The 72,089-nt window shown below is 38.9% G+C and overlaps 1 long non-coding RNA gene across 1 annotated transcript; it reads left to right on the top strand.

Moving 5' to 3' along the window:
* The first annotated feature begins 23,720 nt into the window (after positions 1–23,720).
* Positions 23,721–57,723, top strand: LOC110129493 (uncharacterized). The gene is made up of 3 exons (XR_011483050.1): positions 23,721–23,811; positions 26,917–27,027; positions 57,338–57,723. It is a non-coding gene; the product is annotated as an uncharacterized lncRNA (long non-coding RNA).
* Positions 57,724–72,089: the final 14,366 nt, after the last annotated feature.

Genomic DNA, 72,089 nt, shown 5'->3' with positions numbered 1-72,089 from the left:
TGTTAATCGGCTATACTCCAATACAAAATAAAAGTTTTAAAAGCAAGTAAATATTAAAAAAAAACATTTTCTTATCCTACATTTAGATTTTATAACTTTATGTTATTCTTTTCTTTTATTATTTGCTTATTTTATTTTCACAGTGCCTAGCATAGTTCAATGTAACTTGAAGCTCAAGTATTTATTTAATAAATGAAACATAACTTTCTCTCTTGCAAATACTACATGGACTCTTGGAAGCCTATCTGGGTGAGAAGAAGGATGCTTTAAGTGGGGGTGGGACACCTCTGAAAGAGTTTTATCAGCTGCAGAAATAACAAAGAGTACTGCAGTTTCTCATCCTGCTTGTCAAGAAATGAGGTAGGCAAATTAAAATCAGTCAGGATCTAGCATTGCTGCCCTACCACCAACAGTAAAGATGAGCCAAGGAAAAGACGATCCAGTGAAAATACTGTCCTTACTCCCCGTCAACTCCAGTGAGCATTCGCACAAACATGACACACAACACATACACACACACGTATATAAATTTTTGTATTTTCTTTTGCCTTTGTGTCTAGTCATCTCAAATGGGTCGACTCATGTTTTGGCTAATATAACCAAACCAGACTCTTTGGCTCAGCTCTACCTGCAAACTTTCTGGCCTGTTTGGGTATAGTGAAGTGGTTTGAGTTTCTGAGAACAAATAATTAGGCTCTAAGAGAAGGCCAGGGTTATACAAAACCCATTCGTTTCTGCCTCTGTGGTTCTGTAACCCTGTTGAAAGGAAAACAAAGTTAGATTAGGACAGTGCTTGGCTACATGGGCTTCATGAGACTTTTTTCCATTTAGTGTTATCAGAACATGTATTTAATTATTGTTGTTCTAGACTTGATAAGCTCAGGGATTCATATCTTTAAATTATATCTCCCTTAATGAACCTCATATGATATCTCGGACTCAGAGTTAGGGTTGGTGTGGACCAGAATGCTGGCCTTATCTTTTTTAATTTAGTTTCATCCATTGGGCTTTAAAGATAGATGAAGCTTCAAACTAGGTCTAAGAGTATCATCAACTCAAAGAGACTGAGAGTATAGTTACTTATTCTATTAGCTTTACTCCACCATTTTTCTGCATCTTTTCATTTCATTTTCGTTCCATAAAAACATAAGATATTTGTGCTGATGTTTGGGGAGAACAGTCAGTCTCAATACAGACTGATGGAGACGATGGGCCCTGGCAGTGAGTTTTGATGACCAGAGGGCAATAATTGGGCCAAATGAAGACTTCGTTCCATGGTGTTCATGGAGATACTGTTTAAACCAGTTTTAAGTAGTTTTAAAATGTGGTAGAACATAATTATCAGTTTGTAGGCATTTTTTCTTTATCAGGGACAGAGCATCTAGAAATTCTGCTCTATCAATCATATTCAAACTCTTTTCCAAATCATGAATCACCTGACTACAATCACTTTTTCATATATACCCTCTCAAATAACTTACAGTGAATTGCGTGAGAGTTGGACCATAACGAAATCTGAGCACCGAAGAATTGATGCTTTTGAACTATGGAGTTGGAGAAGACTATTGAGAGTTCCCTGGACTGCAAGGAGATCAAACCAGTCAATCCTAAAGGAAACTGACCCTTAAGATTCATTGGAAGGACCAATGCTGAAGCTGAAACTGCAATACTTTGGCCACCTGATGTGAAGAACTGACTTATTGGAAAAGACCCTGATGCTGGGAAAGATTGAAGGCAGGAGGAGAAGGGGACAACAGAGGATGAGATGATTGGATGGCATTACCGACTCAGTGGTTATGAGTTTGAGCTAGCTCTGGGAGTTAGTGATGGACAGGGAGGCCTGGCGTGCTGCAGTCCATGAAGCTGCAAAGAGCCGGACACGCCTGAGCGACTGAACTGAACTGAACTGTGTGTGTGTCCATTTATCCAGAGACAACTGCTAATATATTTTTATAGAAATTATACACATTTAATTTCCCAAATAAAGCACAGCCTTGTCTATTAAGCTTGAGGCAGGTATTGAAGAAGGTAGGAAACTCTTTTCTCATACTCAAGCTCAGAACTCATGTCCAGATGAAATGAAATAGAAACCACCTTCCCAAATGGTGGGGTTTTTCATTTCCCAAGCAGGAGCAGAGAGGGAGTGGTGGTCAGCTCAGTGGGCCAACTTTCTGCTTCTGATCTCATTTATCAGATGGTGTTTTAGGATTCAGGCTTCCCCGGTGGCTCAGTGGTAAAGAATCTGCCTGCCAGTTCAGGAGACGCGGGTGTATTTCCTGGATCACGAAGATCCCCTGGAGAAGGAAATGGCTACCCACTCCAGTATTCTTACCTGGGAAATCCCATGGACAGAGGAACCTGGCTGGCTACAGTCCATGGGGCCACAAAGAATCAGACATGACTTGGCGACTGAACAACAGCAATAACAACAATTCTAGGATTCAGTGACTGTCGGTATCACCTATGAGCTATTAACAGAACTGAAAGTTTTGTACCAGTGAGGTGGGAGAAGACAGACAACATGAGTAGCTGCTCGTATTATGAAACAGGGTTACGAGGTCAGAGGAGGGTAAGAATAGTCTGAGGAATATATAAAAGTCAACTCCATAGTCATTATTCCACTCCCACCCCCAAATCAATTTTTTTGTAATCATGATTCCTTAAATTGAAAATAAGCACAAAACTCTTGTAAGACATTGGTTTAAAAGCCAATACTTGGGTAAGTGAAAGAAAGTGAGAAAACACTGGATGAAAAAAGTTTGAACACTGGACATATTCCTTCATGGCACAAGAGCAGGGTTATAAGTGTTCAATGGTGTTTTGGTAACTGTTGGATTTTTCATTTCCATGTGCTTATTCTTTTTTTTTTTTCTTTGAAATGCCAGAGAGCTTTGCCTGGGCCCCTCAACATCTGACTTGGTCGTAACATAGTAGTCAGACTGGAATTTGTACTTTTCCTTGGAACACTGAAAATTTACAGTTAGACAAAGATCAGAAGGGCAATCCCTTTGGAGCTAAACCAATGTTGGTCATTAGCCACATGAAGACAGCCAGATCTTTCACCAGAAAGACACACATGATGAGTTTCGGGACCATGTTGACCATGTTGATGGCGTTACTCTCGTAATTATGGAAAACTTGTGAAAATAGCTCGATTGCATGGCCTTTCGAATTCTGTACAGCTTAGATGACAGACTTGTAGACCCTGAAGTTGATAATGAGAAAGAGGGGAGCCAGGATGATGTAAGAAGCCACACTGATAATGCTGAAATCTCCAGGGTAAGCAGCACTATCAGTGTGGGGCAAGATCCAAGCTCAGCTTTCTTCACATTGTGCCAGAAAATCAGACGGTGTATTGCAAAGGAGGCATCAGAGCATGCTCCCAGGCGATTCCCTCCCATGTCCCCTTCCCTCATTAGTGGGCAAGGAGGGCTGGGCCCCAGAGGATGAAGAGGAGTTAGATGGGGTTGACAGGCTTCCAATGGCTCTACCATGAGTTTTTCCAAGAAGGGCAGGGGAGAAAGCAGGGAAATAAAATAATCACTCTGTCAGCTCCCCCAAGTGCCTTTGCTGCTTCTAATTCGTGCTTATGCTCTGACTACTAGTGATGTTTTGATATATAGCCTTCCAGACTTTATTATTTTATATGCTAACTGGAACTTTTCCTGTTTAATATTTCACTTATAATCCCCTCTCCCTTTGCATTTTTCCCCACTGAAAGGGTTCCCTAATTGTTTTCTTTTGTCTCTCTGTCTCTGCCCTAATCCCATTCTCTTGAGGTAGATTCTAGTAATGTTTTGATATATAGCCTTCCAGACTTCCTCAATTATTTTATACGCTAACTGGAACCATGACTGTTTTCACTGGATGGGACCTTGGAGATCATCTTTCCATCTCTCTTTACTCCCTCCCGCTGCCCTCCTAGCCCCACCATGGCAGGCTTCCAGAAGATGCATGAGCTAAATGCCCCACCTGAGACACCACCTCAGCCAGTGATTGGCATAACTTGGACTAGAGCCCAGGTACTTCAGTCCTGGTTAAATGACCTTCCTGCTGCATCCCACAGTTTTATTTCTTAGCCTGTTTCATGACCTAAAGAAGCAGTTTCTATAAGATAGATTCAAATGGTTTATGGGCAAATTAATTTACGAGGTGACCATTCATTTTCTGATGGAAAACAAGCAAACAGACGAACAGACAAACAAACTTCTAACCAAATAGATGGCTATGGTTCACCTCTGTTTTTTCTTTGGCCTTAGTGACTGGCCCGTAGGCCCCGTGCTCTGCCTTCCTGGAGCAGTTTTCTTATATTAAGATTGTCCTTAGATCCATCTCTCATACAGTCAGCTTTTGGTGCTTCTTTTTTTTTTAAATAAACATACTATTTATTATTTTTTTTAAAGATTTTTCTAATGTGGACCAGTTTTTCAAAGTCTTTATCAGATTTGTTACAATATTGCTTCTGTTTTATGTTTTTGCTTTTTGGGGGGAGAAGCCTGTGGGATCTTAGCTTCCTGACCAGTGATCGAACCCATACCACTCTCATTGGAAGGTAAGGTCTTAACTCCTGGACCACCAGGGAAGTCCCAGTTTTTTGCTTCTTATTCTCTTTTCTTATCGGTCACTTGCTTTGGCCTTGGGGACAGCTCTCCCTGCTTTTTCGCAAGTGCTTCCAGAAAGGCTGAACTTAAACCAGCCAGGCCATCCAAGCTGCTGACTTTCTGGGTATGTTCAAGGTGTTCCCCACAAAAACCAGGATTCTCCCCTGGTGTGGGACATCATGTTTCTTATTCGTGTACCTTCAACTGAAATTTATAGCTTGAACAGTAAATTCTGACCCACCTTAAACTGCTCATCTTGACTTTTTCTTTAAATTTTTTAACAGCCCTCTTTGTAAGCTTTCTAAGTTCAACTCAAGCATACCCCCTACATCCACTTTTATAGATAGTGCACACTTCCCCAAAATAACATTAATAAAAACCTTGGGGTCTCATTCTACCGCCACCCCAAACACTCTCAGAATTTCTCACCCAGCCCACCTAGAAGTCCTAAGATCAGTCTTCACACCAGGCCCAGATCTTTGGACTTTGTTCAAAGTCCATCCTGTCTTCTAAGTCACAGTAAACATGCTCATGTTAACTATAGTCAGATTTCTGACACAGACAGAATTCATAGTGATTTTTGGATATGGGGATTCTTTTTTTTTTTTGGCCAAGGATCCAATTTGAATAAACTTGAGTTTTCAAAGAAGAGAGCATCAGAGAGTGAATGCCAGAGAGATCCACTTTGCAAACATTATGTGCAATTATTAGAATACAAGTGAGCTCTTCTGAGCTTGAGGGTGCTGGCCATTGCTTGGAGGAATCTCTTTCTCTCCCGTAAGCCTCTGGCTGTTGTTGTTTCCCCTTGTCTGTGCTTGCACGTGCGCTGTGGGGGCTGTTAAACAAGCATCGTTTTTGTTTCATGTGACTGCAGAATAATGCTTTCATGTTTACCTTTCATATCCACTTTAAGGATGGAATCTGTTTTACAACTGGGACTGCTGCTATGACCGATTCTGTAACATTGCCTTCAGTTCAGGCACATGCCTCTGAAACCTTAATCACTAACAGATGCTGCTCTGAATCAAGAATTCCCCTCTCTGGCTACTCAGCCTGAGCAATGAGCTGCCTAACTTGGATCCTACGGGCTTCTTGAGAAACTCCATAGCCTGTATTACTAGCACACTGGTAACAGGCAGAAGATTGATGTTTTCCAGGCCCAAGTAGGACTTTGAAATAATACCTAGCAGTTGTAGAGAGCTATTTATTTTCCCCTCCTTCTACAAGTGTTTTCACATACATGATCTCATTTTACCCTTCAAATGGTCCTTGGAGTTAAGTAGGGAAAGCAGCATTTTCCCCTCGGAACCTGAGGTCCAGGGATGTTAAGTAACTTGCTCAAGGTTACACATTAGCTTTGACTCCTTGTCTGCTGTTACTTCCACTAAACTGACACTAGTATTTACTTTGTCCTGTGTCAAAATTGCCTAAGGTCTTTTCAGGTGCTGCGTGAAACCAAACTGTCATTCTTACAGCTCAGATTTAATTACATTTGTAACAGCTTTAGTATTTTTTGTACCCCCCTCCCCCACCCAGTCCTTAAATTATAACTATAAGGCAGTGACTTTGTGTGCCTAGAAGTTATTTGGGGAGTTGTTCAGGAGATCCTGGTTTAGCAGATGGAAGGTGTAGCCTCAAATTCAGTATTTTTTATAAAAACCACCCACGTGTTTCTGAATCAGGTGGTCTCTGTAAATAGTGTTTTAAGTGCTAAAGTAACCAAGGCACTTAAGATTTCTAGGCCTCAGTTTCCTCATTCAAAGAACAAAAGAAACAAGACTATAATTATTAAATTATCTCCAGAAATTAACTTAGATTCTAATCTAAATTTAACAGCTTACATCGGAATTCCAGTATCTGTCTGGAAAAAATACCTTGAAGGGGAAAAGTGAAACCTCCAGGGTCTGAGTTTTCTGGAGAGGGAAAAGAGTAAGAATAGAAGGGAATTTACAGAAAGACGTGAAGTTAAGTGCTGATTATGTAAAGAGCCAACTGGGGAATCCCTGGTGGTGGGGTTACTAGGAAGGACCCTGGTGAAGAGGAGTGGTGCTTGTGAAGCTGTTTGCTCTGGGTGCAGGCTATGATCCTTCCTTGTGGTCCTTCTGTATTCAGCTAAGCTGTATTTTATGTGAATGGAGGCTTTTCTATGGGAATTAATGAAGAGACTGAATTTCACTTCTGAATTGACATAATGGAGAACTGAGCAGAAGACACCATAAGAACTCTTGGTGATTTGAAGAAATCTTGCAGAGAACTCAGGCTAGAATTTCAGGCTTAAACTCACTGCCTCTAGCTACCTATGGGATGGATATGATCAGGTGATATCTGGGTGAATACACGATAGTTAGCATGAGGACATTATAGAAAATATTATTTTTTGGAGTACTTTCATGGCTTGAGCCAAACTGGGATGTGATTCAGTCAGTTCAGTTCAGTCGCCCGTCGTGTCCGACTCTTTGTGACCCCATGAATCGCAGCATGCCAGGTCTCCCTGTCCATCACCAATTCCTGGAGTTTACTCAAACCCATGTCCATTGAGTCAGTGATGCCATCCAGCCATCTCATCCTCTGTTGTCCCCTTCTCCTTCTGCCCCCAATCCCTCCCAGAATCAGGGTCTTTTCCAATGAGTCAACTCTTCGCATGAGGTAGCCAAAGTATTGGAGTTTCAGCTTCAGCATCAGTCCTTCCAGTGAACACCCAGGACTGATCTCCTTTAGGATGGACTGGTTGGATCTCCTCGCAGTCCAAGGGACTCTCAAGGGTCATCTCCAACACCACAGTTCAAAAGCATCAGTTTTTCAGCACTCAGCTTTCTTCACAGACCAACTCTCACATCCATACATGACCACTGGAGAAACCATAGCCTTGACTAGATGGACCTTTGTTGGCAAAGTAATGTCTCTGCTTTTTAATATGCTATCTAGGTTGGTCATAACCTTCCTCCCAAGGAGTAAGCATCTTTTAGTTTCATGGCTGCAGTCACCATCTGCAGTGATTCTGGAGCCCAAAAATATAAAGACTGACACTGCTTCCACTGTTTCCCCATCTATTTCCCATGAAGTGATGGGACCAGATGCCATGATCTTAGTTTTCTGAGTGTTGAGCTTTAAGCCAACTTTTTCACTCGCCTCTTTCACTTTCATCAAGAGGCTTTTTAGTTCCTCTTCACTCTCTGCCATAAGGGTGGTATCATCTGCATATCTGAGGTGATTAGCTCTGTCTTAATAAAGGTACATATTGAGAAAGTGAATGTGAACAAGAATGTTTGCAAATAGAGTGGGTGAAAGAGTAAGAACCTTCAGAAGCATTTCCAGCTTCGGCCCCAGTTGAAGAATGATTTTAACTAAGATCTAGTGCTTCTGTTCCCTTTCCTATATGCAATATGTAATGGCAGTTCATGTGGACTTTTAATAGTCTTAATCTAACAGCCAGAACCAAAAAGAAGAATTTTCTATATCTGGAAATACTTTAAGATCTTGAGAAAGCTTTCTTAGTCTGAAGGAGCAGAGGATGGGGAGATGCAAGGCACAGAACCAAGGCATTAATTTAAATTTGGAAAAGAACAGACATTTTACATGAATGTAAAGAGCAAAAAGAGCAAAAATGTCCTCTTTGCAGAGAAATATGGATACAGCTATGCTGGCTTTAGACAAATGGGGCCGTGTCCTCATCTGTGGTATAGAAATGGGAGAGTCCCAATTTAGGGGCTTAGGTGATAACAGGATTCTTTGAGAACACTTATGTTGAATAATTTCAGTCCTCTCAGTAATGCAGTGAATTAGAGTTGGGATTAGAGAAGTTTGTGAGCTTCACAAGAGTTCTGGACTAGTTCTGGGAGAAGTAAACTAGGGAGGAAATGATAAATTAATGGCAAGGCTGCCTATTAGTGGCTAAGGTCAAAGAACCTCTACATAATCTTAGACAAACTTCTCAAATAAAAGCTCCCTCTTTTTTATGGGCTTCCCAGGTGGTTCTAGTGGTAAAGAACCTGTTAATGCAGGAGATGTAAGAGACTCAGGCTTAATCCTTCGGTCAGGAAGATCCCCTGGAGGGCATAGCAACCCACTCCAGTATTCTTAACTGGAGAATCCCGTGGACAGAGGAGCCTGGTGGGCTACAGTTCATATGCTCACAAAGAGTCAGACATGACTTAGCCCACACGCACCACCTTTTTACTGTCGCTAAACTCAGTTCTTTCTGAGAATACTGCTCAAGTGGGCTTCCCATTTTCCCCCTCTCTCCTCATCATGGGACTAGGAGAAGCAAGCAGAGAAAATGCCTTTATTCTTCTGGCTGCCTTTTCATTACTTATTCTTGGGATCAGCAAATATCTGGTGAGCAGCTACTAGTCTAGGTGTTCTGGGTTAGGTGGTGGGGATGCAATTGTAGAAGAAAGAAAGCCCTCCTGATGAACTTATTTTAACCCCTTGGATAAAAACACTGCCTTTGAAGTTTATGCTGCATGTAAAAATACCACCCTTTCTCTTTCTTGTTGCGATTATTTACCAGATAACCCCTTTGTTGAAGGTTTTGATGTTTGTTCTCGAGTCTGGGTTGTGGGAGGGAGAAGAGCTGAGTGTTCTTGGAGCTGTCTCCCCACTCTTCAGATGTGAGAGATCGTGCCCTGAATCTTTTCTGTAAGCCATTTCTTATCACTGAAAAGACTGGGTGGCATCCATCCCAATCTTTCCCTGGGACATCTTCATCTACTCGGCAAAGTTAACAAAGAATACGATGGCCATGTCTTTGGTTTGCTCCTTCCCTTGACACTGAGTTTTAACCAGTATTTATTGCTCAGTCACGTATTTTTACCATTTGGTATCAAAAAGCAGTTGCTTTCTCTAACCCTGTAAATCCTCAAATTTCTGAACATATTCTCTTTTATTCCTGCTTATACATTGATCAGTTCTTTTCTGAGCCTCGCTCTTTCTGGTAATACCTTGCTGTGTTAGTTTGATGTAATAAAATACCACAAACTGGACAACATAACAGAAATTTACTATCTCACAGTACTGGAGGCTTTCCCTGCTTGTCATTTTGGTAAAAAATATATTGTGTTTTATGAAGTAAATATTAAATGTTCCTGTATAAACTCTGACTAGAAAATATTGTATTGGAAGAGTCAAACATCTCTGAGGTTTGGTTATTAAGACCCAAGAGTTGTTTTGTCAGCAACATATTAACTAGGGAGACAGTCTGTGGAATTACTTGGGTAGATTACTATATATAGTAGTCTATTTGTATGTTTGTTCATAGTTTTACTCCTATCCAGCCATTCTCCTCTTGATGGTCATTTAGATTGCTTCCAATCTAATTTTTATTAGACATAATTTTGCAGTTAATATGATTGCATATTTTTGCACATGTATCATTTCATGGATGAACAAAGCTACCTGTAGCATAAGTATCTATAAGCAATGTTCCTGGGTCAAATCCTATGTGCATCTCTAATCCTTAGATATGTTGCTGATTGAGCTTCATATGGTGGTACCAGTTTACCTGCCTACTAACAATGCATGAGTGGTTGCTTCCCCACATCTGAGTGACGACAGTGTTAGCAGACATCTTTTTTGCCAAACTGAGGTTAAAAATTACTTCCCATTGCAGCTGAATTTAAATTTTTTTTTTTTATAAATTTACAAGTGAAGTTTGAGTTACTTTCATGTTTATTCAATCTGGAAGTTTCCATCTTTACCTTTATTTTTAATTCCTGCCTTCTTTTGATTTATTTTTCAAATTTCATTATCTCTTCATTGTTAACTTTATTGCCTTTAATGGGTGCTCCAGGTTTGAAACATGCATCTGTAACTTCTAACACTCTTCTTTCAAGTAATACACTGCTTCACATGTAATGTAAGAAACAACAGTATACTTCCATTTGCCTGTGCTCTTTTATCTTATTGTTGCCATGCACTTTACTTCTGGATGTTACAAATTCCATAATACATTATTATAACTTTTGTGTTAAATAGACATCTTTTATTTATTTTTTTTTTGTAAGTGGGGTTTTCTATTAATAGACATCTTTTAAAGAAATTTTTTAAATGAGATAAAATTTTATATTTATCCATATCTTTATCATTTATTCTTTTCTGTAGATCCAACTTTCCACCTGGTATTATTTTTCTTCTGTCTGAAAAGCTTTAACATTTATTTTAATACAGATATCCTGGTGATAAATACTTTCAACATTTGTATGTCTTTAATTATACTATGTTTATTTCATCTTTATTTTGAACGATTTTTTTTTTTACTGATTGTAGAACTCTATATTGACATGTTTACTTTTTTTCTTTTAGAAGTTTAAAATGCTGTTCAATTATCTTCCAGTTTACATAGTTATAATAATAAGTTCAACTATTTTTGTTTTTGTTCCTTTGTTTATCACATAGGTTTCTCCTGGCTGCTTTTTAAAGATTTTTTTCCTTCATCTTTGGTTTCCTACAACTTATTGGCTTTCTCCTATCTTTGAAACTGCCTCCAGACTTCATAAAATGTCTTTTCTTACTATGTTTGTGTTTTGCTTTAAATACTTGAATGTAGTGTTGTTGCTTAGTTACTTAGCTGTGTCTGACTCTGCTGCCACCCCATGGACTTAGCCCACCGTGCTCCTCTGTCTGTGTGATTTCCCAGGCAAAAATTCTGGAGTGGGTTGCTATTTCCTTCTCCAGGGGACCTTTCCCACCCAGGGATCGAACCTGAACCTCCTGCATTGGCAGGAGGATTCTCTACTACCTGAGCCACCAGACAAGCCCCCAGTGTAGTTTACAATAGCTATTTTAACACTCTTGCTTGCTAGCTCCATCATCTTTATCATTTCTGAACATGTGCCTTTCTAAAACACTTTTTGTTTATGGTCACGTTTTTGTTCCTCTTGGCATGCCCACTAACTTTGTATTAGACACAGGTTGTTGTCTGGTTTACTTTGTTGAGTGTTTTTCTTTTATTGTCTTCTTTAAGGAATTGTTAGGCTTTGTTTCAACAGGTGGTTAATTTACTTGCAGATACATTTGATATCTTTGAGGCCCTTCTGAAAACCAGTGTAATGTATCTTGGGCTTCTTTGGTGGCTCAGATGGTAAAGAATCTGCCTGCAATGCAGGAAACCTGGGTTTTATTCCTGGTTCAGGAAGATCCCCTGGAGAAGGAAATGGCAACTCACTCCAGTATTCTTGCCTGGAGAATCGCATGGACAGGAGGCTGGAGGCTGCAGAACAGTCCATGGGGTTGCAAAGAGTCAGACATGATTGAGCAACTAAAACAAAATACATAGTTTATCTAGAATAGTAACTCTGGATCTTCAGTATTTCTTCTATTTCTTTTCCTCTTGATTTTCAGCTATTTGTCTCTATTTCCTGATATATTTTATAATTTTTTATTAAGTGATAAGACTTGCATATGAAAAAATTTAGAAATAATTTGAAGGTCTAAATACTGTCTGTTCCTTCAGAGGAGATTTGCAGTTGCTTCTGACAGGCAATTTGCTTCAATCCAGCCTGCGACTGAGCTGATTCAAAGGTGGAGTCCACTGTGAAGACGAATCCATTTCCAATTTGGCTTTAAGATATAATCTCTCAGGGGACCTAACTAAATGTCGAGCATGTTTATTAGAGTTCCTTCCCCTTTATGAGCCTTGAGGCCCAATTTTTGTCTCTCGACCAGAAGTGACTGCCTAAAGTTTTTCTCTACTTCTTAGGACTTGTTATGGGCTCCACTGTATCCTTCCTAAAATCATACATTGAGATCCTAACCACTAGTACCTCAGAATGAGACTCTATTGGGAGATAAAGGAGACAAAGCCTTTAAAGATGTAATTATGTTAAAAATGAAGTCATTACATTGAAGCCTAGTCCAATATGACTGCTGTCCTTATAAAATGAGGAGATTAGGACAGAGCCATGCACACAGGGAAGGCCATGTGAAAGCACAGGTAGAAAATGGCCATCTACCAGACAAGAGAGAGACCTGGGAGGAAACCCACTCAGCTAACACCCTCCTTGACCTTGGACTTCCTAACTTCAGAACGGTGAGAAGATACATTTCTGTTGTTCAAGCCACCTGGTCTGAGGTCCTTTTCTTTGGGAGCCCAAGCAAACTGATACAGGATCCTGGTTGCCACTTTCTGCTTGGCTTCTTATGTTCTCATCTCCATATTATTTACAAATGAGCAAATTCCTAGAGGTTAACTGCATTGCTGAATGTTGGGTTCATTTTAATAGTAACACATTTCCATTCCCTCTGAAGACCTTGTGTTTTCAAGTCTTAGTTGTTTTGCTGAATTCCAGGTTTTTTTCTTCAGTCTTGTGAGACCACAGAAAGTTTTGTTCAGTTTCCAGCCTCATAGCCATCCCTTTCTGCTTGATTGTCAGATGTGAAACTCTAAACTGCTTGTGAATCAGCAAATGCATTCAGAGGAACAATGGAGCAAAACTTGGGGTTTATCTCAACACCGTTCTTGCCTCTTGTAGAACTTCACCTCTCAAGTTCTAGTGACTTGATTGTTCGTCATGCTTTCAAACATGTACTTCTCATTTTATCCAAATTTTCTATGGTTTTGTTTGCTTTTGTAGGAAGGTTTGGTTTAATATAAGCATGTCTATCAAAGCTGTAACTTGAATAATTTTATATTAATTTTTAACTTAGGCATTTTATTAAATTCTCTTACTGACTATAAAGAAAGCTGAGCACTGAAGAATTGATGCTTTTGAACTGTGGTGTTGGAGAAGACTTTTGAGAGTCCCTTGGACTGCAAGGAGATCCTACCAGTCCATCCTAAAGGACATCAGTCCTGAGTGGTTATTGAAAGGACTGATGTTGAAGCTGAAACTCCAATACTTTGGCCACCTCATGGGAAGAACTGACTCATTTGAAAAGACCCTGATGCTGGGAAAGATTGAAGGCAGAAGGAGAAGGGGACGACAGAGCATGAGATGGCTGGATGGCATCACCGATTAGATGGACATGAGTTTGGGTAAACTCTGGGAGTTGGCGATGGACAGGGAGGCCTGGTGTGCTGCAGTCCATGGGGTCGTAAAGAGTCGGACATGACTGAGTGATTGAACTGAACTGAACTGACTGTCTATAATAGCTTCCTTTAAAAATTTAGTTTATTGAAATATAGTTGACTTACAAAGTTGTGTTATTTTCTAGTGTTCAGCAATGTGATTCAATTATACAACATGTATACATCCTTTTTCATATTCTTTTCCATTATAGTTTATCACAGTTTACTGAATACAGTTCCCTGTACTGTAGAGTAGGACCTTGTTGTTTATCTTGTTTACATATAATAATTTGCATCTAGTTATAGCTTTTTGATTGGATCTTGCTTGTGTCCTTCCAAGATTCACTTTTTGAAAACTAATCTCTAAAGAGATAGTATTTGAAGGTAGGGATCTGGGGAATTGGTGGTGTCATGAGAGTGGAGATGTCAGGAAAGGGATTACTGCTGTGGTTAAATAGACCCCAGCAAGCTCTCTCACCTGTTCTTCCATAGCGGGATACAATGAAAGGACCACCATCTACAGATCAGGAAGCAGGCCCTTACCAGACACCAAATTTGTCCTTGATCTTAGCCCTACCAGTCTTCAGAACTGTGAGAAATAAACTTCTGTTTTTTATAAGCACCTATTGTATGAATTCTATTAGAATGAAAAGGAAGAAAGAAAGTGAAGTCGCTCAGTTGTGTCCAACTCTTTGCGACTCCATGAATTGTAGCCTGACAAGCTCCTCCATCCATGGGATTTTCCAGGCAAGAAAATCCTGAAGTGGGTTTCCATTCCCTTCTCCAGGGGATCGTCCCAACCCAGGGATTGAATCCCGGGTCTTCTGCATTGTAGGCAGACTCTTTACCTGAACCACCAGTGAATCCCCATTCTATTAGAGTACCCCTAACTAAGACAATATCATACCTAAGTCTACAGTGTTGAAGATTATTGTGAAGTATGAGGCCAGTCTAGCTTTTCTCTTTGTATTAGGTATGAGAAAGAATATGATACTGAAACAAAGTATAAAATACAGTGATTTAAATAAGACTGAAGTTTCTCTCTCTCATCTGTCTGGTCTGGTCTGTTATCAGAGCAATTACTGCATAGTCATCCTGGGAGCAATTTATTCTGTCTTATTGCTCCACCATCCCCTAGCGCATTATTCTCATTCCCAAGATTAAAGGTGGGTTGCTGGCACATCTATATTCCAGTTTGCAAGAGAGATGAAGTGGCAAAATTCAGAGAAAGTAGCTTTTCTTTAAATTTTGGATTACTATGCGCATTTCATTTTAGTGTGTATCCAGTTATCCAGAACATACGCATATGGCCACCCTAACTAACTGCAAAGAAGGTTAGGAGACACAGTTTCTAGTTGGGTGGTTATACAGCCAGAAATAAGAGTAAATTTAGGGGTAACAAAAAGAATGTGTCTCAACTTGTAGGTTACTTAGTTATTTTGCCTGCATGCCTGAAGTTTTTTGGTTTTTGTTTTTCATCTTTGAAGTCCCATGCTATCACTAGGATATGTTTTAGTGTAGATCATATTTCTTGGGAGCTTCTTTTTTTTTTGGTGGTGGTTGTTATGGATTGCTAGCCAAGTTAAAGATTTAAGTTTTTTAGGTTCTTCAAATTATGCCTTTATTTTTTCTTTTTGTTTTGCATTGATTTATGTTTTCATCTCTAATTCATATCTATCACTTTTCTTGCTTTCCTTAATCCTGTTCTTCTATCCTTTAGTGTGACTTCAATGATGGCTGTTTGTACTGCTTAATGCCACCGTGCTTTCTTGGATGGATTTTTTTTTTTTCTATTCATTTTTTAAATCTGCCAGCTTGAGTTTCATCTTCTCCAGTTCTCTGCTTTAAACTCTTTGATTCATTAGGTGCCTTGTATTTATGACCATGTATTTGGTCATGATTTTTATCTGAGCAGTGGCCATATTTTTCTGGTGTGTGTTCATCACCTGCCATGTGTTTTTCCCACATTTTTCTTCTTTTTCCTGGAATAACCTTGCATGCGTACTTGTCTGGTTCTTTTTTGCTTATTACTTTTGTGAATGAGGTGAATTCTTCCAGTTATTTTTGAGATATTTCTTCAGGGGAGACCCTAGAGTAGTGTTCCAGGCAATCATTAACTTTCCCTGGTTCACAGTAAAGCTTTTTATGGCTCAGAAGTGTGTGTCTGTGAATTGTTCTAACCTTCATTTCTCCCCAGTTCAAAGTAATCTGCAGTATCTGGACTGCTGATAATTAAAGTTCTACATCCTTTACCCTTCCTCAACAACACATTGCTTTTCTCAAAAAAAAAAAAAAAAGTGTGTTTCCTCATTCACTTCTCTCTTGTCTTTCTATTCTACAGGGTTTGGGGAACTTCCTCGAAGGACCCAGTCCCCACTGTTGCAGACACACTTGTGGTTTTGCCCCTCAAGTTGCGCTTTGATAACTAACTGGGCTCTCGCCTGTTTGTTTGAGATCTTCTCCTACAGATGTGTCTCTTTAGCCATTTCCCTGCATCCCTGTCTGACTTCCCCTGGCTTTGGTAGCTCTTTCTCAAATATAGTTCAAAGTTACAAGTATATCCTAGTTTTACCAAAGATCATCCCTCTCTCTCTCTGTCTCATTGTTGTTTTGATTTGATTTCTTAAAAAACAAAGTGGATAGAGACATTTTTTGGTCTGATGTTTTATAATCAGGCACTGTGGATATCCATTTAGAGGAATGCATTATTGTTTTGTTAGGATTAACTCCCTTAAATGGTCTATTTACAAAATTTCAAGAATTCCAATCTATTTTTCAGAAAAATTATACAAATCTATACCCTTCCACTAGTATATTTTCCTATATCATTACTAATATACATATAGAGCTTTGCCTGTTTGATGTTCTCACATGGCATGCCCATTAAGTTGCAATTTTAATTATTATGTGGCAGGTAATTACATCTTTTGAGAGTTTTCTATTATTGTCTGTTAGTGATTTTTATTTGTGACAAAGACTCTTTGTCAGCTTTCTATGGATTAATATGAGCTTTTTCTTAAAGGTATATTTTTCTCAGTTAGTCACCTGCATGTTTGGTTTTATATTCAATGTATTATTTTGCCAAATAAAATATATTTATAGAAATAAATAAAAAGTTTAATATTTTCCTGTATGCCTTGGGTGTCATTTTCTTTACCGCACCAAGATTATATATTCACATATGTGTTTCTTTAGTGGTACAGATCTTGTTTTTCTATTTAAATCTCTAATAATCCTGGACTTTATTTTAAATTGTGTTGAATATTAATCTAACTTATTTTCCCCACAATTGATAGTCAAGCTCTCCATCCCTATTTATAGACTAATTTACTTTCTCACTGATTTAAGATTCCACTATTAACAAATTAATCTTATGCTTATGAAGAAATTGCTCTAAACTTTAAATTTTCTCTCACTCTTGCTTGTTTTTATGGAAGTACTACAATGTTGTAATTATTATTTTATATATGAATACATTTTATTTCCTAGTAGAATAAAGTCCTCTTGTTACTATAATTTCCTGAATATCCCACTTAGTTTCATGTATTATTCTTCCTGATGAATTTCAGAATCATTTCTTGCATTTCCAAAAATAAATCCTCAAACCCACTGGGATTGCACTGAGTTTATTTATTTATTTGGGAAGAAATGACATCTTGATAATATTAAATCTTCGGACCCAGTAACATGATATAGTTCTCCGTTTAGACAAGTTTTCTTTTATGTTCTTCAATAACAATATTGTGGTTTTATTCATAGAGATTCTATACATTTTTCATGAGTTTAACTCTTAGGAGATATATGTTTTGCTCTTAGGAATGCAATTTACTTCTTATTGCTGGAATGTAGATACACATGGAGCTTTATTTATTTTTTAATTACTACTCTACTAATCTTTTGTGTAAACCCTGGTTGTTTTTCAGGTTATTTTGTTCAGTTTTATACTTACACAATGATGTCCTCTACAAATAATGTTACTTTTTCTTCTTTTTTCCAATATTTGTACTTTTAAATTTTCTTTCTTTCCCAATTATGTTGGCAAAATTTTCCAGAACAATGTTAATCAATAATAGATCTAGCAGACATATTTACTTGTTCTTGATTATAGTAGGGATGCTTTTATTTTACTATTAAAGTAGCTTTTTGTAGTTGTCTATTAGAATATTTTTATTTTCTCATCTAATAATCACTGACTTTTAATTGGTATGTGGATCATTTACCATTAATGTAACTACTGACGATTGCATTTAAGTCTCCTTTATAAATTATTTGCTTTTTTTCCTTGTCTCCTGTAGTTTTGTTCCTTTTTCCTTTTCCTGCCTTCATTTTTTGGTAATCCATTTTAATTCATTGATCTGCCATATCTCTTAGTATTTTTAGTGCTTCTTTTAGAGATTATGATATACATAACTAAGTTAATATCTTTTCAATTTAAGCAAAATGCAGAAGCAAAATTTGGAGTAACAGAGTGTTTGGGGCAAAAGGGCTAAATTAATCTAATTGTATTTTAACAAGATAATTGTTGCTCTGTTGAGAATAGGCTCTAGGAGTGAAAGGCTAAAGTAGGGAGACTTGCCAATAAAGGGAAGAAAGTTAAAGGAGTTTCCTTCTATTATGATTTTGCTGAGAGTGCTTATCAAGAAGAAGTGTTAATTTTGTTAAGTGTTTTTCTACTTCTATCGGGGAAATTATTGAGGTGATCGTTTATTCTGTTAACTTGGCGAATTGTATTGATTTGTTTTTCACTGCAGCAAATCTTGCCTTCCTGGGATAAACCCCACTTAGCCATGGGGTATCATCCTTGTTATGACTTTCATCCTAGATGCTCTGTCTTCCTCTCCCACCCCACTCTGTTTTCTCTTCTTTTTTGGTCAGTTCTGGCAAGATAAGTGAAAGTGAAGTCGCTCAGTCGTATCCGACTCTTTTGCGACCCCATGGACTGTAGCCCACCAGGCTCCTCCATCCATGGAATTTTCTAGACAAGAGTACTGGAGTGGGTTGCCATTTCCTTCTCCAGGGTATCTTCCCGACCCGGGCATCGAACCCGAGTCTCCCGCGTTGCAGGCAGACGCTTTACTGTCTGAGCCTCCAGGGAATCTAGTCTGGCAAGATAATGTCAAGTTTATTAAACTTTTAAAGAACTAGCTTCTGGTTTTATTGATTTTTGTATACTGTTTGACTTTTTAATTTCATTGATTTCTTCGCTTATATTTATTAATTCCCTACATTTTCATCTTTTGGATTTCATTTACTCTTTCTTTTCTAGAGTTTTAAGGTATAAGTTTAACAATTAATTTGCAACCTTTCTTTTAAAGGAAAAGATCCAGTGCATCTATAAATTTCCTTTTAAGTGCTACTTTAGATGCCTCCCACAGTTTTTGATACATTTGTTCTCCTTATTTATTTCGAAGTATTTTCAAATTGTCTTTTTTATTTCTTCTCTGATATTGGCTTCTTTTAGTGTTGAAAGTGAAAGTGAAATGAAAGTGAAAGTCGCTTAATCGTGTCTGATTCTTTGTGACCCCATGGACTATACAGTCCATGCCATTCTCCAGCCCAGAATACTGGCGTGGGTAGCCTTTCCCTTCTCCAGGGGATTTTCCCAACCCAGGTCTCCTGCATTGCAGGTGGATTCTTTACCAGCTGAGCCACAAGGGAAGCCCAAGAATACTTGAGTTGGTAACCTATTCCTTCTCCAGAGGATCCAGGAATTTTTTTTTTTTCATTTATTTTTACTAGTTGTAGGCTAGTTACTTTACGATATTGTAGTGGTTTTTGCCATACACTGACATGAATCAACCATGGATTTACATGTGTTCCCCATCCCGATCCCCCCTCCCACCTCCCTCCCCACCCCTTCCCTCTGGGTTTTCCCAGTGCACCAGCTCTGAGCACTTGTCTCATGCATCCAACCTGGGCTGGCGATCTGTTTCACACTTGATAATATACATGTTTCGATGCTATTCTCTCAGATTATCCCACCCTCGCCTTCTTCCAGGAATTCAATTCTCAATCCAGGAATTGAATCAGGGTCTCCTGCATTGCAGACAGATTCTTTACCAATTGAGCTATCAGGGAAGCCTCATTTACATGTAAATCCATGGCTAATTCATTTCAATGTATGACAAAAACTACTGTAATGATGTAAAGTAATTAGCCTCCAACTAATAAAAATAAATGGAAAAAAAAAAGAAAAAAAAAATAAAATTTTTATATACTTGGGATTTTTTTTGATATCTATTTGTTATTAATTTTTAATTTGGTTTCTTCATTAATTTCTTTTTCTTTTTCTTGGGCACTCCACATGGTCCACAAGATCCCAGTTTCCTGACCAGGGAGGAACATGTGTCCTCAGAAGTGAAAACGTAGAGTCCTAACCACTGGACCACCAGAGAATTCCCTCTTTATTAATTTCTAACTTAGTATGACTTAGTCCTTCTAAACTCATTCATACTTGTTTATGTCCAACATATGATCTATATTGATGAATGTATCGTGAGTACGTAAGAGATTCTTTAGTTGTTTGGGTATGGCATCCTATAAATTTCAGGTAGATCATGTTGGCTGGTAAAGATATCTGTTATCAAAGGCTATGTAACATATATATCCTCCATATTTAGTGGCTTAAAACAGCAACATTTATTTGGATCAAATGCTGTTGTTCCAGCAAGGTTTAGTGGGAACAGCTTACTGTGCCCCAACCAGCATCAGCTGGGACATCTCAAAGGCAAGTTCCACTTAGCATTAGCTGGGTGGGGCTGAGTTGGAAGCTGGAATCATCTTAAGCTTCTTAGGCATCTCTATTTTAATGTGGTCTCAGTGTGTGACCTCAGCAGCATGGTGGCTCAGGGAAGATGTTGGTTTAAAGCACTCAGGTTGCATGTTATGAGAGAGGGAGAAAGCTAGGTAGATGATATATTACCTTTTTTGACTTAGCCTTGGAAGTCACAAGCTTACTTCTGCCATGTTCTGTTTGTAGCGGCAGTCACAGAATCCTGTCTGTTCAGTCTAGAAGAGAATCCATTGACTCCACCTCTTGATGGGGGTGTGAGGAGGTTCTAGAAGAGCATATGAGGTGGTAAATATTGCTAAGGACATTGGTGGAAAGTAAAACTTGTCACAATATTGTTCAAATCTTTTTCTAATATTGCCAGTTTATTGTTTTTTTTTTTTTTTTTTAACTCTGTTGACAATAGAGAAGAGGGTTAATACCTTTAACTATAAGTATGGACTTACAAATTTCTTCATTTGGTTTTGCTAGTTTTTGCTTCATTTCTTTTGAAACTTTGTTACTATTCACATACACATTTTAAACTGTCATGACTTCTTGATGAATTGTTCTGCACATCTTATAAACTCCACAGGAAACCATTATCCTTGCTCTAAATAGTCAAATCTTTAGAGAAATTGAGAAAAGTCATTTATTTTTGCCCATGTATATATTTGGCACTCTTCATTCCTTGCAGATCTACATTTCTGTCTGATATTTTCCTTGGGCTTGACGTGCAGGTCTACTATTCATGAATTTTCTCAGATTTTTTTTGACTATATATTTTGCCACCAATTTCAAAGCATATTTTTTTCTGGATATAGGATTCTAGGTCAATGATATTTTCCTTTCAGTGCTTCAAATGTGCCATTTCATTGTTATCTGGTTGTACTATTTCTAATGAGAAGTGAACAATCATCTTATTTATCTCTATGTAATGGACTCTTTTTCTCTGGTCCCTTTGCAAATTTTCTCTTACTTTTTAGTTTTCAGCAATTTGACTCTTATGTGCCTAGGTCCAGTTTTTCTTAGGTTTATCTGGCTAGATTTAGTTGAGCTTCTTGAAGAATTTGTGGCCATTGATTCTTTAATTTTTAAATTTTTTGACTCCAACATCTTTCCCCTCTCCTTCTAGAATTCCAACTATATATTTGTTAGAGAACTTGATATTGTTTCACAGCCCACTGCAGCTGTATTCATTTTTTTCAGTCTTATTTTATTTTTTGTGAGCTTTGGTTTAGATATAGTTCCTTTTGTCTGGTCTCTGAAACTAATCTTTTCACCTGCAATGTGTAGTTTATAGTTAAACCTAAGTATTTCAGATATTTCTTTTTGAGTTCTAGAATGTCCATTCTTTCCTCCCCCCACCCCACCCTGATTTTCATTTCTCTTTTTAGATTCTGCATCTATTCACTCAATGCTTAAACATATTTATAATATAGTATTCCTTTGGTATTCACAGGGGATTGTTGGTTCCAGGACCCACTGTAGATACCAAAATCTGTAGATGTTCAAGTTCTATAGTCAGCCCTCTGAATCTGCAAATTTTGTATACACATATTGAACCATTGCAGATTATAAACATAGTATACATGATGCACAGTTAGTTCAGTCTGTGGATGCAGAACATACTGGTGTGGAGGGCTGACTATATATTCATCAAAAAAGCCTGTGTATAAGTTGACCCATGCAGTGCAAATCCCTGTTGTTCAGAGGTAAATTGTAGTTATTTCAAGAGTGTTAGTTGCTCAGTCATGTCTGACCCTTTGTGGCCCCATGGACTGTAGCCTGCCAGGCTCCTCTGTCCATGGAATTATCCAGTCAAGAATGGGTTGCCATTTCCTTCTCCAGGGGATCTTCCCAACCCAGGGATCAAACCTGTGTCTCTTGCATTGCAGGAAGAGTCTTCACTGTCTGAGCCGCTTGGGAAGTTATTTTAAAGTCCTTGTTATTTAATTCCAACATTAGTGCAGTCTCTGAATTTCTACTGACTTTTTCTTCCTAGTTTTGGATTTTAATACATTTTTCCTGCTTCTTCATCAGTTTAGTAATTTTTAACTGTATGCCAGACATTTAAGATGCAATGTTGTTGAAAATCTGATGAGAGTGTGTTTAACAGTATGTCTTTCTTTAAACAATGTTGAAGTTTGTTTTAGCTAGCAGGAACTTTACTCAGTCAGCTTGATCCTACTTGATTTTAAGCTTTCTTTGGGAGAGTCTAGAGTAGTCCTTAATCTAGTGATGGAACAAGCCTTCCTTTAACATGTGTCCTTTCTGGTTGCAACTAGATACCTGTGGGTATTCAATCAAATCTCTTCATTTGACTTGTGAAAATATGAACATCTCTCAGTGTTGTGAGAGCTTTGGGATCCGCATTAATCTCATGGCTCTGAAGTAGTTGCTCCCTATAAGACCTCTTGGAGTCTTGTTCTGTCCATGCATAACTTAGTATTCATCCAGAGACTAAAGGGGATCTCTGTGCAGATATGTGGGGCTATTCCATATAGCTCTCTCTTTGGTACCTTTGCTCACAAATTTCACTTTGCTGTTTCTGCTTGTTAACATTTCTCCTTTCTATTTGTGATCCATTCTTTGTGCTTCTATTTGTAAAATGTAGAAAGTAAGAGACATATGAAGATCACCTCATGCATTTTTCTTCTCTCAAGAATAATACTTGTATTGTTTTGTCTAAAGCCTAAAGTAGTTTCTTCATTTATTGTTGTTCAATTTTTATGAAAGTATAATTGACATATTAATTTTGGGTGTACAACATAATGATTTAATATTTTTATATGTTACAAAATTATTTTTGTTAAATTTTCAATGGTTTATTGTGGGAAGATAAATGTGATACGAATTTCTTCGTCATAGTAAGAACTATATGTCTAAACATGTCAAATTTGAGATGTCTATTCAGTAACCAGATAGCAAAGTGTGGTTGACTGTTGAATACATGAAATTGGAGTTCAAGGATGAGGTCCATGCTGTAGACATAAATTTGGTATTCATTAACATAAATAATATATAAAAAGCTTTGAAGTGGGTGGGATCTTCTAAAAACCTGGTATAGATTGAGAGGAAATATAAATACTGAGTCTTTGGGCAACTTTGAAGTATCAGGGAGATGAGGAAGAATCAACACATTTAGAAACATCAAGTGGGTAAGAGCAAAACTAGTAGCATGTGATGACCTAGAAGCCAAGTGAAGACTATGTTTGAAAGAAGAGGAAATGTTTGACTGCGTCAACTTTTGCTGATTAAAGTAAGATGAGAATGTGAATTGACCATTGGATTTGTCAAACACTGGTGTCATAATGACCTTGACACCAGCAGTTCCAATGGAGTGTTGGGGATGAAAAGCTAACTGGAGTGAATTCAGATCAGAATGAGCAGGGAGGGGATCAAAGATAGAAAGTACGGAGACCTAGCTCCTTTAGGTAAGACCTACATCTTACCTTATGAAAGATATTAATCTATTTTTGAAGTTTTATTCTGTTTCCAGTAATGAACCTTTTCCTCCAAGTTTCTCTATTGGCCTTTTTGTTTGCTTTTGTTTTTCCCTTAAGTGTTATAGTCTTTCCTCAGATGTTTATTGAATTTGGTAGTCCCATCATATTCAAGAGCTAAGAGGTTCTGTATCTGTGTGTGTGTGTGTGTGTGTGTAGGTTTTGAATGATATGCTTCATATTTGGGTAATAGGAAAGGGCTATTTCTTTGGGAAACCTGTATATATATATCATAATTATGATATATACATTCATACACACACACACACACACACATATATATATATATATATATATATATATGATTTTTTCCCCAGTGGATCAATTTCTCCAGAGCAAATTTCTTTAACTCACTGCCTGAATGTTGTAAAATTGTGGCTATTAGTATTCTGGGAATGAAGTTAAGAATGGAGTCTCCCACATATCACCATTTGGTATGTTCTTTCCAATATTTTCTCATTTTCTTCTTTTAATAGCACACCTTGCCTCAGTTCTCAATGAGCCTGGTGTTCCCAAGTCCAGGGTCCATTTAAGTGTGTAATAGAAGAGAGCCTTCAAACTTCCGCCAAGGCTGTAGAAGAAGAGACATTCAACTTGTAGAGTGAATTGGTGGCCCAGGAATCCTACTGCGTCTTGTTCAGATTTTTCAATGAGTTCCCCCCTATTTAGCTCCCCCATTCAGTTTCTGGGATACTTGAGGAGTCCAATTTCTGAGACTCTCTTGGATTCTGCAGCACAAATCAGCTTCAGTTCTGGGCTTCAGTTTGGATTCAGCTTTCTCTGGTCTGCTTGTCAGTTCCACTTGTCCGTCAGCTTTCATGTTTCCAAACCTGTGTTGCTTTCATGTTCTCTGCTAGTCTCTATACCTGTGAGTTGTTAATCTTAATCTCCTTTAAGCCCATTTTAGTGAGGTTTCAGGAGTGAGTCAAAATTAACATTAAATTTTGTCTTCTTGGTTCAACTGTAATTTGTCTAGCTTGAGTTTTATTTTTATGTAGAACTACCTTTCTCTCTCTTTCTGATTTCAGAGACCTTTCAACCTTAGATGTGTCTTTTTAGCACAGAAAATGTTTATCCTATTATATCACTGATTATAGTGTGTGTTCTGTTTTTTAGAGCCATTTTCTGAGACTGCCGTCCCTGTGAACCAAATCTGACCTACACAAACAGAGCCAATCTCTACATTCTCTGTATTTCCAGAGGACTTTAACTAATCCTGCATTATAGCACTCATCAGGCATCCCAGGTGGGGCAGTGGTGAAGAATCTGCTTGCAGGGCAGGAGACACGGGAGACCTGGTTTGGTCCCTGGGTCAGGAAAATCCCGTGGATAAGGGAATGGCAGCCTACTCTGGCATTCTTGCCTTGGAGATCCCATGGACAGAGGAGCCTGGCAGGCGATAGTCCATGGGGTTGCAAAGAGTCAGACAGGACTTAGCAAATAAACAGCAGCAGCTGCATAGCACTCCTAACAGCGTTTTGCAAAAGAAGTTTTGTTTTGTGTTTTTTCCCCTGGCTGCATATCCTCTGAGGCACATTTTATGCAGCTAACATAGGTAGTAGAGTAAATAGCTTATACAGTATGATTTAAAGAGGTTACTGATTAGATGAAGAGTCACAAAAAAGAAGTGAAGAAAAAAATTGTGAATGTATCACAGGAAATTGAAGACTTTCTAAGACAGTTAGGGATAGGGTTAGGGTTAGGGTTATTGACAGGTGGGGCAGGAAGAGGCATGACAAGAGTTCAGGAGCATTTGTCATTGGCCAACAAGCGAAAAGCTTTTACTGAGTAAAACAAATGTGTGCATTGCATTGTGGGGAAAAGTCAGTAAATGACATTACATAGAAAAACAGTCCTGTAAACAGAATGCCAATAAATTCTTCTTTGGATCATTCCATTCTAAATTGAGCCTCAAAATTTCTCCTGCTGTTTATTATCTCTTTTGAAAGTGAAAGTGAAAATGAAGTCGCTCAGTCGTGTCCGACTCTGCGGCCCCATGAGTGTAGCCCACCAGGCCCCTCCGTCCATGGGATTTTCCAGGCAAGAGTCCTCTCTTTTAGGAACTATGATTTAACATGAGACCTAATAGTTTGGGCTGCATTGAATGAAGCTGTCTGGTATTGAGCATGACTAAGGATGGATGAGTAAGGGTTTCATGGTTTTCTTTATTGATAGAATAATTTGGTGTCTGCACTTCTGTATAATATATTGGGTAGTGGTTAGAGTGTGTGTGTGTATGCTTAGTCGTGTCTGACTCTTTGTGACGTCATGGACTGTAGCCATCCACGTTCCCCTGTCCATGGGATTTTCCAGGTGAGAATACTGGTGTGATTTGACATTTCCTCTTCCAAGGGATCTTTCCAACACCAGGATCAGACCCATGTCTCCTGCATCTCCTGAATCGGCAGGTGACTTCTTTACCACTAGCATCACCTGGGAGAAGGGTATTTAAATGAAATACTCTCTAGGATTCTAAGAGAATCCTAGTCCATAGTGCTTGCAGTGATAGCTAAGAGAGAACTTATTAGCAATTACCTACCAGATTTAAAAGTTTAGTGCTGGTACTTGAGGTATAGGAGAGGATGATTATATAAAATTTCAATGAAAAAATAGCATTTTGGGGATATATGATATGAGTTGGCTATATTGGTTGAACCAAATTTCCTTGAGAAAGCTGATTTGGCCTTATCTGTTAATCATCATCTCTTGACCTTTTTGGAGCCAGTGGGCTCCTTGGCCATCTGGTAGAACTTAAATGAATAAAATGAAATACACTGAATTACAAAGAGAATGTTATATTTTACATATGGCTATCAAAGTATTAAATTCATGGCATAGACATATATGATATGTGTATTTTATTAACACATGAAATTGCAAGACACTGCATTTAAAAAGCTAAGTTAAAGCTAATTTTATTTATTAAAGACAGTATTACTAAAGTATAGAAACTTTTGTTGCTTAGCTTGAATGAGAACATTAAACTCTGGTGTAGTATCTGATTCATCTCTTTCAATGACTGGCCACTCATTATAGATAGGAAACGCTGAAAAGCAGCATGGATCCGGGTCTGTGTGAGGCCATGTGGCTTTCGTGGGAAAACATTTGGAAAATATGGAGGCCGGATGACTAGGAACTGCAGAGTTGGTGAGTGGTTGTCCGTGTTTCATGCTGAGCATCTGTGAGCAGGAAGATAGTAATCACATGCAATTCTAGCCACAAGTTGGCTACTAGCATAGTTTTGAAGTAGTGAAACAGTATAAGTGATATTTTTAGATCTCTGTAGTAACTATAATGTGATATAAAAATATTTGTGATTTCTATTGGTAACACAGTTACAGATGCAGCTAATATTACTGTGATGTGTTGCCTGTATTTGCACTTGAGGGAAATGTCAAGTTAGAGTCTAGTGAAAAAGAAAAGATGTAATTTTTGTCTTCCACGCATGATCACAAACCCCTCCAATTGTACCCCTTGACTCCTGGTCGAGCATGTTTGTCTTAGATTCTTCATTCTAGTCTCACTCATGACCCTCTACCATATTAATCAAGAGTTTTTAGACAATAACATTGGAACTGATCTCAGATCCTTCTCTGCTATGCTGCTTTAGTTTAATTGGTATTAAATCTTGAAGAAGGTGTTTTTGGCAAAGACATTTGATTCTAGTCGGTGAAATCTGAGAAGAGTGAACTAGGCCAGAAACGGTGGAGTCTGGTTGTTTTCAGATCTAAAAAGTGACTTGCTCTTAAGAACAAACTTGCCCTGCTTTTCTTCAGGACTTAAAGGTTGAGCCCATTTTTGTTTCCATGTTGAACCTTTTTCTTTGTCAACCACAAGGAAAGACCTGAATCAGAGACGGGTGGTGTGATATCTGGCCCCCAGAAGTATAGTTAGCCTAACAGAGCTAGTCTGCAAAGCATACTCTGAATTTATGGTTTTAATCAAAGCAACTAGTCTGGATTTGTTTAGTTTCTTTTTTTGGGTTAATGGAGATAGTGTGTAGGGAAAAAAGAAACTTTATTTCTGCTATAGGCTTAGATCCAGTCAGAAAGCTCTAGTGAACCCTAATCCTGTAATCTATGTTGAGTTTTCTAAACATATACATTTCAGATATGTATAATTGAGCTATATATAGTAACAATCACTTGAGTGGAAAGTAGCTTTACAACGTTTGGTCTAGTGTTTCTTCCAAATATTATGGCTTTGAGGCCATCCTTATAATTTAAAAGTGAACACATTGTTCAAAAGTTGAACACATTGTACCTAATTTTCTAAGTGCAATGTTTTTTTGAGGTTTGGAAAAATAGGCAAGACTTTCATTTCGTGTGAGATTCTCAAATGAGAACAAGGAAAAGGGACTTAACAGTTTAAGTTTAAAAGTCCTTAGACTCCACTTTTGTTATGCTCTTATATCACCACAATCAGTACAAAATGGGTCCTAGAAAAAGAATACTTCTAAGAGGAGTCCATTTTAAATAGTGATAAAAATTTTAAGATAAATAATGAAAAAAGATTTAATTAGGGTGTAAGCTTGAAAAAGAAATAAAATCATTAAAACTTATTTCACATTACAAAATTTAGCTCATAACTATGCATTGATTTAAAACAAGGAATAGATCATGTATTGGTATTTTGGCATACATTCTCTGATAAATGATATGTTGGTAGGAAATGACTTATTTGTCTTCATGTTTTTAATTTTTTTTTCTTAATACAATCATACAGAGTCCTTTTCTTGGGCAAACATTTTCAAGGGCTTTAGCACTTTCCCCAACAGGCTTGTTTCATATTTTATATTCTCTTTGAGGTGACTTTCTTTCCTTTTTTCACTTTGCAAGACCTTAATTTTCTGTTTCAATCTGTTTGCTCCATGTTGTCAAATGTTGAGAACACCGAACCTCTGTGTTGGCAGATGTCAGCATAGCATGTGGGAGGAAATGTTGGGTAGTGATTTATTTCATAGGAGGCTAGTTTAACGGAGGCTTCCCTGGTGGCTCAGATGGTAAAGAATCTGCCTGCAATTTGGGAGACCCAGGTTTGATCCCTGGGTCAGGAAGATCCCCTGGAGAAGGAAATGGCAACCCACTCCAGTATTCTTGCCTGGAAAATCCCATGGACAGAGGAGCTTGGCGAGCTACAGTCCATGGGTCGCAAAGAGTTGGACACAACTGAGCAACTAACACTTTCACTAGTTTGTTAGTGGAAAACATCAGGTTATAACTGTTGTTCCCCTATATATCCTCTTAACAAGGAGGCAGGGAGAAACAGTCCCCAAACTCCCCTGTAAAATATTAATAAAGATAGTAGAGGAAATACGAAGTTATAGTGGCACTAAACCCCAAACATAATGGCCAAAGATCTAGCCTATACTGAGAAGAATTTCCAGTAATCAGATTGTGAAAAGAGGCCTGAGGAAGGATGTGGGATTGAGCTGGTCAATGGTTGCATATTTCTACCCGTTCCCACTGTGTCATCTACCTTGGAGAGAGGAAATTTCACTGACCATGGGGTTAAAGTAAGTAGGAGAGTGTCTTTTACACTGTCTTCTATATCTGTGCTAGTCACTCAGTCCTGTTCAACTCTTTACGACCCTTTGAACAGGAGCCATCCAGGCTGCTCTGTTTAAGTTTAAGTGAAAAAGATCTTCCAAGCTCAGGGATTGAACCTGGGTCTCCCTCATTGCAGGCATATTCTTTACCATCTGAGCTACGAAGGAAGCCAAAAGTAAGTAGGAGAGCATCTTTTACATTCTGTCTTCTGTATCTGTTTTTTAAAACCATCCAGGACATCAGCCTTTATTTCCAACTCCTTAGTACCCCTGTTATCCATCAATGTACTTCTAAATTGATCTGGAGATGAAAATTTGCTATAATATACTATAGTATGTGCAATGGACAACCGGTGGTATTTTCTGAGTAGTTTTGTGTAAACTGTAATAATAATGTTTATATAAAACACACTGCTGTTGCTAGCAATAGCGAGAGTGGCTAACATTTATTGAGCCCATAGTGTATAACAGGCACTCACTGGAGAACCTGTCAGATTCTTGCAACAATCCTATGAGGTATGTACTGGTACTATTTCCATTTTCCTAATGAGGAAGCTGATACATGGAAAGGTTAAGTAACTTGCCCATGGCTAACTTTCACATAGGCAAAACTCAGAAGATCAGAATTTGAATGTAGAGATCAGCTTCCCTGGTCTTCTCTGGTAGCTCAGCTGGTAAAGAATCCATCTGCAATGCAGGAGACCCTGGTGCAATTCCTGGGTTGGGAAGATCTCTGCAGAAGGGACAGGCTACTCACTCCAGTATTCTTGGACTTCCCAGGGGGCTCAGTAAGTAAAGAATTTGCCTGCAACGTGGGAGACCTGGGTTCAATCCCTGAGCTTGGAAGATCCGTTGGTGGAGGGATGGCAACCCACTCCAGTATTCTTGCCTGGAGAATCCCCATGGACAGAGGAGCCTGACAGGCTGCCATCCATGGGGTTGCAAAGGGTCGTACATGTAAATCCATGGCTAATTCATTTTAATGTATGACAAAAACCACTGCAATGTTGTAAAGTAATTAGCCTCCAACAAAAAAAAAAAAAAAAAAAAAAAAAAAGACTGAGCGACTAAACACAGCATAGCACAGCGCATCAGCTTCCCTGATGGCGCACGTGGGAAAGAATCCGTCTCCGGGTTTGGGTCTCCTGGATTGGGAAGATCCCCTGGAGAAGGGAATGGCAACCCACTCAAGTATTCTTGCCTGGGCAATCCCACGGACAGAGGAGCCTGGTGGGCTGTAGCCCATGGGATTTCAAAAGTCAGCGAAGTCAGCGATGTGACTTAGCAACTAAACAACAACAATATGTGCACTTGGTACAAAATTCAAAAGTCGTAGGTCTCCCTCCTCTCAGCCCTATCACTGTTATCAGTTTTTTGTTTCCTATGAGAGCATGTGTGCATATTCTCATCTGTGTATATAATCTAAAAACAGATCCATAATAATATTTCACACGTAGTTTTATACCTTGCCTTATCCATATAACAAGATGTCTTGGATATTATTTCAGAGTTGTGTTTGACATTCCATTCTGGAAATACTCTGTGATTTGTTTAAGCAATCTCTACTGGTGGGAATTTAGGTTGTTTCCAGATTTGTGTTATTACAGGTAGTGCTATAATGAATTGTTTACATACACTTCTTTGTATATTATTTGAATATATCAAGTACTGATTCTAGAAGAAAATATAGGAATGACAATTATGTGTATTTAAAATTTTGACATTCCTCAGTGGCTTTCATATGGATTATACCAAGTGAAATTCCCAACTCAATGTATGAGTGCCTGATTCCTCTTATTATCAAACATAAAATTTTCTTCTCATCTGATAAATAAAAATTAGTATCTCATTATAGTTTTTCTTTCTATTAAAAATTAATTTGTATTTTTGTTTGTACTCCTTCTGTTATGTGTTTATAACCTTTGCTCACTCTTCTTACTGACTTTTTTGTACTCTTTATATGTTTTATGAAATTAACCCTTTGTAATTTGTATTGTATATGTTTCATAGATTATCATTTGTACTTTGTGTTGATTATTTCTTTAGACAATTTAGAGTTTTCATTCATATATAGTTGAATTCACCAATCTTTTCTTTTATAGTTTTAGTCAGACCTTTCCTACTCAAAAGATTTTCTTTTTAAACCTCATGCTTTCCTTAGTATTTCTTTTTGTTTTATTTTCATTTTTATGTTTAAATCTTATTGTTGTAAAGGGGAAAGCAAGCTGTTAATTGCCATCGTGTGATATTCCATTTATAACTTTTGCATTAAATTAGGTTCCTGATGACTCATGTGCAATGGAATAAGATTTGGCTTTGTACCTTCAAAATGATGTTTGAATCAGTTGTTTAATTGCAAAAATAAATTCTCCAAGAAGGAAAGTCTTAAATATATTTTTTCATTCTTCAAAAGAAGTCAACCAGTCTGGTTGAGGTAACTGTAACAAGACTGGAGCTGGGAGAGGTCAGAGGGTGTTTGACTATTGTAAACTTAGTGAGCAAATGCAAACTATGACAAACGTGGTTTACAGTTTTATGTGAACAAAGACAATTCTCTGGGGCCAACATTGTAAAAAATGTAGTTTCCTATAACAAGAATTTATATTCTCAACATTTTACAAATCAACAATCCTTGAAATTATTAAAAACAAACCTTTGAATATTATAGGAAAACTGTCTTATTTAAACTGTCTTATATAAACTTAAGCAGAAATTCCACTTTAAGATAACATGATACAGAATAAGTATAGCTTTAATTTAAATTTTATGGTAACGGTATATAAATATTCTCTAAACTCCTTCATTACCTAGCTAAAACAAATGGTAACGACTAGCTCAATGCTTTGCATTTTTAAAAGCACTTGTGCTAACAGCTCAAAGTTTCTCATTAAATAACATTGAAATGCATTGCTCTCATACAACTATTATTGTAATCAAGGCTGAATCAAAGAACTTGGACATAAAATAATGTACTTTAACTGATAATAAAATGCAATATGGCATTGCAAAAGATGGCACTTTGAATTTAAATTTAACATTGATGAAAACTCTTGCAAGAATTCTTCCTGTTGTGATGCTTACTAAGTTTTAATCATCCTTAAACTTTTAAAAAATTTAACTTTTAATTATATAACAAAATATGAATATATTTGCTTTTGGGAATAGTAAATGCAAAAGGCAAAATTAAAATCTCTTTACTCCTTCATCTATTTCAGTCAGTCAGTTCAGTTGCTCAGTCATGTCCAACTCTTTGTGACCCCATGAACTGCAGCATGCAAGACCTCCCTGTCCATCACAAACTCCCAGAGTTTGCCCAAACTCATGTCCATTGAGTTGGTGATGCCATCTAACCATCTCATCCTCTGTTGTCCCCTTCACCTCCTGCCTTCAATCTTTCCCAACATCAGGGTTCTTTCAAATGAGTCAGCTCTTTGAATCGGGTGGCCAAAATATTGGATTTCAGCTTCAACATCAGTCCTCCCAATGAACAGCCAGGACTGATTTCCTTTAGGATGGACTGGTTGGATCTCCTTGAAGTCCAAGGGACTCTCAAGAGTCTTCTCCAACACCACAGTTCAAAAGCATCAAGTCTTCAGCACTCAGCTTCCTTTATAGTCCAACTCTAACATCCATACATGACTACTGGAAAAACCATAGCCTTAACTAGATGGACCTTTGTTAACAAAGTAATGTCTCTGCTTTTAAATATGTTGTTTAGGTTGGTCATAACTTTCCTTCCAAGGGGTAAGCATCTTTTAATTTCATGACTGCAATCACCATCTGCAGTGATTCTGGAAACAAAAAAAATAAAGTCTGACACTGTTTCCACTGTGTCCCCATCTATTTGCCATGAAAGTGATGGGACCAGATGCCATGATCTTAGTTTTCTGAATGTTGAGCCTCAAGCCAACTTTTTCACTCTCCTCTTTCACTTTCATCAAGAGGCTCTTTAGTTCTTCTTCACTTTCTGCCATAAGGGTGGTGTCATCTGCATATATGAGGTTATTGATATTTCTCCCGGCAATCTTGATTCCAGCTTGTGCTTCATCCAACCCAGCATTTCTCATGATGCTCTCTGCATATAAGTTAAATAAGCAGGGTGACAATATACAGCCTTGATGTACTCCTTTTCCTATTTGGAACCAGTCTCTTTTGTTCCATGTCCAGTTCTAACTGTTGCTTCCTGACCTGCATACAGGTTTCTCAAGAGGGAGGTCAGGTGGTCTGGTATTCCCATCTCTTTCAGAATTTTCCACAATTTATTGTGATCCACACAGTCAAAGGCTTTGGCATTGTCAATAAAGCAGAAATAGATGTTTTTCTGGTACTCTCTTAATTTTTTGATGATTCAGAGAATGTTGGCAATTTGATCTCTGGTTCCTCAGCCTTGTCTAAAACCAGCTTGAACATCTGGAAGTTCGCAGTTCACATATTGCTGAAGCCTGTCTGGGAGAATTTTGAGCATTACTTTACTAGCATGTGAGATGAGTACAATTGTGTGGTAGTTTGAGCATTCTTCGGCATTGCCTTTCTTTGGGATTGGAATGAAAACTGACCTTTTCCAGTCTGTGGCCACTGCTGAGTTTTCCAAATTTGCTGACATATTGAGTGCAGCACTTTCATAGCATCATCTTTCAGGATTTGAAATAGCTCATTTGGAATTCCATCACCTCCACTAGCTGTTATAGTGATACTTCCTGAAGCCCACTTGACTTCACATTCCAGGATGTCTGGCTCTAGGTCAGTGATCACACCATTGTGATTATCTGCATTGTGAAGATCTTTTTTGTATAGTTCTTCTGTGTATTCTTGCCACCTCTTCTTAATATCTTCTGCTTCTTTTAGGTCCATGCCATTTCTGTCCTTTATTGAGTCCATCTTTGCATGAAATGTTCCCTTGGTATCTCTAATTTTCTTGAAGAGATCTCTAGTTTTTCCCATTCTATTGTTTTCCTCTATTTCTTTGCACTGATCACAAAGGAAGGCTTTTTTATCTATCCTGGCTATTCTTTGGAACTCTGCATTCAAATGGGAGTATCTTTCCTTTTCTCCTTTTCTTTTTGCTTCTCTTCTTTTCACAGCTATTTGTAAGGCTCCCCAGACAGCCATTTTTGCTTTTATGCATTTCTTTTCCATGGGGATGGTCTTGCTCCCTGTCTCCTGTACAATGTCACAAACCTCCATCCATAGTTCATCGGGCTCTCTGTCTATTCATCTGTTTTCCTCTCCTCAAAACCCCAACCTCGCACTATCATGAGTTTGGGGATTATACTTCTAGAAACTTGTTTACTTCTTCACTCAGCCACCACAGGTAAGGTGCTCTGGTATTTCTATATCTTTAATAATTTCCCACAGTTTGTAGTGATTCACATGGTCAAAGACCTTAATGTAGTCAATGAAGCAGAAGTAGATGTTTTTCTGGAATTCTCTTGCTTTCTCTATGATCCAGTGGATGGATATTGGCAATTTGATTTCTGATTCAGAGGAGCCACAGAGTGTTGCACTTTGAAGACAGAAAAGACAGACACCTTTTCTAAATCCAGCTTATACATATGAGAGTTCTCAGTTCACGTACTGCTGAAGCTTAGATTGAAGGATTTTGAACATTATCCTGCTAGCATGTGAACAATGAGTGTAGTTACATGGTAGTTTGAACATTCTTTGGCATTGCCCTTCTTTGGGATTGGAATGAAAATTGACCTTTTCCAGTTCTGTTGCCACTGCTGAGTTTTCCAAATTTGTTGACATTTTGAGTGCAGCACTTTAACAGCATCATCTTTTAGGGTTTGAAATAGCTCAGCTGGAATTCCATCACCTCCACTAGCTTTACTGGTAGTAGTGCTTCCTAAGGCCCACTTGACTTCACATTCCAGGATGTCCGGCTCTAGGTGAGTGATCACACCCTCATGGTTACCTGAGTCATTAAGATCTTTTTTGTATAGTTCTTCTGTGTATTCTTACCACCTCTTCTTAATCTATTCTGCTTCTGTTAGATCCTTGCTGTTTCTGTCCTTTTTTGAGCCCATCTTTGCATGAAATGTTCCCTTGGTATCTCCAATTTTCTAGAAGAGATCTCTAGTCTTTCCCATTCTTTTGTTTTCCTCTGTTTCTTTGCATTGTTCACTTAAGAAAGCTTTCTTGTCTCTCCTTGATATTCTCTTTAACTCTGCATTCAGATGGGTATGTCTCTCCTTTTCTCCTTTGCCTTTTGCTTCTCTTCACTTCTCAGCTATTTGTAAGGCCTCTTCAGACAACCACTTTGCCTTCTTGCATTTCTTTTCCTTTGGGATGGTTTTGGTCACCGCCTCCTGTATAAAGTTACAGACCTCTGTCCATAGCTCTTCAGGCATTCTGTCTATCAGATCTGATTTCTTGAATCTATTTATTGCCTCCACTGTATAATCATAAGGGCTTTGATTCGGGTCATACCTGAATGGCCTAGTGGTCTTCCCTACTCCCTTTAATTTAGGCGTGGATTTTGCAATAAGGAGCTGATGATCTGAGCCACAGTCAGCTCCAGGTCTTGTTTTGTAGACTGTATAGAGCTTCTCCATCTTTGGCTTCTTCCCTAGAGCTAGGGTAAAGTTGTCTCCTCTATCAGGATTTGCATTTATTTCTGTCAGCTCTCCAGAGGCATAAACAGTCCAGAACCACTTTACACTAAACTAGCTTGAGGTTTTCTGGAGTACCTTTTGATAGGAGTTAAGGCTAAAAATGCGTGCAAGAGCTCATTTGTGGTTACCATTTTTAAAAAATAGGTTTTTCTTACTCTGGTTTTCCCTCTCTACTTTGCTCAGTGTGAAACCCCACCCTCCTCAGGTTCCCTGCCGGTGGGTTATGGTTAGGAAGGTGCATTTACTGCAGAGTTTCAGTTTGATGTACTTATTTTCCCTTTGGTTTCTCAGGTCAGGTGGAGTCTGGACTTTGACTTATATACTCCATGCCCTTTAATGTCATCTAAATTGCAGCTCCATCTTACCTAGATTAGCAGATGTCCTCAGTAAAAAAGGAACTTAGTGGCTGTTTATTTTGATTAATGCTTACTTTCTAGTTTTTCTTGGTGTCTCATCCTTATTATCTTTTGAGTTCTTTGATACTCTTAAGAAAATTATTTTAACAATCAGAGTTGGTATGAAATACCTAGCCTGTTATTTCTAGAATTGGAAGTTTTAGAAAATCTTTTAAAACTTATCTTAGTCTTTCTTTTCCTTGAAATATAAAAATATCACCAAGACATTTTGAGGTGATAAATTTTTAAAATAAAAATTTCTGGTACACAGCAAGTATTTTTAATCTGTTGATTTCAGGATTTTTTTTCCCCCCAGCTTAATACATTTTTTTCCATGCTCAATAAAATTTTCATTCTATTATTTATTTATCTTTCATTTCTGTTTCCTTTCTTCCAATCACTTCTTCAGAAACTGAGTTCTTTATATTTATCATTTTCTTCTTTTGGATTCTTGTATTTTATATTTCAGGAGGGTTCTAAGGCTTATCTATCTCATAAGTGATTTTTTCCCCCTGTAGTTGTTATTTTAATTGCTACTTCTAGGAGTGTAAAGATATTTATATTACATTATTTGCTGCATTATAGCTTTTCTTTATTTTTCCACTTCTCTTTTGTCTCACTAGTTAGTTGTTTTCAAGTAATGTTTCTTTATGTACTTATAGAATCTTATGATTTTTGTGATTTTTTTGGATATTACTTCCTGGTATAAATCCTTTATGAAAATGATTTCATCTCTATTTTTAATCACTATACTCCTATATTTTTTTGTTGTTGTTTTCAGAATCTTTGTATTGGTCCATTGTGATTTTATTTATTTTCCAAAATTTTACAGTCGTTTAAAAAACCAAGATAACAATAAACATTTACGTGGTGAATTCCACTGAAAAGAACTAGCTAAGGAAATGAAATGTACACATCAGCTATACAATAAAAGGTAAAGTAGTTGAAATGAAGCAGTCAAACATGCAAATGTTTTTAACCTAAACATCAGGAAGAAGGTACTTAAGCCTTAACTTTTTACTTGTGTACAACATTTTCAACAGTATATATAAATGTGAGAAGTTATTTGGATCAAAAAAGAAGTCAGAAGTGAAAATTCCTATGGCAAGTCTTAGGAATGTGGATGTTTAGATGCTTTCTCCTTGTCTAATTAATTCTTATTCATTAAAAGAAGTGGAGAAATGGGGATAAGTGAGCAATATTAAAGCAAGATAGAGAAAACAAGTGGGTGTACCTGTTGATACCACTTTAAGAAGAATAAATTCCTTTTGAAAGTACTTGTGAATATCCAGTCCATAAAAGAATACATTCAGAAAACATTTATTGAACTTACAATGTGGTAGACACTGTGTTAGAACTTGGGGTACAAGATTTTATTCTTGAGAAGCTCAGACTCTCACTGGGGGCTAATAACACAATCATTAATAAATACTTATTCCTTTTATCTGTATATATTTTATATCTTGGGATATACAGAAGAAAATTAATCATCTGTATCTACACAAGGAAGCTAGTCACAAAGATGACATTTGTGTGAAATATTTTGCTTTGTTAGTTTCTGGTAGAATCTAGAAACCACCGGGATTCCTGAAATTTTCGACCAGAACTCAGATATTCCAATAATTTCACATCAAGTACCTACTAGTAGCTACACATCTGCTACACAATAGTATATAAAAATCTAGAAGGTAATAAAAATGGTGCAAATGGGTTCCCCATTTCTTTTCCAAGAAAAACCTCCTAATGGGCTGCTGATGAGCTAATCAGGTCAAGTGTTCTCTGAGTTGCCCTTTTTATACAGAGTCAGCAAGCATAACATTTTGTTAACCTATTGACACAGAGGAAATTTGTTTTCCATCTGACCTTTTACAGTAACTACTCAAAATTACTTTCTCTTCAGCTAACAAAGTTAATGAATAAATTATCCAAGTTTAGCATTCATAGACAGTAACATTTAAATTTTTGTAGTTGTTACAACTCATCTTTCTGTTTTCTTTTTCAGCCATTACTTCTTTCCTTAGGAAAAATGTAATTTTTATTGAAAATCTGCACTTTTGTTTTACAGAGTAATACTCTTGAACTATTTGGAACCAGTCACAGTAATTATTTATTTTGCAGACATTATATTCTTATATGCTGAAATGGCTACATGGTAATTTTGTAATGCATAGAAATTCTCTTCATTAAAAATTTATAACCATTTGTATAAGAAAGAACGCAAGTTTAATTTTGGGCTACCTGTGAACAAAGGGTTTCCTAAGGAAATATTTATTAAAACAAAAGCATAGAGGGCATTTTAAACCTGGGAATAAACTCTTTTCCTATGGAAAAGTGAATTGTGGGTCCTGGCTACATTTTTTAAAATTAAATCTTGATTCTCAGAATCTCTACTCACCAAAATTTTGTTAAATATATTCTTTCAAATTACTAAAAAATTCTTCAAAATACTAACACCTTATTTCAGATTACCCTAAAGTCCAGCCTTTTATCTGTTTCAAATTTATCTTTTCCTAAATAGGCCCAAACTAGAAGTTAACTCCAGTAAATAAGTTTTTAATCATTTGCTATGTTCATTCCAGCTTCAGAGGTGGTCATTCAATTCAGTCTCTAAGGTGAGCCTTCTTTTACTCTCAAGTGGTTGGACCAGTTTCAAATACTTCTTAGAGAATGCGATTAAATACATATTTCTCAGCAGACTATCCTAACATTTGTTACTTTAAGAATATTAGTTAAGTCTCATTAAATCCATTCACCTCTCAAGTTTTCAGAGAGGAAATCAATCTTGCTCATATTACATTTATCATGGATATGCTATAGGCTGTGAGCTTATTATTTTCCACCAATGTAAGTAGATAGTTGTATTATTTTACACTTCTTAGAAAAGCTCAAAGAACCAAGAGCATTTTGGATTACCATCAGCAAGTGGCCATTGTTCCTTTTGGAAGATGTTCTTGGTCGCTGAAAAGTCTGTTGTTTTAATTGCAGCTCATTAGATTTGGTTGAGAGATCCACAGATTATACCACCAGCAACATTTCTTTCAGTTGAATATGCTAAGTGTGTTTTTACTCTCTATATGTTTGATCCAACTACCTTGTACAGTGTTATAATGAAATAAGTTAAAATTGTTGTGTTTTTTTTTAATAGAGAAGTAACTCATTTGAGGTTTAAATAATAAGTTTTTGTTATTAGACACACTTATAAAATATTTCTCCTAAGATATAACTTAATTTGGGGGCATGTTGAATGAAATCTCCTTTAATTATTTATAGACTGAAGTACCGGACAGTCATAATATCTCTTTGTTTTTTTTAAAGCAGAAAAACATAGGCCTTGCATGGAAATTCTTAAGAAATGTCAGAGAGCTAGTCCTTTTGGAAAGGTTAGTAGTTATAGAAAAGTATTTCAAAAACATAAATGCAGCAGTTTCAAACATGGTTTAGTGCCCAGAATAACTTCTTGGTTTTGTTTTTCATTTTTAACATAAATATCAACTGCCACTGGGTAACTGAGTCACAAACACATTTGAATTCAGGAATTTTTATACTGAAATACTTCTCTGTGGACAAATCCCATCTTACCAAACAGAAAGATTTTGTTACTGTTTGTGTGTTTTAAAAGCGAAAAAGCCTCGTATTACATAATACTCTGTTGGGTGTTTTATATATCTCTGTACTTTCTTATTCCACTCCCCTTGTCATTTTTGTGTTCCTCAAAATATCTGGGACAGCATTTTTGCATGCTTGCATATACATAAGAATATAGTGTAGTGGTTAAAAAACTTGAATTCTGTAGCCAGACTGCCTAGGTTCAAATCTTGTTCTGTTAACCTTTAGCTCTATAACCTTTGCAATTCATTCAAACCTGTTGTGCTTCGTTTTCTCATCTATAAACTGGGAGTTGCATTAAATGTTTGTGGATTGAGAGAATTAGCACATGTAAATCACTTAAAATAGTGGCTGGCACATAGCAAATTCTTAGTAAATGTTAGCTGTTATTTTTAACAAGTATGTATCAAGCACCTATTACAGTGATGCGGTGCTAGAAATTCTGGGAGTGCCACAATGAGTAAGATAGTCATAGTTACTCTTATAGAATTTACAGGTTAGTGCAAGATTCAAATACATAGGGTGTTATAATACAATAAAAACTACTCTGATGGGGTAGTGTAGGGTGCCACCGTTACCTAATGGGGGACACTTTATCCAGGCTAAGGAGATCAGGAAAGTTTTTCTGGATTAAGGGTCTCTAAGCCAGGATCTGAAGGATGTGTATGCTTTTGCCATGTGCTCATGGACAGGGTGGAGGAATAGAGTTTCAAGCAGACAGAGTAGCCAGAGGACCAATGACGAGAAGTTTCCAAAGAGGAGAGAGCATGGCATGTTTAAGGACTTCAGGAGGCTTGGTCAAATGTACCATACTGTTCAGGCCAGGGGCATGGGGGCGGTACACAAGGCCACTTTATTTGGAGGAGAATGAGGAGTCACTGGAAGACCCAGAAGGGGAATGTGTCATGTTCAGATTTCAGTTTTTTAAAGATTCCTCTAATTCCAAAGATCATGTATTAAAGTGAGTTAAAAGTGGATACAGGGAGGTCAGTTAAAATGCCAGTGTAGCATCCAGGAGAGAGATGTTGGAGGCTTGGAGCTAGAGTGTAACAGTGAAAATAAAGAGAATTTGAGAGATTGGAGAGGCTTTTACAGGGAAAGAATCAAAAGGATGTAGTAATAGTGTGGTGCTGGATGTGGTGTGGACAGGAGAAAGACCGAAAGGTGGATTCCCAGGTTTCTTGCTTGAGTGTGTGAATGGTATGTTAGCTAAGACAGGAAACAGTGTGGTGGGTGCACAATGGTGGTTCTTGGCACTCAGCATATATTCTTGGTAATTTCGTCCCAATTTTCAGCCAGATGTAGCTTCCTCCTCCGTCTCAATCCATTTGTTCCTAAATGGATTAGACTCTACTTCTGTTTCCAGGAGTGAAGCATATGATCCAGGCAGAGTCAATCAGTGTATTTCATTCTTTCTAGACACGTATCAAGATAGGTTAGAGCATCTCAACTAGTACAGTCAGCATGAATCTCTGAGCTTTTGTTGGACCTCTTCAACAAGTCATGGACATGAAAATTGGCAGAGCTAGTGTAGTTATCTTGAACTCAGTGATAATAATGTCTGTCTGAGAACAGAGCCAGTACAATGAAGGCAAAGCTTAGAGACAGAAGCAAAATCCTAATGGTGTCCTTAAAGTACTGAAACCAGTCATTTCTGAAGCGATCCTTTATTTTGGACTCTTTGATTTGTGATAGTAGTGTGTTGTCTTTTGGCTTAAGACAGAAGGGTTAGGTTTTGTAAAAATATATATTCAAAAACTGATAAAGATAGTACACCACTGATAAAGATGATACATACACCATGTATGAAGTAATTTGTTGAGGGGAAAGATGATGAGTTTAGCCTTGGCTGTGTTGAGTTCAAGGTGTTTGTGAGGCATCTTAGTAGAGGGGAGATGTGCAGTAGAAAATATGCATAGGAAATTAGTGACATTTGATAGTCTTTGGTAAAAATTTTAGAAGGGCATCTGGCAATACATACAAAAACCACCCTGGTAGCTCAGCAGTAAAGAGTCTGCCTGCAATGCCGGAGATGCAGGACATACAGGTTCGATCCCTGGGTCAGGAAGATCTCACAGAGGCGGGCATGGCAACCCACTCCAGTATTCTTGCCTGGAGAATCCCATGGACAGAGGAGCCTAGTGGGCTACAGTCCACAGGATCACACAGAGTCGGACATGACTGAAGCAACTTAGTATGCATGTAAGCACAAAAAGAATTCTCTAAAACATGGTCACATTACTTAACTTTCTAGTAAACTCAAAGAGTTTGAAGAATATAGTTCGTTAATTTCAGTTTCTCCAATGATTAATGGTATATTCAGAGGTTCTACTTCTGTGATATTCTGATGTAACAAGAACCAACACGATGTTGTAAAGCAATTACCCTCCAGTTAAAAATAAATAAATTTTAAAGAAATATGTATCTAGCATTCACCCTTGGTCCCTTGCATAGAGCTCCTAAAATCTTTGTAATTTTTTAAGTGATAGAGGTGCTAGGAGCGTCTTTTGTTCCAATATTTGGTCTTTGACTCAATTCCTAACACAGAGCTCCTAAATCCCATGGGATTTCCTGGACAATAGGGTCATCTTTTATTCTAACAAGGTAACTCTTAGAGGCTTCTGGAATGGGGCTGATCATCAGAGACACCGAGCCATGATTAGCAGCATGGAACTTTTAGTTTCACCCCTCATCCTCTGGGGAGGGGAATGAGGCTAGAGACTGAATTAGTAATTGATCATGTCTATGGCCTCTGTGAAAATCTCTAAAGTAGTGGGTTTGGAGAACTTCTGAGTTGGTGAATAAGAATACATAGAGGTTCTGGGTGAATGGTGTGCCTAGAGAAGGCTCAGAAACCCCACATCCCTTCTCATGAGCCTTGCCCTATGTACCTCTTCATCTGGTTATTCATCTGTATCCTTTATCATATCCTTTATAATAGACTGGTAAATATAAATATTTACCTTAGTTATGTGAGCTGTCATAGTAAGTTGCAGAAGGAGGGGATCATGGGTACTCCTCATTCGTAGTCAAGTCAGCCAGAATTATGGGTAACCTGGGTACCTACTACTCAAGACTGGTATGTAAAGTGGGGAGCAGTCTTGTAACTTATGGGATCTGAAGTTGGCTTCAGGTAGACAATGTCAGAATTGAGTCGCAGAATACCCAGTTAGTGTCCCGCAGAGGACCGAAACAAACTGTTCTGGGAGAAAACCAAAAAAGCAATAGAGGTGTTGAGAGTTGTGTGTATAGTAGAGAAAACCGCTTTTCCTTTTCAACTTCTAGATCCAACATTTCTAATGTCTTCTTGTTTCCAACTTACCAATTGTGGTAAACTGGGTAATGGCTTCCCCAAAGATGTCCATGTTCTAATTGCTGGAACCTGTGAAGACTGACTCATATGGCAAAAGGCATTTTGAAGATGCAATGAAATTAAGGATCTTGAAATGGGGAGATTATCCTAGAATATCCAGGTGGCTACAGGAGGGAGCAAAACATCCCAGGCTACCTTAGACATCAACTCTGATTAATCAATGCCAGCCAAGTCAAACTCTAAAGGTAAAATCCTGGACTAGATAGATGGATTTGTTCTAATATTTTTATCCATGTTGCTGTTGTTTATTTGCTAAGTCATGTCCTACTCTTTTGTGACCCCATGGACTGAAGCCCACCAGGCTCCTCTGTCCAGGGGATTTCCCAAGTAAGAATACTGGAGTGAGTTGCCATTTCCTTCTCCAGGAAATCTTCCCTACTCAGGGATTGAAACTGCATCTCCTGCATTGGCAGGCAGATTCTTTCTGCAAATTGTCTGTTGTTGTGATCTGCCACTTGTCTGGTAGAGATTTTTAAAAAAGAATTTAGATCATAGATTAACACTCCTTGTTTCCAGGACTATGGAAACTTTGCAGTGCATGCTAAGTTGCTTTAGTTGTGCCTGACTCTTTGTGATCTACAGGACTGCAGCCCACCAGCCTCCTCTGTCCATGGGATTCTCCAGGCAAGAATACTAGAGTGGGTTGCCATGCCCTGCTCCAGACTTCCTGGCCCAGGGATTGAACCTGCATCTCTTATGTCTCCTGCATTGGCAGGCAGGTTCTTTACCACTAGCACCAGCTAGGAATCCCTTGCAGTTACTTACTGGGTTTTAATTGGTGTTTTGTGGTAGGAGAAGGAGATGAAAAGGAGATTGCTAGCTTTCTACCACACTATTAGATTTAGATTTGGATACTCTTGTATGGCAGCAGTTGTAATATTCCCCCAAATTTCCCAAGAGTCTAACAGTTGGATTGAGTCACATAACCAATTATGGAAATGGACTACGGGTAGGAAGGGCAAGGGCTTGTGTTTTAGATGAAGCTTAAAAGAACCCAAGGCTTTCTTTTTTGTTGCCCTGTTGACCTAGAAGGCCAGTAAAATCTCCATTAAACTGGATCCCTGGAATAGGCACCCTCATGACCCAAGAGATTAGAGCTCCTTGACAAGTAGTGTGAGCCATAGTGAACTTTTTTTTTGATACAAGCTAATGAGATTTGAGCATTAGTTTACTAGCGTTCTGAGATGAGTGCCATTGTGTGGTAGTTTGAGCATTCTTTGGCATTGCCTTTCTTTGGAATTGGAATGAAAACTGAACTTTTCCAGTCCTGTGGCCACTGCTGAGTTTTCAAAATTTGCTTCCATATTGAGTGCAGCACTTTCACAGCATCACCTTTCAGAATGTGAAACAGCTCAACTGGAATTCCATCACTTCCACTAGCTTTGTTTATAGTGATGCTTTCTAATGCCCACTTGACTTCACATTCCAGGATGTCTGGCTCTAGGTGAGTGATCACACCATCATGATTATCTGGGTCATGAAGATCTTTTTTGTGCAGTCTCCAAGCCAGGCTTCAGCAATATGTGAACTGTGAACTTCCAGATGTTCAAGATGGTTTTAGAAAAGGCAGAGGAACCAGAGATCGAATTGCCAACATCCACTGGAACATCGAAACAGCAAGAGATTTCCAGAAAAATATGTATTTCTGCTTTATTGACTATGCCAAAGCCTTTGACTGTGTGGATCACAGTAACCTGGAAAATTCTGAAAGAGATGGGAATACCAGACCACCTGACCTGCCTCTTGAGAAACCTATATGCAGGTCAGGAAGCAACAGTCAAAACTGGACATGGAACAAGAGACTGGTTCAAAATAGGAAAAGGGGTACGTCAAGGCTGTATATTGTCACCGTGCTTAACTTATTTGCAGAGTACATCATGAGAAATTCTGGGCTGGAAGAAGCACAAGCTGGAATCAAGATTGCTGGAAGGAATATCAGTTACTTCAGATATGCAGATGACACCACCCTTATGGCAGAAAGTGAAGAAGAACTAAAGAGCCTCTTGATGAAAGTGAAAGAGGAGAGTGAAAAAGTTGGCTGAAAGCTCAACATTCAGAAAACCAAGATCATGGCATCTGGTCCCATCACTTCATGGGAAATAGATGGGGACACAGTGGAAACAGTGTCAGACTTTATTTTTTGGGCTCCTAAATCACTGCAGATGGTGATTGCAGCCATGAAATTAAAAGATGCTTACCCCTTGGAAGAAAAGTTATGACCAACCTAGATAGCATATTAAAAAGCAGAGACATTACTTTGCCAACAAAGGTCCATCTGGTCAAGGCTATGGTTTTTCCAGTGGTCATGTATGGATGTGAGTTGGACTGTGAAGAAAGCTGAGTGCCGAAGTCTTGATGCTTTTGAACTGTGGTGTTGGAGAAGACTCTTGAGAGTGCCTTGGACTGTAAAGAGATCCTACCCGTCCATCCTGAAGGAGATCAGTCCTGGGTGTTCCTTGGAAGGACTGATGCTGAAGCTGAAACTCCAATACTTTGGCCACCTGATGCAAAGAGCTGACTCATTGGAAAAGACCCTGATGCTGGGAAGGATTGGGGACAGGAGGCGAAGGGGACGACAGAGGATGAGATGGCTGTATGGCATCACCAACTCAATGGACATGAATTTGAGTAATCTCTGGGAGTTGGTGATAGACAGGGAGGCCTGGCATGCTGCAATTCATGGGGTTGTGGAGAGTCAGACACGACTGAGCGACTGAACTGAACTGAACTGAGTGAGATTTGGGGTTGGTTTGTTTCTACAGTTGCTTATCTACATTAATGTATTGATATCTTCTTTCTATGTATCTAAACTGAGATTCTATCAAAAATGATGGCATATTTATGATGGCATATATGTGGAAATTAGAAAGATGTTAACGATAACCCTATATGCAAAACAGAAAAGAGACACAGACGTACAGAACAGACTTTGGGATTCTGTGGGAGAAGGTGAGGGTGGGATGTTCAGAGAGAACAGCATTGAAACAAGTATACTATCAAGGGTGAAACAGATCACCATCCCAGGTTGGATGCCTGAGACAAGTGCTCAGAGCTGGTGCCCTGGGAAGACCCAGAGGGATAGGATGGGGAGGGCGGCGGGAGGGGGGATCGGGATGGGGAGCACATGTAAATCCATGGCTGATTCTTGTCAATGTATGGCAAAAACCACTACAATATTGTAAAGTAATTAGCCTCCAACCAATAAAAATAAATGGAAAAAATAAAAAATTTAAAAAATGTATTTTTGTCTAAAAAAAAAAAGTTGATGGCAAGATGAAAATCCCTCCAGATGGCTTGGTGGCTTCACAAAATTGAACATATCATATATTGTTAAGTGTTGAGGGAATGGATAGAGATGGCAGAGAGGTTATTCATAATTGGACAGAACAGTGGTGTTTGAAACATCCTGTGCTATATGCTGCTGCTGCTGCTGCTAAGTTGCATCAGCCGTGTCTGACTCTGTTCGACCCCATAGCCGGCAGCCCACCAGGGTCCTCCGTCCCTGGGATTCTCCAGGCAAGAACACTGGAGTGGGTTGCCATTTCCTTCTCCAATGCATGAAAGTGAAAAGTGAAAGTGAAGTCGCTCAGTCGTGTCTGACTCTTTGCGACCCCATGGACTGCAGCCTACCATGCTGCACCCTCCATGGGATTCTCCAGGCAAGAGGACTGGAGTGGGGTGCCACTGCCTTCTCCTGTGCCATATACTAGCCTTGCTTTTTAACAGATGCAATAGTGAGGTAAATATCCTTATCAGTGTTTATTCTCCTGTTTAGGTGGGGCATTTAATTTAAAGTGATAGGTTTCTTCTACTTGAAGTGTTTCAGGGAGTGATTCCTTTTGCTTTTTTGTCCACTGGTCATTACTTATTATACATGCTTTACACCTGTGACAAGTATGTTGCTATTGTTTGCCTTCAAACTTAATCAAAATAAACTTTAAATTTATTAAGCATGTGATTATTATTTGTTTTTAATAAAAGATCATTCTTTTGAGTATGTGGTTTAAACCATGGAAGCATAGTTGTTTACAAGCAATTCTTGAAAATTTTGGGCTTCTGTGTTTAAAGGGATCCTAAGGGACCAATCCAGGGTTTTTAGTATGAACAATATATCTGTATTAATTTAAGGTTACTCTTATTTGGGTTTCCCAAGTGGCAATAGTGGTAAAGAACCTGCCTGCCAACAGGAGACATAAGAGACACAGGTTTGATTACTGGGTCGGGAAGATTCCCTGGTGGAGGGTATGGCAACGCATTCCAGTATTCTGATCTGGGAAAGCCCATGGAGGAGGAACCTGGCCAGCTATGGTTCACAGGGTCACAAAGAATTAGACACAACTGAAATGACTTTGCATGCATAGCACACACTTATTTGATAAGAGATGTTTTCTGGGATGGAAGAAATTGGGTAGGTTCTGTGTAATAGAGATGAACATGAAATTCTACTTTTTTAACCTGAAAAAACTCTGTAGGATCAACTATACTCCAATAAAAGTTTGAGGCAATAACAAAAACAAAAAACTTATGGGAAAAATTTGGGAAGACTCAACGATAGGTGTAAAATGGACTTAAATGGATGAATCTCAATGATATCATGTTGAGTGAAGTAATAATATGCACATTATGGCTTCATTTGTATAATACATTTTTAAAAATTAAATGATATATTGTACATGGTTACTGAAAGGATGATGAAAAAACTGTGGAAATGATGAACACAATGTACAGACTAGAGGTTACTTTGGGGTCAAGGAAAGAGGGCTGCAATTAGAGAGAGTGTATGGAGGCTTCTAAACCACCATAGTTCCAAAGTTGAGTGGTGGAATCACAGATGTTCGTTTTTATTCCAGTTTTTAAAATTGTACATATGTTTTCTACACTTTTTTGGAATCAAGCCATATTTTACTATCAAAAATAATGGTAAGTTCAATATGAATTGATGATATGATATGGCTTACTCAAAAAAGTTAATTACTCTTGTATATGGTATTATAAGAAGTCTGGAATTGAGGAAATTGAGGGTATTTCTCTATCTAGTCCTGATTACACCATACTTTAGTACTTTGTTCAATTCTATGTATCCCACTTTGAGAGTGTGCAGATAAGCTAGTGTGTGTTCATGTGACAGTGACAAGGCCAGTGATAATTTTTGAAACTCTGCCACACATGGGAACAACTGAATAAGGAATTGAAAAGAGCAAAATTGAAGAGAAGAAAATGACCCACTAGTACATAAATTTTCCTATATTTGCAAGACAGTCATGAGAAGGAGGGCTTAGATTACTACTACATATGGTAAAGCATAGAATCAAAAATCAATAGGTGGATGCTGCAAGGAAATAGATTTTGTCTTAATAGAACCAAAAATTTTCTAATCATTGCATCTGTTCAATGGGTTGCCTTGAGAAGTAGTGGGTTTCCATTGGTGGCAGTATTATAGAATAAATTGAATGTCTGCTGGTGAGATATAGGGAGGTGATTTTAAAAGCCCCTCTGGGCCCTAAGATTCTTAGAAGGCTTCCAGAGATTTTCAGTCAACCTGAAGTTTATGTTCAGTATCTCCTACTTGAGTAGCATCACAGCTTAGTGGCTAAGGGCACAGACTCTGGATTCAGATTCCCTGGGTTGAATGCTGGCTTTGCTAATTACCATCCATGTAACCTTGAGCAAATTACCCAACCTCTCTGTGCCTACTTTCTGCAATCTGTAAAATGGGTTTGGTGTCTCTCTCTCAAAGTTGTTGTAAGACTTAAAAGTGTGGCATGTAATAATCCCAGGTAAGTATTTGTTTTTTAAAATAAGTACTTTCCTCTAAAGATCAGTTGGTCAGTTTACTTTGAATTACTTACAATTGTGCTTTTGCTTTGAATGAAAAACTCCCTTTTCTTCTGTTTTTATGAGTACATATTTTTAATTATCTCCCAATTTACAAAGGAACTGAAGAATCTGTTGGGCTCCAAACACAAGCAATTCCAATGAGTGTAGAATTTTTAACTAAAAAAGCTCTTAACCTGACTTAAATGGCTTTAGCATAGCTTTATTACATAATCACAGGGCCACAGAGCCCAAAACGAACCTTGAGAGGATAATCCAGCCTCTTTTCTTACTCTTGAAATTAGGTACCTTGTCTGCCAAGGCACTTTGTCCTCAAGGGATTGCTGTACATCCTGTCCCATTGTTGAACCTTTACATGGCTCATCCAGTCATCACTAGTAGGAGGCAGATTGTCTGTTAAAAGTTAATGAGGATGAGCTGAAAGTCTGTTATTCTCAGTTTATATATGCTGAGCAAGGGGTAAATCTATCTCAGTCAAACTGTAACTATTAACTTTGGAAGCTTACATTCTTTACACACTATGTCCTGCTTTTGAAATGACATTTGTAGGATAAGGAATATTGAAGTGATGTTCTGGGGTCCACAACAAGTATATTTTCTGGTCATATGTAGAAAGCAATGATTAAATCCAGATTTCCTTTCTAGGAGATGCAGATAAAAGCAAGAATTATTAAATTTAGATTTTTAATGAGAGCAAAAAAAAGGAAAGAGTGAATGAACACAGATGAAAAGAGGTAGTTGTTTCTTCCTAGACCTGATTTCAGTCAGTTCAGTCGTTCAGTCGTGTCCAACTCTTTGCGACCCCATGGACTGCATCATGCCAGGCTTCCCTGTAAATCACCAACTCCTGGAGCTTGCTCAAACCTGATTTACATGGGTACATTTCCTGCTAATGATTCGTCTTGGTCGGGAGGGGGCAGAAAACATAGAGATCCAAGTCCAAGGGGATGAGTGTATACCTGGGCAGAGGTGAGACTTGGACATTAATTGTTACCTAAGGTTCATATAAGCTTTGGAAATATGCTGTTGATTCATTCCAAACATGGAATTATACTTATTCTGTATTCTTAGGAATGATTTGAGCATTGTGCCCCTTCTGTAGGTAGTAAATAAAGGCAGCTGTGAGTGATTCTGGGTGACTCTGGATATCAGCCTGCTTGTTAGGACTTCCTGGGTTTGATACAACTCAGTATATCAGTCAGGATAGAATGGGTAATGCTGCTGTAACAAAGTACTCCCAAATCTTGAGGACTCATAATCTAGAGTTTTATTTTTCCTTATACTACATGCTTCTCCTGCCTTACCCTTTCTTCACAAACCATTAGGGTCTGGGGGTAAAGTAAACCTCCCTTGTTGGCACTTTCTTTACGTCACAATATTCTCCTTGCTGTAGGGGGTATTTCTTTTGGGTTATAATAGTTAAATGACTGTTGGAACAATAGTACTGGGAAAAAGCAAAAAAGAGAACATTGGTTTAATATTTACAAAATATTAACCCCATTAAATTTGTAATTAAGCTGAAATTCTATAAATCTATATATGAGAGCTATTAGAAACATGGTAATTGAGTATAGAGAGAAATAAAGGTTGACTGCTAGGTTTGTGGCCCACCTAACCTACTCAGAGTGTGACAATGCCGTTTAATGAGATGAGAATTTGGGGAGATGGAAAAGGTTTTAAGGCAGAAAGTCAAGAATTCTGTTAATATTTGCTAGCTTAAGAAGGTATAATTATGGGTGATTTTCTTTTCCTGCCTGTTTTTTTAATCCTAAGTTTTCTTAAAGATGCTTCAATAGTAAAAATAATTTAATGACCAGAATAAACATGTAGGTTGCATCCTGAGTTCCGTGTCTGTGACATCTGCTGGTTCTCAGGCCCCATCCTGGCCTGTGTTGGATCCAATCTGAGAATAAGGAATGTTGCAGGAGGAGCTTGGGATGAGCTTGCTGTGGTTTCTTAGATGCTTCTTGCTGGGTAGACTGGGAAGGGCATATGGCTCAGGTTGCCAGGATGGCGTTAAATGCCTCCGTTTGGTGAAGAGTGGCTTGATGGATGCTTTTGAACTCTTTTTAAATGCTTCTCAGCTTGAAAATGTTTCCAATTTCCATCTTTTTCATGGGAATTTATTGAACATAACTAAGTCAAATGTTTTTCTCATTAACTAGAGAACTTAATCATGTATCATGACAAAGGAAAGAAAGGCAGAAAGGATTCACAATTCCCAAGAATGGGCAATTCCCTTGAAGGGATGGATCATTCAGGGAAGCTGTTTGTTTGGCCTGGATTTTCTCTGAGTTGATTGTTTTCCTCATTTTGGCCCAATTAAGACTTTGAGTATTTCTGACTACCTTCCCTGACCCAATCACTCTTTCTAGGGGCTTGTGGTCTGAATACAAGGCTATCCATTGAACTCACGGGGCCCCTGGTAAATGCCGTGTGCCCCCCAACTCCTTTCTAGAAAGGTAAATTTTCTTGTGAGGAAAAAGGAAGCCTTAAAAAAAGAAAATAAAGGAAGCCTGTGTACATTGCAGGCTAACCCTGTTAACTTGGGTCATGGCAGTTTGCGCTTTTTGTTGGTCTCAACTGTCGCTATTGAAAAAAACTCAGAGAAGTATTTAAATATTTTCCTACTTTGGTAAATAGATTTACTTTTCTTATGGCAAATGAGAATTATGATTGTGTTGCAGTGTAAATATGGAAAGGGTAGACAATAAATGAGTAGAGATAGGAGACACAAGATATGTTTTCAAGTATTTCTTCTATAAACTATTTATTCATTCTTTGATTCCTAAATGCATTTTTATGTATTGATATTCAACCGAGTACTCAGAAGCATTTTTAAGAATGCTGAGGAATATTAAGATCATGTCCCTGATCTTATGCTGCTGATAAACTAGTTGGAAAGAAAAACATACACTTGGGAGAGTAGCTACCAGTACCTGGCAAAATACGACCAGTGCCGTATGAGCAAAGTGCAGAGAAACGAAGTTATAGGAGTTCAACAAGGGTGTGGTCCCTGTGGACAGCATGATCTGAGAAGTCTTCTTGGGAGAAATGGAATGGGAGTTGAAATCTGAAGTCTGGATTAGCAGAGAGGGAAGTGGGAGGGAATTTCCAGGGAGTAAAGAAGCAAAGGCAGTGAGAAGAAAAAGTACAGCTCATGTTTGGGTAGGGCCGAGGGCAATGACATGAGTATATGAATTTGTTTGGAGCAAAAACCTTCCCACTCCCACTGCTAATTCTGTTAGATAAGGTCAGTTCAGTTTAGCCACTCAGTCGTGTCCCACTCTTCACGACCCCATGGACTGCAGCACGCCAGGCTTCCCTGTTCATCACCAACTCCCAGAGTTTACTCAAACTCATGTCCATTGAATCAGTGATGCCAACAAACCATCTCTCCTCTCTCCTCATCCATCCTCTTCTCCTCCTGCCTTCAATCTTTCCCAGTATCAGGGTCTTTTCAAATGAGTCTGTTCTTCGCATCAGGTGGCCAAAGTATTGGAGTTTCAGCTTCAGCATCAGTCCTTCCAAGGAACACTCAGGACTGATCTCCTTCAGGATGGACTGGTTGGATCTCCTTGCAGGCCAAGGTACTCTCAAGAGCCTTCTCCAACACCACAGTGCAAAAGCATCAATTCTTCAGTGCTCAGCTTTCTTCATAGTCCAACTCTCACATCCATACTCTATTAGCTAAAGAGTTCATTGATTTGAAGTAGGATAAAGCCCTACTTCCTTACCTACCCTCTGAGCCTCAGTTTCCTTATTTGTAAAATCGAGTTCCTTGTATCTAACAGCCATGGATGCTACAAGAATTAAATAAGATATGATATGAAAAGAAAAGTGCAAGGTGGGGCTTCTTGTACTTTTTCATCCTTGTTCAGTCAGTTCCTAGAGTTCAGCTTAATCTTAGTCCCATTATACTATAAAAAAACTTCTCCATACATCTGAGTCTCTTTATCTTTCTGGCTTACTTCGCTCTGTATAATAGGCTCCAGTTTCATCCATCTCATTAGAACTGATTCAAATGAATTCTTTTTAATGGCTGAGTAATATTCCATGGTGTATATGTACCACAGCTTCCTCATCCATTCGTCTGCTGATGGGCATCTGGGTTGCTTCCATGTCCTGGCTATTATAAACAGTGCTGCGATGAACATTGGGGTGCATGTGTCTCTTTCAGATCTGGTTTCCTTGGTGTGTATGCCCAGAAGTGGGATTGCTGGGTCATACGACAGTTCTATTTCCAGCTTTTTAAGAAATCTCCACACTGTTTTCCATAGTGGCTGTACTAATTTGCATTCCCACCAACAGTGTAAGAGGGTTCCCTTTTCTCCACACCCTCTCCAGCATTTATTGCTTGTAGACTTTTGGATAGCAGCCATCCTGACTGGCGTATAATGGTACCTCATTGTGGTTTTGATTTGCATTTCTCTGATAATGAGTGATGTTGAGCATCTTTTCATGTGTTTGTTAGCCATCTGTATGTCTTCCTTGGAGAAATGTCTGTTGAGTTCTTTGGCCCATTTTTTGATTGGGTCATTTATTTTTCTGGAGTTGAGCTGGAGGAGTTGCTTGTATATTTTTGAGATTAATCCTTTGTCTGTTGCTTCATTTGCTATTATTTTCTCCCAATCTGAGGACGTATGGAACAGACTTGTGGACTCTGGGAGAAGGCGAGGGTGGGATGTTTCAGGAGAACAGCATTGAAACATGTATATTATCTAGGGTGAAACAGATCACCAGCCTAGGTTGGGTGCATGAGACAAGTGCTCGGGCCTGGTGCACTGGGAAGACCCAGAGGGATCGGGTGGAGAGGGAGGTGGGAGGGGGGACTGGGATGGGGAGTACATGTAAATCCATGGCTAATTCATATCAATGTATAACAAAAACTACTGTAATGATGTAAAGTAATTAGCCTCCAACTAATAAAAAAAAAAAAAAAACCCTAAAAAAAAAAAAAAAAAAAAAACAAAAAACTTCTCACTCCTCCTTATAGATAATTTAAATTTTACTTTGCATCTCTCTAGACTAGTTTCCAGTCATCTCTGGTTTAGGAGAATTTTCTTGACATAAGCCAACTCAATGTGAAGGGAGACCAGTGTCACATTCAAGAATTTAAATAACTCACCGCTAACTGCTGCAGGGTGGCTGGAGTCTAACAAGCTGAAAAGGAGTAGTTGGAGATAAGAAAGCATACTTTTCTTTTCTCAATTATATCAACATCTTCCTTGACATAAACTTCACAGTAAACAACAGACAAAATAAATGCCATTACTCTGAAGAACCAAATTGAAAACTGACTGTGATTGCATTTGATCTCTGGAGGAAGGTGACTCAGGTCTGGGAAGAAGGAGCATTGTACTGAATCTAATCCCCATGCCATGTTAGAGTGTTTATACCAGCTTGAGTGGTTGTGATGGGGTCGTCTGCATCATTTGGTTCTTGTCCTCTGACTCACTGTTTCTGCTGTGGGGTTAACTCCCTGCAGTGGAAAAGGGGGGAGTTACTTGCCAGACCATATGGAGCAGGGAATAGCAGATTGACTTACGTTTTGGTGGAAGCTGAAAGCATATAAACGTAAGTCTCCCAGAGGATAACCTTGGAAAATTCTTTTAAATAGCATCCTTGTAGAGGTGTCTAATTTTCAAAATCTATCTTGAAACCTTAAGTAAGTTTCCAAAGTTACTTTATGGAAAAAGGTTGAATGAGGACAAATGGTAGAAGGTTTGCAATTTCACTGCCTTCGCTTACATTTTCAGTTTAGGGAAGCTGGAAAAAAAGAAGCCTCCCTTCGATTTGCTCTAATTCTGCCTGGGCTAGGAGGTATGACCATGTCCATGTGAGTATAGGAGATTCAGGGACTTCAACTCTGTTAAACTTGGGTTCCTGTGGGCATAACTAGACCAGCTAATATTAAAGAATTTGAATGAGCCAGTGAAACTGGAAAGCTGGAAATGCATGTGTTTCCAAGTTGGGTTAGACAAGACTCCTGACAACCCTGACATAACCCTGACAACCCATGGATTTGTTAATCGTGGCCTTAAATTCACAGTGTACCTTGATTATAAGATACTGTTATAGAGGAATCTAATTTTTCTCTGTAATTCATCATAAACTTAGTGAGCAACTACTATGTACCAGGCATGTGTTAGGTAGAAAAATGGGAAAAGAACAGAGTCTTGTGGGAATTTATAGTCTAGGGGAGATAACTATATATAAACAGTCATGGAATAATGACTGTGTTATGATAAAGGAATCTGTGTGAGCTATGGTAGCAAAGAGGTTGTTGTTTAATTGCTAAATTGTGTCTGACTCTTTTGTGACTCAATAAATTGTGGCCCACCAGGCTCCTCTGTCCATGGGATTTTCCAGGCAAGAATACTGGAATGAGTTACCATTTCCTTCTCCAGGGGATCTTTTCAACCCAGAGATTGAACCCTCATCTCCTGCATTGGCAGGTGAATTCTTTACCACTGAACCACCAGGGAAGCCCAAGAGGAGAAAGCATTTAAATTCACTGATGGTTAGAGGGGCAGGTCAGGCTCTGTAGGAGAGCTGACCCTATAGTGGGTCTTGTAGGCTGAATAGGAGAAGGCAGTACTACAGGCAGAGGGAAAAAGACAAATGTTGCATAGCAGATATGTGCTAGGCTCATACAGGCAGAGAGAAAAGCATGGCCATGTGGGGATGGGCAGGCTGGGGGTAGGGAGAATATGCAAGTTAGATTATTGAATACACTAAGCCCTCACTTCTTTTAGTTTCTGTAGGATAAATAACCCAACACCCAGTGAGGCAGAAATATCATCAGAGAGACCTTGAAATTCATTGGCTGATAGGTCCCAAAAGATAGAGAAGAGAAATGAGAAAATATTAGACTGGCAGAGTCTTTACCGTCTGAGCCACCAGGGAAACCCTTAGGTCAGAGCCTGAGCTAGCAAAAGTGGATGAGTCAGGGAATTCTGGCAGGAAACATGCCATATTTGGAAGAGTTGAACTGACTTATGAATGGACGATTTCAGGGCTAAGTTAAAGAAGCAACAAAGGATGGTGAGGCATCCTGCGACTGGAAATAGCAGGAAGCCATGACTGCTTTTTGCTCTGAAAGGGCAAGAGGAGGAGATAGTGTTACTGCAGCTCAGGGAGAGCTGGAGCCGCGAAGGACAAGCCGGTTCAGGAGTCAAGGATGCAAAGAAACACAGAGCCGCAGGAGAGACTGGGAGGGACCGGAGGGTGAGCACCCCAGCTCCACATCCTTTCACCCTCTGATAGAGCCAGATCAATAGCGGCCAGGGTACAGGAGCCCAGATGGCGAATTCTGTACAGATCAGCCCTTTGGCTGCTTCTCAGCCCTTAGTACTATCTACTTTATGTGCAAATGTGTATTTGTTCTTGTTCATTGTTTAGTACGCAGTCGGGTCTGACTCTTCGCTGCCCATGACTGTAGCCCTGCCAGTCCTCTCTGTCCAAGGGATTTCCCAGGCAAGAATGCTGGAGTGGGTAGCCATTTCCTTCTCCAAGGGATCTTCCTGACCCTGGGATCTAACCCACATCTCCCTGGGCTCTAACCCAAGTCTCTAGCTTTGTGGGAAGATTCTTTACTGCTGGGCCACCAGGAAGGGTGCTAATGTATGTTAGGATACAATAAAGCTCTAAAGATGCTCCACTGGATTCTCTTACCCCGGACTCAAACCAAGCTATTCATTCTCTGACACCCAGAACACAATCTCTGTTTGTGTTAGAATAGCCCTTTTTTCATTTTCTTCGGTCTAAGAAATCACACACAAGCCAGTATCCCCATTAGGGTGTCACATCTCATACAAAATGCTTGTGTTGTACCATCCAGAGACTTGGCCCTCCTTCAGAATCAAGCATCCATTTCCCTAGATACTGCAAATATTTGCTAATGATCGTTCACAGCTAGTAGTTCCCTCCTTGAAAACTGTCTACCCAGGATTATGCCTTACTCTCTTATATGATTTTTATCTTTAGTGGGTTGAATGCTGCCCCTCCATCCCCAATGATACATCCATATCAAAATTTCTGGAACCTGTGAATGTTATCTTACTTGGGAAAATTTTATTTGCAGATGTCACTTTGTTGAGGTGAGATCATTCTGGAATACCTGAGTGGGTCCTAAGTCCAGTTATAAGTGTCTTTATGAGAAGAAGACATAGACGCACAGAAGAGAAGACAGTGTGAAGATGGAGACAGAGATTGGAGTGATGTGGCCACAAGTCAAGGAAGCCAAGGAATGCTGATGGTCACCAGAAGACAAGAAACAGAGAAAATGTCTTTCTGAGAGCCTCCAGAAAGAGCTGATACTTTGATTTCAGCTTTCAGGCCTGCAGAACTGTGCAAGAATCCTTTTCTCTTGCTTTAAGCCACCCAACTTGTGGTAATTTGTTCCAGAACCCCTAGGAAATACATGCGTCTCTCTGTTTAAGTTCTCCATCTCTTCATTCATGTATTATACTTTTCCCACTAAATCCTTTAACACATTAATTACAGTTATTTTGAAGTCCTTGTCTGTTAGTTTTAACATCTATGCCAAATCCTGAGTCTGTTTTTTCTCTTGACAATGGGTTGTTTTGTTCTTGCTTTTTATGTTTATCATAATTTTATTTACATGCCAGATAATGTGTATAAAAGAACATTAGACACTAGGCTAAGTAATGTTTATGCCCAGAACTAGGCATGCTTCTTTTTCTATTAGGTCATGATTCTTCAGGGAGTTGAGGCTATCTCATCCGTAGCTGAGCTGGGTCTGGATTTGCTATTGTTGTTGCTAGGTTGTGGTTAACTTCAGTGAACTCTAGGCTTCAAATTCCTCCAGTGGTGAACTACTAAGAACCTTGTTCTTAGTGTGAGGCCTGGAATACTAGAGGGATTTTCTAGACGTTTCTTCTCTTATCCTCAGCTTTTAGCAACCACTAGTGCCCTTGTCACAGAAGAGACTGCTCTCCATGTTCTCGTCCTTTCCCTAGCCTTAGCCTTCTGTTGCTTATTACTCTGTGCAAGGCTCATGCTGGGGTGGGTTTTTTTTAAACCTGTCCTGCTCCAGCCTCCTTTTTTTTTTTCTTTTGGCTGCCTTTTGCCCTTTAGAATTTAGTTCACCTGATCACCTTGTAATCTCAGCTCATTGTTGAACTCGAGACAGATTATTTTGTAGCATCCGTCCTTCTTAGGACAGTCTTAGGCAGAGACTGTGCTCCGGAGCCTCATATGCCAGGCTTTCTCATCACTCCTATTTCTCTCCTGTGACCAGCTAGCCATCTTTGATTCTCTTCAGTTCAGTTGACTCACGTGCACGTGGGCTCTATCTTTTAATTAATTATGAATTTACTCCTCCTGCTTGAGCAGTAGCAAGCTCTGCTTTGTATCAGTGTAGGATCTTGGGCAGAAGCAAGGTTCCTGCCATTCACCCAGAGGCAGCCAACTTTTGCCCTGGAATAGGGACATGACAATGCTACTTGATTCTGCCTTAGGACATGATGTAGTTTACTCCACATAAAAGCACGGTCCTATCTAGGATATGAGTAGGTTCTTTTAACTACCCTCAAGGCAGATGGATTTTTGCTTCCTATCAAGAAGATTCTGGGCGGTGGGCAGTGGCAGCTGCTTATCATCCCGAACTCACGCAGAGCCCAGAGTGAAACAAGATTCTATAGATCTTCTTGTTTCACTTTCAGACTGCTGCAGGCCCTGAGCACTTGTGCCACCAAGAAGGGCGTTCCAATCCTATCTGCCCCTAGGCTTCCTTGGTTTTTAATTTTTACTTGTTTATTTTTGTTTGTGCTGGGTCTTTGTTGCTGCGTGTGGGCTTTCTCTAGCTGTGGTGTGAGGGCTTCTTATTGCAGCAGCTTCTCTAGTTATGGAGCATGGGCTCTAGGGAACGCAGGCTTCAGTAGTTGCAGCTCCTGGGGCTTACTTGCCCCACGGCATGTCGAATCTTCACGGGCCAGGGATCGAACCTGTGTCCCCTGCATTGACAGGCGGATTCTTAACCACTGGACCATCCTAGGCTTTCTTGTAAATATCCAGCGGAGGCCTGTGGAAAGTAACAGGTGAGTGGGTGCAGACTCCCTGTGTCTGTGGCCCCTGAGGATTCTATACTTTCATGCTAGTCCACAGGCGTGCTTTAACGGCATGTTAAAATTTTAGTTGTATTCTCCTTACCCACTCCTGTGGCTGTCCCCCTTTCCTTCCACATTCACTTAGGGTGGAACATGGAGCATTCTGTGTTTCCTTTGAGTCACCTTTTGCCCTTTAGAATTTAGTTCACCTGATTACTTTGTAATCTCAGATCACTGATGAACTCAAGGCTGATTGTTTTGTAGCATCTGTCCTTCTCTAAGGCAATGTAGGTTATTTAAGAGTATAGATTATTGGAAGCAAACAGGCAAATACAGAAAACCACATTGTTTCTGGGACATATGTAGGACAGCTGACCCAGCTTCTGCAACAAGTCAATGGAATGGGAAAAATAAATAAAAGGAGAGAGTACTCAACAGTTAGAGACCTGAGAGATACAATTACACAAGGTAATTTTGCAGACCTTGTTTGTCTCTTGATTCAAACACACCAATAATAACAAGACGTTTCTTAATCAAGTGGGAATATTTGAATATGGACTAGATACTAGAGGATACCATAGAATTAATTTTCATTGTGAAGAAAAGATAATAGCATTATAATTATGTCTAAAAATCAGTATTTTTTAGAAGTACATAATAAAATATACAGATGTGAAATGATGTCTTAGATTGGCATTAAAATACTCCAAAGGCTGTGGGCTAGGAGTGGGAAGCAGATACATGAAGCAAGTGTGTCCAAATCTTGATCATCTTGAAATTTAAACAGATTTAGTGTGTGTAAGATGAGGAGAATGGACCATAGGCTGCAAGAGTTCAAGTAGAGAAACCACTGCCGTGGTCTTCATGAGAAATAATGGTAGCTTGGGTGGAAGACAGTGGTACACAGTAGATTCTCAACAAAGATTTTGTTAAATGAAGCCATGATAATGATATGTTTTATACACACACAAACACACGGACACAGGTTTTTACTTTTTTTTTAAAAACAAATATAAAAAAGTTAAATGCATTCTTTTTGCAAACTGCATTAACTTCAAATCAAAGTTTAGTTGGAAAAGAGTTCCTGGATGCTGGGAGCTTCAAACTGCTCAGGCCATACTCTGCCCAAAGAAATGTTTCCCTCTAAGCCTGTCTGATGACCTGGAATTCAAATATTATGGGTACTTGGACTTAAAAATAGAGTATAGACTATCAACTTTTCCTGTTTTGGTGATAGTGAACTTTTTGGTAGCTTCTCCATCCTAGGCGGAAGCAGAACTACATTTATTGATTTAACAAGTATTCATTCATACCAACAGATGGATATCCAAAAGACTAACTGATGTTTCAAACTTCACATATATGTAATGGAAGTTTTGAGTTTCTCCAACTTCTTCCTGTCCTACCCTATACCCATCGCAGTAAATGGTACCACTGTCCAGCTAGCTGGTCAAGCCAAAAACCCATGAGTTATCCTTATTTTCTCTCTTTCACTTCACACACCCAATCCAACAGTAACCACTATGATTCCAAAACAGATATAAAATGTACTCTCTATTCCATTATTGTCACTATTGTTATCTAGGCTGTCATTGTCATTTATCTGGACTTCTATGAAAACCAGCAAACTAGTAGACTACATTATCCACCCAGCAGCCAGAGTCAAAACCTAAGTCAAATTATACTCTAAAAACATATGTTCAATTTGTTATTATTGTTGTTCATCCACTCAGTCATGTTTGACTCTGTGATCCCATGGATTGCAGTAAGCCAGGCTTCCCTGTCCTTCACCATCTCCTGGAGTTAGCTCAAACTCATGTCCATTAAGTCAGTGATGCTATCCAACCATCTCATCCTCTGTCACCTCCTTCTTCTGCCCTCAATCTTTCCCAGCACCAGGGTCTTTTCCAATGAGTTGGCTCTTGACATCAAGTGGCCAAAGCATTGGAGCTTCAGCTTCAACATTAGTCCATCCAATGAATACTTGCATAGTTTCCTTTAGGACTGACTGGTTTGATCTCCTTGCAGTCCAAGGAACTCTCAAGAGTCTTCTCCATCATCATAGTTTGAAAGCGTCAAATTCTTAGGTGCTCAGTCTTCTTTATGGTCCTGTTCTCACATCCATACATGACCACTGGGAAAACCATATCTTTGAATAGATGGATCTTTGTCAGCAAAGTAAGGTCTCTGCTTTTTAATACACTGTCTAGGTTTGTCATAGCTTTTCTTCCAAGGAGCAAGCGTCTTTTCATTTCACGGCTGCAGTCACTATCTGCAGTGATTTTTAAGCCCAAGGAAATAAAGTCTGTCACTGCTTGCATTGTTTCTCTATATATTTGCCATGAAGTAATGGGACCAGATGCCATGATCTTAGTTTTTTGAATGCTGAGTTTTAAGCCAGATTTTTTCACTCTCCTCTTTTACCTTCATCAAGAGGCTCTTTAATTCCTCTTCACTTTTGCCATAAGGGTGGTGTCATCTGCTTATCTGAGGTTATTGATATTTCTCCCAGAAGTCTTGATTCCAGTTTGTGTTTCATCTAGCCCGGCATTTTACATGATATACCCTGCATATAAATTAAATAAGCAGGGTGACAATATACAGCCTTGACATGCTCCTTTTCCAATTTGGAACCAGACTGTTGTTCCATGTCTGGTTCTAGCTGTTGCTTCTTGACCTGCATACAGATTTCCCAAGAGGCAGGCCAGGTGGTCTGCTAGTCTCTTCTCTTTAAGAATTTTCCACAGTTTGTTGTGATTGCACAGGCAAAGACTTTAGCATAGTCAATAAAGCAGAAGTAGATGTTTTTCTGGAATTATCTTGCTTTGACAATGATCATGAACAGGGAGTTGACTGATTTGGAGCATGTCAAATCCCTGCTCGTGAATATTCAATATCTTCCCATTGACCTTAAAATAAAATTCTAACTCCTCCCCATGTCATGGAAGGCCCTGCATGATCCAGCTTTGACCACTTTTGCAACTTCATTTTGAGCCACTTTCTTCCTCACTCGGTCTATCTGGCTACATTGACATCTTTCTTTTTCTTGAATGCACCAACTTCTCTTTCCACGTAATCTTTGTCTTTGCCATTCCCTCTGCCTAGAAGCTCTATCTTAGAACTTTGCAGTGCTAGCTTCTTCTTATCCTTCATGTCTCAGTTCAAATGATGCCTCTTTAGATATGTCTTCCATGACCCCCACATCCAAGACAGCCTCATCTTCTCAAGACTTCAAGCCCTATTATTTTCTTTCTCAGCATCCAGTTTGTTTCCTTTATAGCACTCATTATGTAAACATTTGTCTATTTGGTTTTTGTTTCTCTCCCTTACTAGAATGTGAACTTCTTGAGGGTTAATTTAGTTCTGCAACCCCAGTGTCAAAAACAATGGCTAGAACATAGCCAGCACTCAATAAAATTTATTGAACAGATAAACTTATTTAGCATCATCTATATATCATCCTAGGATCGCTGGTGGCTCAGATGATAAAGAATCCACCTGCAACGCAGTATACCTGGGTTTGTTCCCTGGGTTGGGAAGATCCTTTGGAGAAGGGAATGGCAACCTACTCCAGTATTCTTGCCTGGAGAATTCTATGGGCAGAGACGCCTGGTGGGCTACAGCCAACAGGGTAACAAAGAGTCGGACACAACTGAAAGACTAACACACACATATATCATCCTGGGCTTCCCTGATGGCTCAGTGGTCAAGAATCCACCTGCCAATGCAGGAGATGCAGGTTTGATTCCTGTTCGGGAAGATCCCCTGGAGAAGGACATGGCAACAGACTCCAGTATTCTTGCCTGGGAAATCCCATGGACAGAGGAGCCTGGTGGGCTACAGTCCATGGGGTTGCAAAAGAGTTGGACATGACTTAGTGACTGAACAACAACAACAATATATCATCCTAGACTTGGTGATTTGAAACTAAAAGATTCTTGCTCCTTGGAAGAAAAGCTATGATAAATCTAGATAGTGTATTGAGAAGCAAAGATATCCCTTTACTGATAAGAGTCTGTATAGTCAAAGCTATGATCTTTCCAGTAGTCATGTATGGATGTGAGAGTTGGACTATAAAGAAGGCTGAGTGCCAAAGAACTGATGTTTTCAAACTGTGGTGCTAGAGAGGACTCTTGAGAGTTCCTTGGACAGCAGGGAAATCAAACTAGTCAATCCTAAAGGAAATCAACCTGAATATTCTTTGAAAGGACTGATGCTAAAGCTGAAGTTCCAATCCTTTGGCCACCTGATGCAAAGAGCTGACTCATTGGAAAAGACCCTGGTACTAGGAAAGATTGAAGGCAGCAGGAGAAGGGGTTACAGAAGAATGGTTGGATAGCATCAATGACTCAATGGACATGAGTTTGAGCAGACTCCAGGAAATGGTGAAGAACAGGGAAGCCTGGTGGATTGCAGAGTTGGACGTGACAGCGATTGAACAACAACCAGAAGACTTGGTGATGGGGACACAGTAGCAAGCAAGCAAGCAAGCAAGCAAGAAAGAGTGGTGCTTCATCTTTTGTAGCTCGGTACTTAATGAGGGAGACAGATATTAATCATCAGTTACAAAATTAACAATCTAACTATAATTGTGGTTGGAGTTGTGGAGGAAACATATACAGGAGAATGTGACTTTATTTCCCCCCAAGGAAGTAGTGTCTGAGATAAACTCTCTAGGACTCAGAGAGAGTAAACCAGTGAAAAGGAGTGGGGGGGAGATCAGTCTTAGAGAAAGAAATAGCATACATAAAGGACCTGAGGCAGGAAGAAGCATGGACGTGAGACAACAGAAATACCCTGGAAGGTTTTAGTGCTGAGCTCAAGAGTCTTCTTGGGCCTCCTGCTCCTGGTGGTTTTGATCTTAGGGGTTCAATGTTAGGCTGTTGCCTTGCTCAGCCGTTCTTATAAATTTTCATAGACATATGACTTTGTACAATAGGCACAAGGAGACCATTTGCTTTAATTGGAAATTCAGAACTTCAGAGAAACTCAGGAGAGGAGGTGGAATAGTTTTTTTCCCACCTCGACCTCTCTTCATTCTGATGTATATCAAAGGCAAGGGAGCCTCTTCTTTAATTTATACTTGGAGACTAATACCTACATGTGTGACAGTTAAATGGTGAGAAGCAGAGTTGAGTCTGGTGAGTAAGAAGAGCTCTGATGTGACCCCAAGGGGTACCCCCAACTCTGACTCTATGGTGGTCCACGTGCAAGATTCTGCAAAAGCCGTTAGCTCTCTGCAGGCTTCGGTTTTCTCGTTTGTACAATAAGACATTTGAATCTATACAAAGAGGCCAGGAAACAAACAGGTTATTTACAACCTCACAATAAAGTTATTGGAATATAAAGCAGATTTTGGAAATTTATCTCTAGTGTAAAGTGATTCTGTAAAAATAACACATAAACTGGAATTCATGACTGAATTATTTGGCTTTGTAGTTATGCTAGAGAAGGGAGAAAAAATGCTTTTTACCATAGTTTACAAAATGCACAAAACTGAATTTACAAAGTTGACATATTATGGGGTACCTGGTTTTCAAAATGATTTATAATAAGATGCTATAAATAAATTTCTCACTAAGTACATTTGAAATATGTTATGGTATGAACTTCCTTACAAAAATGGAAAGAGACTCACAGACTTAGAGAATGAACTTGTGGTTGCTGAAGGGCGGGATGGGCAGAAGGGATAGTTAGGGAGTTTGGGATGAACACACACACACTGCTATATCTAAAATGGATAACCCACAAGGACCTATTTTATAGCACAGAGAACTCTGCTCAATGTTATGTGACAGCCTGGATGGGAGGGGAGTTTGGGGGAGAATGGATCCATGTATATGTATGGCTGAATCCCTTCAATGCTCACCTGAAGCTGTTACAACATTGTTTGTTAATCGGCTATACCCCAATACAAAATAAAAAGTTAAAAGATATCTTATCGTTAAGATTTTATTGATACAATTCTTTTCAAGAATACCTGTTGAGAGGCATTCGCAGCTTACACATGTTTGAGGAATCAGAGCATTTGTGAGCATACCCCTAACCTCTGTAAACTTTAAAATATAAATGTTACTCAAAAAAGAATCCTGGGATCTAAATAACCTTTCTTTATTTCAGCTTTGCTTATTTTTATGACACATGTGCATTATTATTTCATTGCTTTCTGACCTGCCTCGTGTTCTCCACAGATAACTTTGGTTTATTTTTGTGAGAAGATGGTTGAATCAAAGCACTACATGTACTAATAGTGGTGGATTCTTCTGAAGCTCTTTTTAAAACTCTTATTGATAAAATATCCCTTTGTTATGGAGTGCAATGTGATTTGCTTAGGGTAAATGTGAAGAAGGCAAGATGTCTGTCTTTGCTTGGTTTCCTAGCCCCTGCCTCTCATTTGGAAGTAGTCTATTTCAGGTAGTTACATCTTGAGAAGGAAATGGCAAAACCCGCTACAGGATGCTTGCCTAGATAACCCCATGGACTGCGAAGCCTGGTGGGCTACTGTCCAAAGGGTTGCAAAGAGTTGAACATGACTGAGGACAAGAGCCTACACTATAGTGGAAAATATCAAACTACTGTGTGGCCTAGAAGGCTTTAAAAGTACTGACTGACTTCTGAGAGTCTATGAACTCACTTCTAAGCCTTGTAGAGGGATTGTTGGAAAAGGAAACTGAGAATGTCTTTGAAACCAGACCACTGTTGTGGGAACCTGGCTGTATCGCCTCTGGGCTTGGGGAAGTCCCTAAACTTTCTGAAGCTCACTTAGTGTTTTTACCTTCAAAAGGGGAGTTTTGGAAGAGGGCTAAATGGGATAATACATATAAAGTCCCAGCACTTATTAGGTGCGATAGGTTGAAGGCGAGTTTAGGGAAAATGAAGATTGAATTAAGCACAGTTACTTCAGGGTCTTTTTTTTCTTTTTTTTTTTTTTTTTACCCAATTGATCTTTTTTTTTTTTTTTTTTTTAATTTTTATTAGTTGGAGGCTAATTACTTTACATCATTACAGTAGTTTTTGTTATACATTGATATGAATTAGCCATGGATTTACATGTATCTTAACATATGTGTCTGTAGGATTGGAGGGATGAGGTAGGGAAGATGTTTTATGATAAAAAAGTAAAAAGGAAGAAAAATGTGAAGATCTAGTTTACTGGGGAAACAAGGCCATCCTAGGATAGTGGTGGGTAATGAATGGTGTGGCCTGAGCCGGCTCTGAAGGCAGGGGCCTCAGTAGCGCATCCCAGGGGCACCCAAAGAAGATTAAGACATTCAGCACATCCCACTGAGTGTGCCTGATGATAGGCTTTATCAGGCTTTGTGTGTGTGTGTGTGTGTGTGTGTGTGTGATCAGGCTTTATTTGCCACCTCAGATAATTTGGAAAAGTTAATTTTAGTACTGTTGATTTTTTGGACAAAAAAAATTCTAAAAATATTTAATTGTTTGACTCACAGTCTTCAAGAACAAGCTTATGGTTATGGGGGGAAGGATAGGGGAAAGGGATAGTTAGGGAGTTAGTGATGGCCATGTACACTCTGCTATATTTAAAATGGATTACCAAGAAGGACCTACTGGATAGCACAGGGAACTCTGCTCAATGTTACGTGGCAGCCTGGGTGGGAGGGGAGTTTGGCAGAGAATGGACCCATGTGTTTGTATGGAGGAGTCCCTACACTGTCCACCTGAAACTATCACAACGTTGTCTGTTAGTTGGCTATATATCAATACAAAATAAAACGTTTTAAAAGTGTTTATTTTTAATGTTATTATTATTTTTAAATATTATTATTTCTCATTAAGGAAAGAATAGTGCTTTCCTGGACAAATCCTAACTTGCTAGCAGCTAGTTCTTTGTGAAGCACTTGAGTGATAATTGCCAGTGTTTTGTGGTAGCTTTTGCTGGTGGCAAATGCTTTCCCATGGACAGTCTCATTTTTATCATCACCATGTTGCAGATGAGAGAAGAGAAACTCAGAAATGATTTGGTTGAAGTAACACAGATAATATGTGTTAAAGTTGAGACCTCAAGTCTGGTCTTTTCCATCATAGAGGACACAAAATTATGGGCCAAATCTTGGATTATGAGATCAGAATTTTCAATGAAAGTAAAATTAAAATTGGATGGATACCTGTCATTCTATTGTATTCTATTTTGTCTTAAGTGTGAGTGGATAATCTTAGCTTTCATATTATTATCTAATTTAGCCCTGCTGATCAACTGACTATCTAGACTCAGTTTTTATATTCTACTCAATATGATGTGACTGAAAACTTCACAGATTATAATAAGCTGGTAAGATTGGAGAAATAGCTCCTCACTCACTCAAAACACACACACACATAGGCATTTATTTGAATTCAAGAATATATGGAATAATTAATTTAAGCAATTAATATTTGATTGTTATGTTATTGCTAAGTTACTTCTAAATAATCCCATATAAATATTATGATGAAAACTAACTTTAATTCATACCATAGGAGTGGTCAGGTATTGTCATGTGCTGGTAAATGTCTAACAACCCCCTAGGTGGGGGGTAAAGTCCTGATTTTTGGCATTTGTTGATTCCTCTTGTGCAAATATTCCCATCATGGCCGGTTTCAAGCTACCGGTGTGAGGTTATGAAATGCAGGATGTGCACAACAGGGTCACAGCCAGTAGCACCCGCTCTCCTACAATACGATGAACCCTGCAGTTCTCTGTTCAGGGATCCAGGCCCAGAGCTCTTCCTGTGTTGCCCCAGAGGGTTCATTGATTGATGTAAGGAATGTTCAACATAATTTGGGGAGTAAGTGAATGGGAGGCAATATATGCATCAGGCTAAAAGAGTCCCTGAAGGAACAAAACTGAAGGACCTAACAAACTCAGAAGCCTAACATCTTCAAAGTATCTCCTGGGTCTAAAACATTGTTCTTTTTCTCCCTGTTTAATCAAGACTCTGTCACCTGCTCCAATTAGTAAGTTTGCTATTTTTTAGATATATTGTTAGGAGTATTATTGTAAAACTTGTTGGAGTGCTGAAAAGGTAGAGAGCAGGAACTTTTTCAAGCCCATTGGAATAGTCTGGGTGACTCTTCTGCAGTTTTCCAGCTAATAAATATTTCTAAGGGGCAAAGTTTGGTCTGAGATTTACTTTCCTTATACTTCCTGCCGAATGGTGAGGTACAGGAAGCGGTCACAGCTTCTATTTATCCCTCATCTTGTCACCAAATATTGAGAAAATCAGTGTTTACCAGAAGAATTGGAGAACTATGTAGGGCCAACTTGGCATATGTCAATTTGTATTGTCATGAAATGTCTAGTATGTTTGGGACACTACAGTGTGATCAAATCCCTGTCTAAAGAGAGCTTTTAGGTTGACTGTTCCTAGTATTATTTAAAAATGTGACGTTGCCAGTTCTACTTGTAAAGTGAGAAAACTTTGTGCCAAGACCACATATGCCAGCAGAGAATGGTCTTGTTTACAATACTGAGAGAAGTTGTGGTCCAGGTGAATACACAGATCCCTTCACTCTCTGATGGGAGAGCAAGGACTTAATGAGAAACTAGCAACAGTGTCCAGGTAATTTTTAACTGTAGTGATTGTGTGGTACCTTGACTTTAAAATGCAGCCCCGCAAGTTACTGAAACTCCTTCCTTCTAGTGATGGAAGGTTTGTGTCTCTTCGCCTTGAATCCTCATGGATTATGATTGCTTGACTGATAGAACATGGCAGAAGTATTGCTGTCCCAGTTTCTTAAAATATGACTTTGGAAACTGGCACTGGATCTGGTAAGATCCAGGACCAGATCTTAAAAAATTAGTTTCTTTTGCTTCCTATCTCTTAGGATGCTTGCTCTTAGGAGCCAGTCTCCATGTTTTAAGAAAGCCTAAGCCTCCCCCATGGAGAGACCCAGATGGAGAGAAACTGATAGGCAGCGTCAATCAGCTTTGTTGGAGGTGGACCATTCAACCCCAGTCAGGCCACGTGGAGTAGAGATGAGCTGTTCCCCTCGAGACCTGCCCAAAGTGCAAAGTGCAGACTCTTTATGCCAAATAAGTGATTGTCATTTAAGCTACTAAGTTTTGGGGTGGCATGTTATGCAGTGATTGAAACCTAGAACACCTGGTAAGTCCTCCAGCTTTGAGAAGAGGCTAGTAGATTCTTCTACTAGAACTTCCCTATCCATATTATCTGTTATGTTGTCAGTCATCCTTTTGGAGGCTGTAGGTATATTTCTCTTGTTCCCTTATGAAAAGTTTCCTTGCTCTTGGCCTGGCTTCTCCAGACAGGAATCCACAGCAGGTAAAACCTGCAGGGAACAAGTGCACTAACACCAGTGGAAGTTTCTGCAGAAGTGTTTTTGGCAAGTGAGATGCAAACACGTCGACTTGCTTAATTCCTTTTGTTTTCTGGTTAGGGGTCATCAAGTCATGTGACCGCTGATTCTTCTGATATGGACCTCTCTTCCAGCTCTGTGAACCTTATCTAAAAGAGAAAGCCCTTAGATGAGTGTTTAAAGGCACAAGTTGTAGCTCTGCCACCTACTATGAGAACAGTGCAGTCATTTGACATTTCTGAATCTATGGCAAGATTAAGATGCTTGGAAGCCCTAAACATTGAGCATATCATGACAACATGACCCCAGATGTAACTGTCAGCAAATACAACAATATTCTGATTCTCTCCAGTCTGACTACTTATGCCTTTTTCAAAAAAACAAATGACCAATTGTCAAATTTGCTCATCTCTTGTTCCTAACCGAGTCTACTCATTGGGTAACTACTGTCTTGTTCTCAAATGCTTCATCCATAAAATGAATAAATAGATGATCTGTTAAATTTTTTTCAGATCTAAACTTTGATTCTGATGCTTTAAAAAAATCTTATTTATTTATGGCTGTGTTGGGTCTTCACTGCTGCAGACTTTTCTGTAGTTGCGGTGAGCAGGGCTGCACTCTAGCTGTGGGGCACGGGCTTCTCATGGTGGTGGTGTCTCTTGTTGAGGAGCATGGGCTCTAGGGGTCACAGGGTCAATAGTCATGGCTCTCAGTCTCTAGAGCACTGGCTCGATAGTTGTAGTGCATAGTCTTAAGTTGCTCCGCAAAATGTGGCATCTTCCCAGATACAGGGATCTGACCTGTGTCTCTGGCACTGACAGGCAGAGTCTCCACCATTGAGCCACTGGGGAAGCCCTCTGAATCTGTTTTAGTTCCTTTCTTTGCTATGTTCTTTTTTTTTTTTGCCCTTTGCTATAGCTTTATTGGGGTTTCCCAGGTGGCACTAGTGGTAAAGAACCTGACTGCCAATGCAGGAGACATAAGAGACAGAGACGTGGGTTCCATCCCTGGGGTGGGAAGATCCCATGGAGGAGGGCATGGCAAGCCACTCCAGTGTTCTTGCCTGGAGAACCCCATGGACAGAGAGGAGCCTGGCAGGCTATAGTGAACAGGGTCGCAAAGAGTTGGACACGACTGAAGCGACTTAGCACTCACGAATGCATAGCTTTGTGTTAGTTGCTCAGTCATGTCCGACTCTTTGCAACTTCATGTACTGTAGGCCGGCAGGCTCCTCTGTCCGTGGGATTCTCCAGGCAGGAATACTGGAGTGGGTTGCCATTTCCTTCTCCAGGGGATCTTCCCAACCCAGGGATCAAATCCAGGTCTCTCGCATTTCAAACAGATTCTGTATCTGAGCCACCAGGGAAACACACACACAGTTTTATTGAGGTGTAATTGACAAATCATAAATTGCATAAATTTAAAGTATGCAAATTGAGAATTTTTGATGTAGTTATACACCCATGAATCCACTGCCATGGTTAGAATAGTGAGCACACCCCTCATCCCTACAAATTTCCCTGTTGTCTTTGGTAAATACCCCCTTCCATCTTGACTTACCCCAGCCACCAGGCAGCTATTGAGTTAGCTGCTTTCTGTTACTATAGATGAGTCTACATTTTCCAGAGTTTTATATGAATGGAATCATACAGTGTGGACTTTCCTCTTTCTGGCCTCTTTAACTCAGCATAACTATTTTGAGATACAGCCAAGTTGTTCATGTATCAATTGTTCATTCCTTTTAGTTGCTGAGCAGTACTTCACCATGTAGATATTACTATAATCTATTTATGCATCATCCTGATGATGGATATTTGAGTTGTTCCTAGATTTTAGCTATTTTGAATAAATTTGCTGTGAACACTCATGTATGAATCCTTATATGAATATATGAAGGCTCCATTTCTTCCATACTCTCACCAACACTTTGTATGGTCATTCTTTTTAATTTTATCCATTCTAATTAAATTCACATTTCTCTGACCTAATGTTGTTGAAAAGCTTTTCATATGCTCCCATCAGTGTATCTTCCTGGGTAAAGCATCTGTCCAAATCTTCTGTACAATTTTTTATTATTGAATTTTGAGGGTTTTCAAATATATGTATATTCTTTTTTTCTTTTTTTCAAATATATGTATATTCTTGATGACAGTTCTTTGTTGTATATATAATTTGTGAATTTTTTATTTTACTCTATGACTTATTTTCATTATCTTAAATTATGCTCTTAAAGAGAGAGTTTTAACACATGTAAGTTACTTTGCAAACTCTGTTAAGCTCAAAGAGGAGCACATGTGAATCTGGGAAGTAAAAAGATATTAGCAAACAATTCTACATTTTAGCACTGAATTCCTTTTTGCATAATTTTCTTCAGTTAGCACTTATTGAGTGACTTTTCTGTGTAAAGCATTGTAGTATAAATAAGCATGGTGGTAAGTAAAGTTT

Source organism: Odocoileus virginianus, chromosome 23 (assembly GCF_023699985.2).
Source record: "Odocoileus virginianus isolate 20LAN1187 ecotype Illinois chromosome 23, Ovbor_1.2, whole genome shotgun sequence".
Taxonomy (NCBI): Eukaryota; Metazoa; Chordata; class Mammalia; order Artiodactyla; family Cervidae; genus Odocoileus; species Odocoileus virginianus.
The sequence above is the reverse complement of the archived record's forward strand: the minus strand, read 5'-3'. Positions and strand labels throughout refer to the sequence as shown.